Source organism: Plasmopara halstedii (genome assembly GCF_900000015.1).
Source record: "Plasmopara halstedii genome assembly, contig: Scaffold_202, whole genome shotgun sequence".
Classification (NCBI taxonomy): Eukaryota; Oomycota; class Peronosporomycetes; order Peronosporales; family Peronosporaceae; genus Plasmopara; species Plasmopara halstedii.
In genome coordinates, this window is record NW_020187123.1 from 114,983 (window position 1) to 178,868 (window position 63,886).

Here is a 63,886-nt window from a genome sequence, read left to right on the forward strand (position 1 = left end):
ACTGACTATGCCACTCTTGGCATGCAGCAAATTGCTTTGAAACGTGAACATTGCTCAGTAGGTTACGTGCCACTTCATGCGCATCACTAGGCTCCGCCCTCGATACCTCGGACCTCGTCCGATAATCCCTATCTCGGCATGCAGCAACTGCTTCGATACTTGAGCAGTTCTCAATGGATTACGTGCCACTCCACATGTATCACTGGGGCGTCGCCCTCGACGCCTCGGATTGGCCAACCATGCCAGTTGTGGCATGAAGCAACCGCTTAGATACTTTGCAGTGCTCAGTGGGTTACGTGCCACTCCACATGCAGCCCGCGAGCCACTCCACATGCAGCCCGCGAGCCATGCTTGGGACTTCTGTCCGACACCTTCAATATTCGACAGCTTAGATACTTCGATATCCAGCACGTTGACCGTCCCGTTCCAGTGCCCACGCCAATAGCGCTTCTGCTTTTCGTAGAAGTGGGTTAATGACTCACCGAAGCTCCAGCAGGAGACATGCGCGTAGCGCTTAAGGTCTTCGACATTCAATTGATCCATGGATCATGGTGTTCCAACCATACCATACCAAGGATAGGGCATACCTTGCATTCAAGTCTACCCTAAGCAGCTTTCCACGCTTTCGAAGTCAAGACACTTAGGAACATTATGAGCTGTTATTTCGGGCTTATCCAGCCTTTCAACACAATTGTACCAGAAGTAAAGTTGTACATACTCAATCGACTCGTACGACCTACCATTGAGTAGTCTTTTCGATGTCAGGGCACATAAGTGATTATTGTTGTTATACGTCCGTGAAAATTATGTATAATACAGTTTTGCTCAATTGTACAAAAAATTCACGATACACTTTTGTTTAATCGTGAAAATTAAAGCTGCCTTTCGTCTTCTAATATCTATACTGGCGAATTATAGATAAATATATCCCGAATGGGTGTGCAATTTAGTAAAAATGGACAACCTTGTTGGTTGACGAGAGCAACAATGCCGTCCATCGGCATTATAGATATTACCGCCTACTGACGCTTATGGAGTTTACACACGAGCACTACTACTTGTAACGTACTGACAGCAAAACAACACAGCAATCAGCAATAATAATGTTATTACAAAACGAATGGCTTACAAGCGCGTTGCTTCGATTATCGAAAGTAAAGATCTTGTGCATCATGTGGCTTTAACGGTCATGTATAGGAGACAGCTTGTCCGACATGAAGGCTAGAACATTAAAAATATATCTCCTCCACCACCTTAATAGAGTGTCTGTATCTAAATCTTTAAGCCAGCCCAAAATTTTTATCACAATAGCAAACAATGCTACATCGGTCATACACATGGTATCCGGGGTGAAAAATGTACATTTTACCCTCTGTAACTACCGAGCCAGTTCGAAAACGCCGACAGCGACGCAACACGCTCTCAACTGTTGGGCCGCACCTCCTTCAAAACCTAACCAGCAAAACTCCATATTTCAAGTAGAGCCTTCGCTCACTATTCTCCATCATCTGTTCATCAAACATCTCTCAAGAAACAAACAAATACCGACTTTCGCCGCTTGTTGTGATCTCTAGCGAATTATTTTACTTAAAACTGGCGTTGAAATGGGATGTACGAGTAGCAAGTCCAAGAATGATGCACATGGTCCCATGACGGGTCGCTCCAATGAGGCTAATTACTCGAATCTCGCTGTAAACATCAATAATGGCAATTTCTCAGCATCTCAGAATGTCAATCAGCCGCGTCGCTCCATGCCAGCGTCGCGCAACCAGCGTAATGGCAGTCTTGGCTCCACTCAGGCCGTCAACCGTATTGATTCGGAAAATTGTTTTCCGGAATTAGTTAAGTTTCGTCTGGACGAAAGTGAAGTTCTGCTTACTCGCAAGGTCTCGAGTGGTGCGTTTGGTGTTGTGTGGTTAGGCCATTACCATGGCCAGCCCGTAGCCGTTAAGCGTATGATCGACGGTGAGGACGAAGCCATCTCCTTTTCCCGCGAGATTGAAACCATGTCTCGATTGTCGCACCCTAAAATTGTACGCTTTATTGGTTGCACGTGGACGAACAAGAAGGACTTGGGCGGCGTTTCCGAGTACATGGATGGTGGTGACGTTCGAACATTGCTGGAAACTCGCAGGATTGAGCTCAGCTGGAAAAAAGAGAAGATTTCTATTGCAATTGATATTGCTGAGGCTCTTGCATACATGCACTCGCGTTCGCCAAAGATTATTCACCGAGATCTTAAGTCGCGAAATGTGTTGCTTAATTCTGATATGGTGGCTAAGCTGAGTGATTTCGGGCTCAGTCGTAACCGTACGTATGAAGAAACACTGACTGCAGGTGTGGGTACGGTACGATGGACTGCTCCTGAGGTTATGCTAGGTGACAATTACAGCGAGCAGGCCGATGTATACTCTTTTGGTGTGGTATTAAGCGAGCTAGACACGCGAGAGATCCCGTTTGAAGAGAAGAGCAGTAAGACAGGAGCCAGTGGCGCTCCCGATATGGCCATTGTAATTAAGGTGGCGAAGGGTGAATTACGACCAAGTTTTGCGCCTGACTGTCCAGATGTCATTTTGCGAATCGCTCGTGCTTGTCTGCAATTTGACCCGGCGCTTCGTCCAGCAAGTGAATCAATTGTGCAAATGCTCAATGATGCGCGTGTGCAGCTTCAGGCAATGTAATTATTGCTGCACGCAATATATAATCTAAAGCTTTAGCCTCTTATCTAGTTCTGACATCACTGGAGGTCGAAATTTTTGCGTTATCTGTCAAGCGTTGGAGAAAACACTTGACAAAATGGTAGACAAGCATGGACTGGAATATATTTAATGACAGAGGCGACAAGGACATACCAGCAGTTTAAGTTGAGTAGTGAATAATAACAGGGTCAATAGATACATTGTAGTTGATGTGATCGAGGATGAGCAAGATGGTGACAAGATTTCATTACTTTTGTTCGTGCCTTCGATTCCCGTGTATCTTATGCAAAATAATGGATGTATTACTGTCAGTATGCCCTAAACTGTTGTTGTTGGTTTGATGGGGGCAACATTTTATTATTTCTTGACCTTATATATTCGAACCATCCAAGCTTCCGATGTAAATACATGCTCAAAATGGTGCAGAGTGATGTCGCGTTGTGCAATCCGAAATCGACGACTCATATCCCATCCAATGTTGGGATTTTCATTTTCAGTAGTAGAACGACTCTCAACGTGACAGAATTCGAAATAGCTAAGCTTGTAAAGGACACTCTCTTGCATTGCGAGCGTCGCATTCTCGTGAAAAATGTAGCGCCCGTTCACTTGATATTCAGACTCCACCACATCGTCAGGAAACACGCCTCCTGATATCTTGACGATCCACGAAAGTTTGTCCAAGTCATCTCCTGGCATACCAACTTTTCCACCAAACAACAAGAAAACATAGTCCACGCCAAGACTATGCAAAATTGGCAAGGCACCGTCTTCACGCGACATCAGTATGCGTCCAACAGTTGCGATGTGCGTGTTGTTCCATGTATTATTGTCAACGAGCACGGTGCGATTTGCAAATGTAGTGATCTGGTATCCATAATCCCACCAGCTTAGGATTTTAGCATCTTCTGGAGTGTTCAGCCGTAGCCAAGCAAAGGCCTCACGATAGTCATCATGTACTATTTTGTCATTAGTTGTTTTGTTCATTGTCAGGAACACGAGCGAGGTCGATGAGTAAACTTTCCTGGCAATATTAAAAGAGTGGCGAAAATGCATAAAGAGGAGAAACTAAATTGATAAAAAATGAGTCGTCAATACAATAAGCTTCCTTGAAATCTTCAAACTACGTACCCCGCATGCAAAAACCAGCAGCTGAAGCGCCTTAAATTTGCGATAATTTCCTTCTTCAGCTGTTTTATTGAGTTGAAAGCGCAGTTTAACGGCAAGAGCTGACAAAATCTCATCTGCATGAGATTCGAGCGAATCTTCCTCTTTTTCAGTGAGTCCTTCAATGGTAAATTTTTCGGTCACGACATAAATTGGTGACTTGCTCTCTTCCTCTGAGTCACTTCGCGTAAATCGGATTATTCTATACATGAAGCCCGACGCTCCAACAGCCGCCATATAACAAGCTGCCGGGGCCAAAACTAGCAGCAAACGAACCATTATACCTGAAAAGTAGAACGCGAACGTGCTGTATACAATCATGAACAGGTAATTAGGGTCAAGCTTTTGAAAAGAATAGAATATTCCCAATGGAATAAAAAGCATCGCTGGTCCTAGCGAGAAGTAATAAGCCGACCACACAGTCGGTTGGTGCTCTCCTACTGATGCAATGATTGGGATATACTTCGACGCATATGTCGGATCCAGTAGCGTAAGACTACGACCACTCCATTGTAATTTCCCCCATGATATCGAAAGTGATAAGCCAATTCCAGAGATAGCTATGCCAGCCTTAGAACAAGCTCGAAAGAGTCTCATGAATTGGTCGTTTGGTAACTGAATTGATAGCCATCGCATCAATGCGTATGCTTTATGGACCAACAGCAAAACCAGAAAAATAAGCAGCTATAGAACACTACATCACAAGAATCAACTACCTTGCAAAAGTGCGAACGTTCCATGGGATCCAGCAGTTTCACCCTTGAGGACTGCGTTAAATCCAATAAACGGAATTTGCATCGCCCCCAGCGTCACCAGCGGGTAAAATGTTGAGTAAGCCACATATAATCTAGCTGAATATTGTCTTGAGAGCAATAGCACCAGCACATGGATAGGGATGATATTGATGATAAACACATACCCTCCCCATGACAGTGCCATACCACAGTACGAGATTGCAGTGAAGGCCGCCCAAAGCATTGCACCACTCTTTATGGACTTGATCCACAGATAAAATGTGAAAATCAGAAGAAAGATTGCAATGCCCTCGTTGTCAAATGAACCGGCAGTTGTGCGTGATATGTATGCGGGCGACACACTAAGTAACATAGCAGACAGCAATGCTGTCGGCATATCTCCCGTCACTTCGTGGGTCAGCAGAAACTGCGCCACACAAGCAAGTGCCGCGAATGCTGGTGCCAAAAAAACACAGGCATCTCGAGTGGAGATCGGCAGCCGCAGTACAAGCGCCAACAGCCATTGCAGACCTGCTGCGCCGGCCATAAGTCCAGGATATACTGTCGTACCTACAATGCGACCAAGAGGGTACCATGCACGGTCATCAAACCAGTCCAAGAGCTCGTAAATGCCGTACTCGGCAAGGAACTTGGTCACACGAAAGTTAAACTGTGGGTCGAACTCATGGATCACCTGGCGTTGCAGATAAGTCAAAATTGAAAGGTAAGATGTAGTTAGGCTGGTAATGAAGACGCGTACCGTTCCCCAAATCACCACCGGAAAGAGGCGAATGGCGAAGCTAAGTATGCAGATGAGCGCTAGCACCAAGTAGGTCCAGAGCAGCGACATGTGACTCACAGATTGAATGATTCACCTTCGAGCGACATGCATGACCAAGTTGAAGTGACCTGCATTCTGCTCAGCACAATTGCAGCGACTGAGCGCGGAATCAGCTATGCCTGTAACGAGAGGAAGTGCACGGTTGAAAGACGATCAGGTGGGGGAGGAGATTGAACAGGTGCCGTATCAACAAGTACCGGATACGGAAGAGGAGCAGGAGCAGGAGGAGGAAGATCACCAGACATTGACACAAACAGAAGCCATACGTGATTTAGAAGATATGGCTAAGCAATTGACGAAGACGCTCAAGCATCTGCTGACTGCGCATCGGTGTTTATTTTTGAACAGAAATTTTGCTGGTAGGGAGTTTGATGACTGACTTCATTGTGCAGACAGCTGGACAATGACGCGACCACGATTCAGGCTGGGATGGACGAGTTGCATCGCATGCAAGAGTCGGCAAGTTGCTGGTTTCAGGCTGATGGACTGATAGAATTTTTAATCTGACGTTTAACGTGGCTTACTGATCTATTTAGCGGGCCGAGCACATTGTTGAGCGATTGAAGAATGCCAGTTCGACAATTCTTGCGTTTAGTGACGTAAGCTCAGAGGAACGCCCCGAGGGCGAGGGAGACGGCGATGAAGAAGATTAAAATTAGCAGGTAGCACCTGAAAATAAGTGGTTTCGACCCGGACGTATATTTTTCGTCGTTGTACATACCAGCAGTAGTATTGAATCGTCATTTGCCTGCTCTTGGACAACCAGGCAAACAAGCTCTAATCAGATGCCCTAGCAGGCCCTATCGGCATGACGCCAGTGTATCCTGGCGCTGACAAGCCTGCCAGTCTAAAAATAAGCACTTTGCTGAAGATTTACGCACAAAGCACTTAATTAGTCGCGAAGAGCTCTTGATCAAACTCACTGTTTTAATGAGTCAAGATCGTCCACTTCTTGCAAATACAGACTTTTGTCCATCACTGCTGCTGCCATGTCAACGGTTGGTGTGAAGTCTTTTAACTCACTGTTGTCTTCCTCGTCACTGTGAACGAAATGAACTTCGTCATCAGCATCAGCATCGTCACGGAACAGTGTTGGATCGTATGTGAACAGCGCACGACCACTCACTGCAACACATTTCGATAAAATTGTTAAGGCATTTAGATTTATTAAAGCAAATGAAATTGATACAAACGTACTGATGCCACGACCACCAGTTCTTTTTGCCTGCTCTTTCAATTTCTTCGCCTCCTCTGCTTTCTTGCGAGCCTGCTTGTCGGCCTTCCATTTCGCAAGTGTTTCCTCCGTGACAGGAGTGCCGCCATTGGGGCCTAACTTTGCGCGCTGTTGCTCAATTATTTCTTCTATTGAAATCTCTATGACTTTGTTATTTTTCTCGAGCTCACGGTCCTTTTTAGACTTAAATACATAACCAGGAGGAAGTGCATGACGGTATCTGCTCCAAAAATCGACGGCAATATATTAATTGAAGCTGCGGTGTGAGAAATTTTTCGATTGCATACTTGCATGACGCGCCACCATTCGGGCAAACCCAGAACCAGCCGTAGAGCGACTTCTCAATAGCATCCAAGAAGTGCTTACATACAATTTCTGTCTGCTTTGAGTTCTTCTCATGATGCTTCTCGTTCACAACTTTCTCGAGCTTTTCCTGATCCCACGTGTCGATTTGATCTGACGGACACCAGTGCGACATCGAACATATGATATAAGCTTAAAAGCAACACATTGGTAGTTTTCATTTCGTACGGCTACCGTACCTGCTTCTTTCTCAGCACGATTGTCCGTGTACAAATCAATTTTAGCTGCTTTTTTCTCCACCATCATGTCATGTGAGAACTTGCAACGGTTGCCCTATGAGAACAATTAATCACTAAAAGCTCGCATCTACAAGTTAGCAGTATCAACAACTCACTTTAGAGCAAACACCAGCTTTAAAAAAAGCGCAAAGCAACGACTTGGGATCTGTTCCAGGAGGAACCTAAACAGCAAGAAAATAAAATAACGTGTATGATGCTTCAATGATCTTGTTACAATTATAGCGGAAAAGAACGTATACCTTTGGCTGCTGTATCGAGGCAGCAAAAAGACTTTTAAGGGTTTCCTGCTCGGCCATAGCGTCCTTCTTCTTTTTGGCCTCCTGCTCTTTAATGCGATCGGCGCGTGTGTTGCCACCCTTGACCTGTTTTGTCACTTCCTGGATATATTTCTGCACATTCTTGCTCTTCTTTTTGTTCTTGAGGCCAAAAGTCTTGTCTTCTAAAGTCTTTTCCTTCTGCTTCTCGATTGACTTTTTGGAAGGACCTCCTGCCTTTTTCTTCGGGGGCATCTCGTCAGCTCAGACTTTCCTGGCTGATAGACTCTCGTGGAAACGTCGCCCTGTGATTGGCTAATTTAGTGGTTTGAAAAATAATGTGGACCCGACATAATTGCTGACAAGGCTCGTCGTTCTGAAACACACTCCATAACAGCTCATCACTAGCGTTGATTTCAATATCGAGGTATGAATGGCTATTTTCACTAGTTGCAAGTATCACAGATGTGGAGTGCTATGGTAAGCAACGATTCTTCGTCCTTATTGCTGCACAGTCTCACTTCTGAGCCTACTGCGACGTCAATTACTTAAGATCGCCCTTTCAATGGCTATAATTATGACAATAAGTGACACTGTCAATTGCTATCGCTTCGATATTCCAAACTATTCGCGCAAAACGCGGCCGGAAGTATCTTTTGTTTTTCGGGTAGCTAGCTAAGTGGTCGCGATAGACACCTTCGATGGCAAATGACGCACTTGTATCCACTGTGGCGCTATTTTCGACTAGACGGTTGGATTCGTCAATTGTCCAATGTAGAAGGTCTAAGAAAAAAAACTTCAAGTGGTCTAATAGCTTACGCATGAGTAGATTTTCTCAACCAAAGCACGACTTTTTATTACTTGCAGCCGGCCAACTGAGACGAAATGCAAGCAAGAGCTCGAGAAGCGACAAAGCGCCGCAGAGAAACCAACGCTTAAAATTTAGTCATTTTTGATTTCGTAATGCCGTCGAGCAGTACAGAGCGCAATTCTACACGAGATAAGTTACATTTGCCGGGATCGAATGTTTGAATGCCTAAATTTTCTGGGCCAGTGACACTTCATCATAATTTTACCAAGGTTTTGTCCGAAACTCCTACATGTAAGATCTCTGGTTCAGCTTCTTAGTTTTTTCATATCATATCTGAATAGGGGTGATCCATGTATTTACACAATAAAGTGTCTTCGTCATTTCATTAAGTTCTCGTACACGCAACGTTATTAAAAGCAGATAAAAATTAGTTTGGGCATTTATCTCAAACGTGTTCATGTCAGGTATAAGACATACGGGCCGGGTATACGATTCGTACGTGTCAGGGTCTGCTATCACTGCTGCTGTTCAAAAAGCTTGCGAGCCTGTTCACTGCTTGTTGCTTGCAAAGGATTTTTGTCAGACCGATATCGAACAAAGCGTGGAAAGCGTAGTGCTAGCCCCTTTTGAGGAAGAAATGGTGTTGGATCAACAGTCTTCTCACTTGAAACATTAGCGCCGCAAGTATAAGAAGAAGATTCTGTCAATTGAGTGGCTTTAATCTCCCACACTTCTTCCGGTGACAGCCAGAAATCAGGATGTTGACTTCGAACAGCTAAGGATTGATACTGTTCTGGTACACGATCCAATTTTGGTAAAATTCGCTTTCGAAACCGTATACTTATTTCAGACAGTTGAGCATCTGAAAAGCCCGAGCCGACTTTTCCAATCGTCTGCAAGGTAGCAGATTATGAATAATGAGCTTTCGTTTCTACATCGACTTGCATTACAAATTACCTCGAACTTTTCGCTAGTCGTGTTGTACGTCGCCATTAGAAAAGATCCAAATACTCCTGCACGTCGACCTTTCCCGTGAAATACCCCAATTGGAACCAGATCTAGTGTGTCAGCAAGAAAGGTACCGTTGCCGGAAGTAGTCGCGGCAGCTGATTTGTTTTCTGTTCGAGTGCTCGTGGGCGTCTCATTCGATAAGTAATCCCGTTTAAGCTTCATCCACGAATATGATCGCCGGCCAGCTCTATACACTGATTCTTCGCCATCCAGGATTTTGATCATCAATCCTTCACAGCCGCTCGCCACCGCTCGCTCAAGAACATCACGCATAGCTAAAGCTTCATTATTCTTATTACCATCTACAGGCACAGCTTCATGTGTCATGTCTATGTCGACGTATTTCACAAATTCGAGATGACCCAACTCTTCATCGACCAAATTTTGTAGCAACCTTCGTCGCTCACGAAGCGGTTTCTAAGACAGCAACAAAATGCTGTAAGCTTCAATTTTCTAATTAAATGACAAAATTCACATGTACCTGAAGAAGATTTGTATGGTCGATGGCCAGCAAGTCGAATAGAAACAAACAGAACTCGGTCGTAGTCTTTGTCTGCAGCATTTGAAACGGGAGAAATGTACCTGTCGTTCGATCAATTGCAACAACCTCCCCCTCTACAATAAACGATGTCACGTGAGAAAGCGATTGCAACGCTGCATCGCGAGCTTTCAAACGCCTCTCAAGCACGTGCAGAAGCGATGAATATCTCTCGGTGACGTCTTCCATATTGCGACTGAAAATACGACCGACCGATCCTGATTGGACACTGCTGTTCGGTAAAGTTAAATGCACCTGCAACCGTGCGCCATCATACTTATACTCGCAGGTAGCAGTGCGACTTAAAGTCTTCCTCACACGATTAAGCACCGACGAAACGCTGGATTCTGGGTATGCAGACATCGTCAGCACTGGTACACCTGATGTCGGATGAGCTTCATCATACAGCCACGCCATTCTCTGAACAATGTCTTTTTCATGCTGACTCACGTGCACCAACTCCGCCAGCTTGTGATAGTTTGGATGTTGAGCGTAGGCAACGGTGATACAGTCAATCCACTCCGTTTTTCCTCGTGATGCTAAATCATCAACATTTGACGGAAAGCTCGCTAATGCAAGTGCCGAGAGAATAGATTTTTCACCCATTCCGATGCGTAAGTTTTGATGCTGAGATAACACATCACGCAGTTTTTGTTAGAAAATTATTTGTCAAGGCGAAAATAGCAGTGACCCTAACTGCCAGCATGCGGACGATAAAGATTCGCTCTTCAGGACATCTATGCTTCATACACAGCGATGTTAGCACATAATTGAGAAAATCAATTCCATTCTGGACACTACAAGCAGCCGTACCTACACTGCTGCAGCAATTTCAAGGCGAGCTGTTGCTTTCTAGCAGCTCCACCAAGTCCTTCGTCTGTTGCTATAGCCATTAGCTGGTCATGAACTGTTTGTATACTCAACGGTTGCCCTCTATCATCGTGCTCCGGTACCACAATGCGCCCACTATCCAGCAACGCCTGCGTAGCCAATCCATAGTCCGAATATGAAGCCAAAAAGGTCTCCAACGTCTGGTTTGTTTCCAGTTCTGTCCACTGTTCAGCTAAAAGCTGTTTCAAAAGCCTTTTGAAGCTTTGAGCTCCAAAACGAAGCTCTACGCCATCATACGGAGGCGCCAGCTGCGATGCCGTGAGGTGCAAAGCACTAGCCAACGCTTGAGGCATCGGAAGCGCTAATAAATCTCGGTACCCATCGGCCAGCCGTAAAACGCTCTCCAAGCGCGAGCTTTTTACTTCCTACATACCAAGCAGTATAATTTTTAGAGGCTGAAAGAAGGTACATACAGAAGGGTGCAAGAAGTGAACCTCGATCGAGGAGAAAATGCGCGCTAGTGCGTCAAAAGAACCAAACTCGCGACAATTAGGGAGTTTATGAGAATCTGAAGTTGAAATTGTTGATAAATGACATCTAGAGGTAGCTATTGCATCCCAAGGAAGAAGGAAACAACGTCTAAGCGCAAGGGTGTAAAGTCTCGCGCGAGTCCATCCACGGCGTGGCAGCACCAGCATCTTGGTTATAAATGTACTTATTTAATTAACACTTGCTGATAGAATCGCAATAGCCTCGTCTCATGAATTATGTATGATCACCTAAACACCAGTAGATCCTTTAAGCGCTCGCGTCGCTTCTTGATCTATCAAAATGTATTCAGCTCGCGAAAGAGCCGACGAGATGCACTCAAGCTGGTTACTATGGGCGTTAGTGAGGTCGGCCATCTTGTGTTGCCGCTCTGCTAAAATCTGTTGAGTACTGATAGTTTTGTCGAGCAAATCTAGTAGAAGCTGCTCATCTTGATTTGCTGGTGGGGTTTCGCGTAGTGGTACAAGCGCGGTACAATTCCTCTCTACGAGGAGCTTGCCGGCCCTGTTGCCGCCAGAGAAATCAGTGTTTCTGTTTGAATTGGTCGTGGTGGTTGTCGCTTCCTTTTGGTCAGATGTTCCCCCGAGCACATTATCACAGCTATCAATGAGCGTGGTTTCGTATTGCCTTCTTTGATTAACAGATCGCTTTTGATTTTGCACTGCTGATGGTTTCGAAAAGGTCTTTTTCACACCAGGAAGATGAAAGAATTGGGTCATAGTCAATTTTTGATTGATTCGTCGGAGCAAGTCAAGGCTAAGATTAAGATCTTGTGTTTGGTTCTGAATTTGCTGCGCAGTGATACAAGACACATTGGCGGTGCTGCGCTCGTTGCCATGTTCACTGGGTGCAACAAACCATCCGAAGATAAATCCACTCTCACTACTATTATCCTCGAAAATGCCAGTTGCCACGACCATGTTACCACCACCACGATGCTCGCGGTGATGTGTCACGATTTGAAAACTATTATATCGTGTAGCACGATAACTCGGGTGCAACGTGACGCAATCGACCCATGTCTGCCCACTCAGCTCACGTCGGTTTGATACATGTGAGAAGAGATGTTGATACAAGAAAGCGTTATTATAGTCTAAGAGCTCGGTGACGACGCTAGAGCAGTCAGCTGCTACCATCATGACACTTCTTGTGAATCTCTTGCCGGAGCGGAAGAGTTCAAAAGATTGGATCGTTCCATTGATGCTCAATTCAGGCAAGATAGTAAGCTCGATCCATGCACTCTTCTGCAATTGGAAAAAGTAATCAATTGTCGCAATTATCTTGCCCGCATGCTGATTTGCCACGTTCAATGATTGGCGTGTTGCGTCGTAGTCATGTCCCTGAATGATAGACACGGTGTGCTGTGACGAAGGCAACAACTTCAAGTCAAAAAATGACGCTGCATTGTCTGAATTCGTTTGTGGTCGATATGAGAAGCCTGCGATTTCTCTTGCTTGAGCTGTCGTGCAATCTGCTGCTACTCGATGCTCGAGTACCTCAGAAACAATGCTAGCTACCGCTTCAAGCGTGGATATCATTGAGCCTGTTGGATGTGAGTGAGGCTTCGTGTCAAAAGCGCACACTACTCCCATCAAATGGCCTCGTACGCAAATGGGTGTACCAGCATAGAAACGCAAGGAGCGATTTCCACAGGCTAAACCTCCTTTGTGAAAACAGGTATCGGTGCAAGGGTCCACTATCACTGTCGATTTTTGTAAGAGAATGTTAGGACTCAAACAGCCATCTTTTGGGATGTGTGTGACGTTATCATCAATACCCATACTGGCTTTGATACAAAGGAATGTATCATCGGTGACACCAATAAAAGCACCAGGGCACTTCAGCGTCCGTGCTACAACACTCACAAGCAACTTCATGGTCGGATCGACTTTTGTCGACCGAGTTCGCGATTTTCCAGCCTCGTTCAGATTTGCGATCTCGTGCACTGCCTTAGGGTGCGACCCCTTACTTTCGTGCACATGCTCCAAGTTTGCACTGAATTGTTTGTGACGTCGATTGAGGGGCGACTCGAGACTTAGTATCGATACAGCGGGAATGATATCTTGACTGTTCTCACTAGTTGCCGCCTCATTTGCTTTATTTGAAGCATCTGTGGCGCGGATAATGCAAAACGTGCAGACTCGAGTTTCGCACTCTACGTTTATATCGGTGAGTCGAACGGTGTGTTGGCTTGAGCAGCCAGCACACACGACTTCACCGCACGTTCGGCAGTGGTGTCGTCGTCGAAAAGGCTGAAACTGTTGTATGCACACGCTGCAATGTGTTCGCAAGTCATTATTCACCCAAGAATGGGTCTGTAGGAGGTTACTTACCATGAGCAATCCCCCTTCCAATATGTACATTGTTTGAATTGCCTGCTTTTTGGCTTTGCCCTCGCTCTCGTGATGCATTAGAATCTCTGGATTTTCAAGTGACGTCAACAGTGAGTATATTGTCCGTTATCGTCGAATGTTGTAGTACTCAAGTGAGTTAGGAGCGCGTAGTGTGTTTAGCTGAATTTGCTCCAAACGTCGCTTTGGTGTGGAGTTGCCAGTTCAAGAAGTCAAGCCGTGCGTTCGACAAAAATAAGCAGAGTTTCCACATGCGACTCTTTTCACCGCGCAATGATCTCGAATAATCACAGATCGCCTTACCCTCTTGTCAGCAATGTTATTCTAGTATGCAATACAGACGTACACTATAACAGCATATCTTCTTTGATGGAGCAACCTTCTACTCAGATCACGCACGACATCGTTGTACAGCATTCCGAGATTAAATGCATTTACCAGGACATTGTCAGTCGCGCTTTGAAGCATTAATTTCATATAATGTTGCTGAACCCAATCTACGTTGCTCACAATACTTTCGCCTGGACTATTATCAATCAAAGAGCAAACTAATTTGGACATATGCATGTCAACATTAGTTACTTTACCACATACAATATGTAAATATAAGTAAATTACAAATCGTTCGATTGCCTAATGAGCACAATACATGCAGCAATTTGAGCAAGATGCGTTGTGTGGTGGTGGTAAAATGCTGTAAGATAATTAGTGGTTAGTATCCCACCTCTTTCTTCGGGGTTACATGTAACGGGGTTACACGTACCCAGGTATGAAGGGGTGAACTTTCACAAGACGGTGTAATCACACAATAGTGTGTCTACAACTTAACAAGAAGTCAGCAACATGGCTGGACTACCAGTAGTTCTTTATTTAATATATCAATTGAAAAATACATATATTTAGATACAGGTGGTTGTGCTGCAAATAAAACCCAGAGATACAGTTTAGATTATAAGCGGAAGAGTTAATTAGCCTTAGGTTAAGGTTATAGTTACTCTTGGAGTAAGCGGATTGCGATTCGCTACACTCGTATTGCTTCTAAGTATAGAACGAAGGTCACCGACCTTGGCTTAGCTTTCTCTAAGTGAAAGAGCTACGGCAGCCCCGCTGTAGGGTACAATCACTTTCAAACGTACAGAGCTATAATTACGATACTATATCACGGAGCTTCACTATGATTCCTGTAAGCTTTGCATCCAATCCAAGGGTCACTAGTGTAACGTGCATGCGCATTCACCATCATGGGGTGCGTACCGCATTATGCCCTCCGACATAAAAAAAGAGTTCCACTAGGGTCGATGCATTCCTGAGACGGCGCACTCTCAGTCAATGCTCTACAAGCACCCACAAGATTTCGCCTCCCACTCGTGCACAGGATTTCGAGCCTTTTTCATCCATCAAGCACATTGCTCGATGAGTTACAAGGAAAGAAGAACTGCAGCGGGGCTGCCGTAGTTTTTTCGCTTAAAGGAAGCGACGCTTAGGTCGTTAACCTTCGTTCTATACTTAGAGGCAGTACGAGAGTAGCGGATCGCAATCCGCTTACTCCAAGAGCAACTACAACCTCAAGCCAAGGCTAATTAAATCTTCCGTTTAAAATGTAAGCTGTATTCCTCGGGTTTATTCGCGGCAAACCCGCCTATATCTCAAACTATAGGCTATCTATATAGTAAAACCTAATAAACTGTATAACTATTGGCTGTTCCAGCCACGTTCCGACTTGTTGTTTAGCCACACATTGTATGGTCACATGAACCACACTCTTCATACCAGGGCACGTGAAACCCCGTTACAAGAGGACGGCGAGGGATATTCTGATGAGAATGGCCACAGTACCTCACGGATCTTTGGCTCATAATATGCACCTTCACCAAAGACTATACGGCCATGCAGCACCGTCCCAAAAAAGCTCGCTTGGGTCTTGACTTCTGCCCTTCCCGCAAAGATCGATGAAGTCATAACACTTTGCTGCAGGACTTACGAAGAGCACTAGCCAAACGTAACATGAAAATTGCTCTAATTTTGTGTTTCGGACATAATACCATTGCATTATCTACCATACCGTACGATTGAAATATATGTCAAATTGCGATCGACATTTTTGTAGTTACTCAAAAGAAATGGAATATTAGTATTATGAGCATGGAGAAACTCCAAAAAGAAGGGATCCAAGGTAAACGTGGGCAACAAAATAAATAAAGTTTACATTTCATTAAGAAATATTTTTTCGTATTAGTCTAGTTATAAAATATTTATGTACTCTTGCAATAGCAGAACAAACAAGTTACTTAACTAAGGGGCTCTCGGTTCCGTTGTACATATTACACTTGAAGTCAATCCCACGATCAAGTCGTGAAAAAATCGTATCCCCGCGAGGATGAAGCATAAAATAACTGTCCGAAACGAACAGACTAGCTTAACTAGCTTTTGTTTACCTTAGGTCCGGCAGGAACAGAACATATGTGGTCGAAGGGCTTAATGCGGTTAACGCTCAGTTGGAGGCGCTCATCAGTTTTAAGAATGCGGTGATAAGGCGCGTACAGGACCGCCCCATCCAGTGCCCGATGGAAGAACACATTGTTGCCACCGTAGGACAGCTGATGTTAAGAGTCCGAGCCTTTGACCGCCGGGTCGGACGATCTTTTCCTCTGGATAAGAGAAGCTGATCTGTCCATAGATTTGACCTTGCTTCAAATGAAACTAAAGCGCGTCACGCTTGCGATTTTTAAGCGAAGAGGTCGTGAGCGATGATTGACACGAACGTGTACTACTTCGGTAAAAGAGGCGTTTCAAAGGTTGTATAACATCAAGCAACAAATCGCGAGCGTGTTCGCACCGCCTGGTCAGACGTATTGAATGTGCTCGGAGTTCTTGTCTATCGGTCAAGTGGTAAACTATGCCCGAGAACCTAGAACCCTTATCGCCGCAAATGCGTTGGACTCTCTGTCAGAGGCACTGACGGTTACCATCTTCATAGACGCTCTCCGAGCGCGTGTGACCCGCACTTAGACATTTTCGCGTTCATTCTATTTTTAAAAAAAATGCGATGTGCGTCGCATTCAGTGCGGAATAAAATCGCCATGCCGCGAAGGCTAGAGGAATGTAATCTCTCCGAACCCTCCCGAAGTGATAATGGACCTGACTCATGCTGAGTAGGAGGCGCAAAATGTCGAAGCTTCCCGGTACTTACGAGGGATGTTTTATCTGCTGTAGAACAAAACATGTGCGCATTGCATTTTGCTGTCGGCTAAAAGGATAAAAGAATTGGTCCTTAATGCAAGGGCGGATGACGAACTCCGGCGAGGGAACGTCACATCTCAGATGGTGCAGGGTGGCCTACTCTTTCAGATGGATTTTGTTGTACCTCGTGGAACCGTAAGCAATGCGACCCAGCTTTGAAATGTGAGACTTCCTGTAATGGGTTAAACACAGCCATTATATGAAGGCACGTCTAAATGTTCTGCGTGCATTGCGATATTTTATAACAAAGGAATTACAGTATGGTGTCCCATATACACATGTGACATCTTCTATGTAGTCATTGACATTCTGTGTGCTAAAGAACCTACACTGGTGACGATGCCGACGTGTCTTTGTCTTTCGAAGTGACTGGCGTAAGCCAATCACTTATGCTGGTATTTTCCACGGAGGTTCAAGTTGAAGCTATTCGAGTTTTGAACTCCGTACACCCAAAATGATTTTGCTGAGGCTCAAAATTAGTGTTTTTTTGACTGTATAAATTAGATTAATAGGAAAGTAAGGTGTTATTTGCTAAACCCCTGGAAGCCCTTGGGGTGTTTTGCATGTCACTCTGGGAGCCATTATTTTAGTTGCAAATCTGCCTTCGAGGCCTAAGTTGTTCTGTTGCCCTCCAAGTCGGGACTGTCCTTTTCTCTTCACGTCAGAAGCGCTCATTCGTTGCACAAGTTTTTGTGTTGTGTTTGAGGGACTGTAGTGAACAGCGCCATGGACTCTGTGTCCGCTGGTGCGCTCTCAGTTATGGTTGTCATGTAGATCCGGCAAAGGTCGGGGGCACAGTGTATAGGCCAGTGCCTCTATTCCAAAGGGATTTCCGGAATTGGCTCGGCCGATAAAAACGAGCGCAATTCGTTTTTTAAAAATGGAGTGAAAATTTCGTTTAGCCTGTTGTTGCTATACATCACCACCATATATCACTGCATTTTTGATAGCTGCGAGGCCACTCTAACAGACTAAAGATCTATTGCTAACGAACATCATTTCATTTGATGTAGATTGCTTTGTTGGTGATGCGTACGTCTAAAGGACACGAATGCAGCAAGGCAGTGATAATTTGGTTTAGCCCCTTACTTGCGTTTATTTGTTGTGTTTCATAGCGAAATTCTAAGTTACTATTGTTTTTGCTAATACATAGATAAAAATCTCAACACATTCTAATACTGCTTTACAAAATTGACCTCAAAAACTGCTTCTTGGATGGAAATCAAGACGACTGCTGTGCTGTCGCTCAATGGACAAGCCCAAGTTACCTTAAGTGTCGACATTAATGGGGATGTGGAGCAAAAACAGAGTGCGAATTCCCCTGCATTAATTGGTGAAGCGACGTTGGAGCTGATGAAACTGTTGGGTTCGCTTGTGCGGCTGCGCATCTCGGACGGTAGGGTTATCATTGGCCGCTTTCACTGTTTCGACAAGCATCAGAACGTGATTCTTAGAGACGCACGCGAGTTTGCACCAACGTATACGGGAGTCGGGAAGAACAGCAAGGAAAAGACTATAGTGCGTGATGCGGAGGAAGACGCGCGTTTTGCTGGCGACATGGTGCCACCCAATAGTCGCGCACTCGGCATGGCCCTTGTACCGGGCAAGCACATAGTTTATATGAAAGTGCAGAGTTAAGGTGTAATGAGGAAAGCCATTTGTTGCTTCAAACGCAGCATCAAATATCCGTCTTTCTATTACAATCGGTTGTCTTCGAGAAGCTGCGCTTCCTTTTCGTCGATCAAAGTGTCGACATTGGTGATCATTTCTTCGACCAAACGACAGATCATTCTAGCGTCATCCGTGGAGCTGTCAGCCACTGGTGTATTTTCCTGCGGACGTAGGATAAACTCGGTAAAGTGGTGCGCGAGTCTTGCTGCGTCCATTCCGTTCTTAGATGAGTAGACATTGACGTCGTTGAGGTGGAAAAGCAGGCAAGCTAGCATGGTACTGCAGCGTAAGTGAAATATGAATAATCCATCAGTGGTTTTGAAGGTAAACTCATTCGATGCAAAACTTACAGGTTTTTCTTGGGCAGAGCTTCAATTAGTGTTTGGAGATTCCGTTGTGAGTCAAAAGGGGCATATTGTGCCTCACGTGCAAGTGTTACGAATTCGTCGAACATGGTATAAGGAATTAGAGGCTGCTCTTGCTGCTTTAACCATAGCCGTACAATAGCACCGGCAGTTGTAGCATCCAGCAGCTCTTCCAGCTCATCCTTAGTCGGTTTTCGTGTCACAGACTCGCTGGAAAATTCATTTAAGAAATCGAGAGCAGCCTAAACAAACGGATGAACAAACTGAAAAAAAAGATAAAACACGGATTTTACGCTTCACCTTCAGCTTTGCAGTATTTGGTTTCACTTCGTAAAAACGTTCAGTCTCAATGCCAGGAGTCGAGTCATAGATAAAATTAATGGCGTAGATAGTTGCCTTTGGTACCAGCTCCTCAGGGCGTAAGAGCACCGATAACTCCGTTTCTAAAGTAGAAGATTGCTGCCGTGCAACGGTTCGAGACCTTCTTGCTCTACCGCTTGCACTTGTTGCGGATATAACGCTAGTATTTTCAGCAGGTGAGTCTATGTCTGGACGTGGACTATTGGCACTTCGTATGAGTAGCGAATCCAACATATTAACCCACATCACCGTGACTTGAGGTGAGTCAGATACGAGACTGTACACACGCGATGACTTTGGAGTGCCACTCTTTTCTTGCTTGGTAGATGTCGAAGTTGGTTTTTCAGAATTTGAGTTCGGAGCAGCTTGGTTGCTAGCGTTAGCGTTTTCTTCGTCGGAGGATACATAGTCATCGGCATAATGTGTCCCCCAGGTATTGCGGCATGTGATGTCAAAGCGACATCCTTTGTACTTTGGGTGGCTTAGTTTACCAATACGTTGGATAAGCCGCAACGAAATTGATCCGATCTCACCAAGTGGAATTGGACCCCAAGCAGATTGAACGACATCAGCATAATACCGCACCTCATTTAGCTTTGCATAGAGCACAAAATAGCGCGAATTCCATTTCTTAAGCCCCTTAATACCACGTCGTTGTTTCTGTCGCAGCCATCCTTCCAGCAATACCCCACTGCCAGGCCTTCCCGGAAACGCCCCAGGTACTTTGCGCAAACCAGGGCTCACAACTTCCTCAGCGCTGTTGGCAGTAACTCGGGGAGAACCGCCATATTCGGAGCCACTAGCGGAGTGCTTCAAGCGATCTGTGCGTCGATTTATAATGACTGCGGGTGAACTCCCCGCACCTCCCGTCTGCACCTCTGTGGGTCGTCCTCCCCTCGTACTGATTGTAACGGAAGGTTTCGATGTCGAGTGCTCTGTAGTTAAAGGTGCGTCTCTTTTGCTCTTAGTTTTCGCTTCAGCCGGACTATTAGTGGCCGATGGACCTAAGTCTTTCGTCATATTTTTTTTCTCTTTCCAACCAAATGGCGACATTACCTTTGTCTTTGTAATCAGTTTTAACATGTTTGTATTCTTTGCTCCATTTCCTGTAGCAGAAGCTTCACCTGCTTCTTTACTGATGTCAGAATCCCAATCACTCTCTCTCTCTTTGCGAATTTTCAGTCGATTAAGTTTTTGGGGGACTTGCAACTTGGATCTTAACCGAGATTTTTCCTTTTTATTTTGATGTGGATGTACCACTGACCCAGCAATATACGCGTCCAGATCCGAATCCTCTTCTGTGCTCTCAATTTTCAAATGATTTTTCTTACTTTCCTCCTCCTCTTCATCTGAGTCGCTGTACCATTTTCTTCCTGTGCTTTTCTTTGTTGACGACGAATTGCGAAGATTTCGGCTTCTAGCCAATGTTCCAGAAGTCTTCTTTAACACATGCAGTCCTTTCAGCGGCTCTATCTTGGTCTTTGCATTCATCACCGCATCCTCACGCTTCGCTACATCACGACGTTCACTGTTCGAGCTTCGCCAATTACCTGCAACATTTTCTGTTTTCCCTCCTTCCGATGCACTCGAAGATCGCAAGGAACTGACGTCGCTATCGTTCGACCGTGTTGTTGTCAACTTCTTTCCTATGTTGCGTCGAATGTTTCCTCCCAAAGGTGAGCCGTCGTCCGAGCTGTCACTAAGCATTTCACCTACGCGATCATCATTCCCATCTTTAGCAACAGTAACACCGTTACCTTGACGGATCCGCGAGCCGAACACAGTCGTCATTTGTTATTGAAGCTAAAGGATCGATCAAAGGAAACATCTTTGAGAGGGGGTTTTATGTACAAAATCACCACGAAAACCACATAACTTGAAGTAGTTCAAGTTTGCGAAAGTGTCGTTCTCCACCAAGAAGATCGAATTTGCAATAAATAATTTTTATTATTTATACGTAAACCGTTTGACTACACAAATTAATTGAAATAGGCGACTAAGATGGCATAGAGTGCTGGGCTGTGTGTAAACCCTAACTGCACAAATGACGCGAACAATGCTTTATCGATATCTCGACGACATCGTCTGCACAAAGGTTTGGTTTGACAGACCTATACGGTCATTTTGGAAAATTTGGCAATCTGCCTATTTAATTTTTGAGCTAAAAATTTTGCTTTAAGTACACACTGCATTTAAAGCTATTTGTCTGTGTCATTCTTAAAAGACATGAACTTAATTTGGCATTTTATTTATAGGTAAGTTTTTTTTGTACAAAATAGAGTAATAAAACCACGTCGAAAACTAATAGTAGTAACGGTAGAAAAACGCTATAAAAAGTAAGCATTTTTCTTTATGTACAAAATCCCAGTTGTTCAAGGAAGCAAGGTATATCAGGTATCGCACAACTGCATCTTGGTCACATGTGTAAAACTGGTCGAGTCTTCGTAGGAAAACACATGTACTAACATTACATTCCATTCTTAAACAAAGTATTTGAAAATATCCCAAATGGTTATTTTGAGATTGCTCAAACAAAATGTGTTTCGGTACAAGATGCCATTCGATTTTAGATTGGATAAAAAATACTCTATCGACTAAGGTAGTCAAATTCATCAGTCATTCCGCTCTTCATCGTTCAAAAAAGAAACGTTCACCAGCCCGACGGCCGCTTTCGGCCTCGAGTGCTCACTGCACGTCTCATGCCTTATGTCATCCACCAATGATCCACCGCATGAAAATTCGCGTCCTCCATCGATTTTGCTTCCGCTAAACTCGCGTAAAAGTGATTTTACCACAGGCTCATCTATCTCGTCCGTAGTGCCAGAGCTGCGTGCACCATTGAACACGTCAGTCGATAGTGATGCAAACACTACCAATGAACTGAAACGCTACGATGCTGAAAACGTCAAGAAATCAAGTCGAAAAATTAATTGGTGGAAACGCATTACAGTCATGACAAGTAAAAGACAACGGAAGGAAGGCCGAGTGGATGGATGCATTTCTGACCAAGAAGTATATGTGAGGAACATGCTCGATTCCTTTATGTCATCCATGAGCTCTAAAGACAGAATCTCGACCAATTTTTTTGTGGACGATAGCAACAGCAGTAGCAGCAGTAGCAGCAGTAGCAGCAGTAGCAGCAGTAGCAGCAGTAGTACGATGAGTAGCGAACAAAACTCCAAAAGACAACGAGAGGTACCTATGATAATGACAGAGAGTGCTACTACGACAAATTCTACTACGGCAACAACAAACAGAGCGAGTACCACGAAAGTGATAAAAAAGAATGTCAAAAACGTAGACTCTCCCGCATACATGGCACAATTTACACCCAATGATTGCGCCCCACAGGAAGAACATCATTTAGATGTGAAATTCACGACTCGAGAAACTCGTGCAGCAGGCGCAACTGGCATCAGCAGCAATTCTAGTAGTGAATTGTATGACGATCTTCTGGATGATAGGCTGTTTGCGTCCCCTCTGATTCATGACGATATAAACAAGAGGCTGCAGCGACACATGAAGGCTGAAGCTATGCACGCTCGGTCGTTGGAGAAGAATCGCCAACGAACTAAAGCACGCAAGAAGATAGGCATGTTCATTTTCTGTATTGGAGTCATATTGATTGCATTCATTGTGGTCTCAGTATGGATTGCTAAAGTTGGTGTCAAAACTCAGGACAAGTTGATCAAAAGCAACAATAATGCAAAAGTATTAATAAGTAGCAGCGGGAGTGGCAACAGCTTAGAAGGTTCTTCTGGTAGCATGGGATCCGAGGCAGATTTGATACTTGACTCATCTTCATACACGTACGTCCACTGTGTTCTAATGATTTTATCACTGTGGATGTCTCTCGTCGTGGTAATTATGCATATGACATTTCGTAGCTTTCGGACATACTCACTTCCCTTTGTAATGGAGCTGAGCTGTTTGCAATGTGGGTATTGGACCACATCTTTGCTACGAGTAATGCTCGAGGCTTCTTCCTTGCCGAAGATGGCATACGTCTTTCTCTGCATGTTTGAGTGTTTCTTCACATTTGCATTGATCTCGTTCGCGTGCACCACGGCTTATTATATGTACCGATCGGTGGTGTCATATGTAGACGTTATTATGGATTCGCACAGTGTTAAGTCCCGCCACCGCCGGTGCACAATAAATGTGCTGCTGCTCTCCTTTGCCATTTCGATTTTATTAGCGCTAGTTGGTACCCGATTCAAAGATCGTCATAATTCGTCAAGCTTAGTATTTGCGGGCGAAGAAAAGATTTTGGACGAGGAATCGATTTCACCTTGTCTTAACTCAAAATGCCGTCAGATATTGTACGTGTATTTTCCGCTACTGGCGTTTGCCTTCGTCTTTATATTTTACGTGCGCTTAAAAGTAATCATCGGTAAATCATATCCGACATCAGCTATCGGGCGACTGGACAAGGTGGTGCAATCGTACTTGATCGTTTTTGTCGTATGTTATGGAAATCTTATTGTCCTCACAGCGCTACAAACGTCGACTTCGTGGAGCGTTCCGCCTGCTGCATTATTTATGATGCAGTACATTTTCGATGTGGTAGGAGTGTGCATGGCTGTTTTCACTTTCATGAACTTCCACCGTTGCAGAAAAGCGTTTGACTTTGGGTTGCCGCTCAAATCCATCGATCCAAGCAGTATCGAGTTTGATGATCCTGCTAACATTATTGGTGAAGGAACTTTTGCCATTGTACTGAAGGCAAGTTGGCGACAAGGAGGACATGGGGATTATTTGGCATCACAATCGATCGAAGTGGCTGTCAAAACTTTCAAGCATGCGCAAATTGAATATTTGGAACATGTGAAGGAGGAAGCTTACTTGTCGTCAAAGCTGGTCCATCCTTGCATTATGATGACGTACGGGTGTTTTACAAATGGAATTAACCTCTATATTGTGTACGAGTATCTTGGAGGTGGTACGCTTCAGCAACTAATCGATTTGAACCGAAGCACACCGTTTACGTACGAGCGAGGATTGCGCTATGCACAGATGATCGCAATTGGCATGCGCTTCTTGCACGGTCTGACTGTGCCAATTGTTCACCGTGATCTAAAGCCACTGAACTGCATCTTTGATTCGGAGCAAGAGATGCTGAAAATTGCAGATTTTGGTGAATCGCGGTTGCTACGAACGCGAGAAGTCGTGGATCCGGAATCAATATTTTTTTCGTCGGCTGACATAACTGTACAAATGACAACTAATATTGGGAGTGCTTGCTGGGCAGCGCCGGAAGTGCTAAAAGATGAGGCCAAGTCGGAATACTCGATCAAGATTGATGTTTACAGCTTTGGCATTATCTGCTGGCAGCTGTACACGTGTGGTGTGCCATATGCGGATATTCCGGGAAGCGTTTTGGCTGTGGCAGAGGCCGTATTAAGTGGTGTGCGTCCACCAATTCCTCCCGACTGTCCTCGATTATTTGCTAAAATTATGGAGCGCTGCTGGCATGACAATCCTTTGCGACGTCCGACTTTTGATGATATTGTCCAGCTGTTAGAAAGTGAGCTAACAGAAGAGCGTCGTCGGTGTACTCGCGGCGGAGACAACGCAGCAGTTGCACCACCAACACTTGGTATGAGCAATTTTGGCGACTCTTGCATGGAGAATAATAATCTGAATAGGAATTCTAGTGCTGATTGATATTAGCAACATTTAATAGATCAGTAATAGTGTAACATATCATGGACAAACTTTAAAGTACGCATTTTTAGCGCGTGTTTCGATTCATGGTATCACGATCTACCCTCTGGTCAAATAATGCCTAGCACACGCAAACGGCTTTCATATTCCGTACGTCCAATGTAGCACCCAATAAGCGCGCGATCTCCGCCCTCAAAGGCATGACGACCATGCATCACACGCTGATTGTCCACGATCATCATATCGCCCACCTTCAATTTCAGGCAAAACTCCATCTCTGGTCGACGCAATATTTCAAGCAGCTTGCGATGGGACTGATAAAATTCTTCTACTTGCTCAAAGGTCAAGTGCGTCAGCGGGGCACGATCGTAATCATTGTGACGAAACTGAACGATATTACCCGCGTAGTCTAATCTAATAAGCGGCTCCATGGTAGCCAAGTGCGCATCTTTGTCCACCGTAAAATACGGAAGTAATGTCTTGCTCAAAACACAAAATGCCTCGTAGTTCTCCTTCCTAAGCGTTTCCACCACGTGAAACGAGTCGATATAACGACTTTCACCACCATCACCAGCCTGGGATGCACAATTAAAGATTTGCAGTCCAGGCGGATCGCTCATGTAAGTGCCATCGGTGTGGTGCAGTAACTCAAGGTTCGTAGCCGCAGTATCGTTGTAATCTTCGGCATCGTCAATCGGGTTTGTCGTCCACATGGTGCCGTAGATTGTGCGCAATGCGAAGCCAATCTTCTTTGAAAATTGCTCAGTAGCTTCCATCGTGCTTGGCGTGCCTGATACACATACTAAACCGTACTTGTACACGTCACTCATGAGTGGCTCAATATTACAAACACAGTCATCATATTCGTGTGTGGGCAGCTTGAAATTCGTTCCGGCCCACAGCTCCTTGGTTGTCAGGCGTGGTAATCGATATGATTTCGAGTAAGGTGCTGCTGTCTCATCCTCTGCGTTACCCCCTTCCAGCGAGTACGCGTGGTCTCGCAGCCACTGCGCGTCAAACTTACTAACGGTGCATGGAGAACCGCACACGAGGGAATTCCAGTCAATTGCCACGGCACTACCGGCTTCAATCAATCGAAGCCGTCGTAGTGGCATGTTAATTGGGATTGACGCTGTGTCCAGCTGGCGCTGCTGCGTCTCTGGGTGCATACAGTGCTCACAGCGGCAGTGGTCACGCAACCAAAGCTTGTGGAATTTGGCAGTGGCACCGTCTTCGAATGTGATGCGAACAGCTCGCTCATTGGCAAGCTCCATAACATTAGTAATACGCTCGCCTACAAGAAGCTTGTCGGCTAGTGCTGACGCGAACGCGCGAGCTCCTCGATGGTGTAGAGAGCTGGAAATAGCGACATTACTTGGCTTCAGATTGCGTAATTGGTGGAACACGTATGAGCGCATTTGTAGATGCACAAGGGATTGCTTTTGCTTTCTCGGCAATGAAGGCGAAAATAAAAGTGCAACCGCTGACAAGTTCCGTTTATTTGAGCCTTTCGGTAATTGAGTGGACCCCTTCCCGTAGCCATTAACTCGTGACGTTAACAATTTGAAAATAGGCTCTGATCGCCGGCAGCGTCCACCGATTACTATAGCGACGGTGAAAAAAAGAAGCGTGACCGCCTGCATCAACATTTTGTGAAACCAAAAATTAGAATAGAAGCAAGAATGGAGCAGATTTTGTAGATATGTTTGAGCACTTTGACGAGAATATCCGGCACTATTGCACTATTTTATAATTCTTAATGGTATCGAAAAATAGGTTTAAGCGTTTGTTGCAGCGTGTGATGGCATTCAGCCCAACTTAATATGAATTATGTATGTATCAGCTATAGGTGAATAAAACTTTAACGATGTAAATGGCTAGACGACTGAACTACTTTGCAGTGAAAACGCAGAAGGCTGCGCTAATTGGCGCTACAGTCAGACACCATCATTTTTGTTTTGTTTTGCCATCTCTCATGGCTAACCATCCATAGTAAGCCACCCATCCTATATTGTAATTTCAACGTCTTTCACGCGTACAACCTATTATAAAGACGGCGTATGAAACTGCTCAGTCACTAGCCTTGCCTAGATTCGATAAACGATCTCATTTTAGGCATGTCGTGGCTGGAACGCCACGAGCTATAGATCTAGTGGACGTCAAAAAAAGCTAAGTGCAAAACACATTCGAGCTCACGGATGATTAAAGAGTCATGAACTTACCTTTAGTGACAGCAAAATCAGTTCTGGTTCCGGCACAAAACTGTTATAGCTCAATTGATAGCAATGATATTGCTAAGTGCCTCGAGCAGATCTCGGGAGGCAGAAGCAGCAATTTGCCGAGGTCTCAGGATAAGACGGTAAGAGACGACTATATACTCCAGTCTCCAAATTTTGTTTCTGTTACGAACGAAATGTGCGACTGTGTGTCTTGACTCACACAGTGTATCTCATTTGAAATAACCGATATATGTTGTATCTTGTGCTAAGGTCGGCGGAAAGTCGAAGCGACTGGAGGTCGCAGTCTTCCATGCCAGAGCCAGTTGAGTTTGAGGATGACTGTCAGCTGCGCTTCACTGTGATCTCTTGTAACCTACGCTAGGGTCAGTAGAAAATGGGAGCAACTGGAGGTTGCAATCTTCTATGCCAGTGGAGCTGGATGGCGACTGTCATTCGCGAGAATAGGCGGGAGTTAAGGAGGTCCACGCATCCCTTTCACGTCGTGGTGTGTCAGTCGTGCGGAGCTGTAAATCTCCATAAGCAAGTGGCAAATTATTACTAGTGTATGAAATGACTAGGGTCGTCTCGAAGATTGTACGTATCCCCTAACTACATCGGGCAGAAGCGCTAATAAAGCCCAAGGAGCTTTCGATATGTGCAACAACATAACAAGATGTTTACGTCACCGAAATGGTCGGCTGCAACCAGAAGAGGAGCTTGGCTCGTTTTTAAATACGAATAAATCTATCCTTAAGGACACTTGCGAAGCATTTAGCTCGTCGAGTGAAAACGATCGACCACATGAATTATTTCTATCTTTTGTTGAAGAATTCATGACATGGAAACGGAAGATCGACCACGCTTGCTGATACCTGAATATGGAGTGTGTCATCAAACTTCATCATCCGAATCAAAATATCAGTGTGAATAGACTGATGCATTATTCTATACAAAGCATGTTCAATGAGAGAGCAAAATTTACACTCTTGGTTTTGACTTCATGCATCAGAAAGGCTAATGATAAGTGGCGGACGTGCGTGCTTATAATAAGCAAATTGCAATCATCCACGATTACGACGCATACAAAAGTTTCTTTTTGGAAAAAAATGGAACTTTTGTATGCGCCGTAATTTGGATGCGTTGTCTGTGGGAAGATCTTGTATACATTGAGACCGTTGCTAATTGGCGAGTGCCTTTGTCTTAAAAGGATTTGAAAAAGTGGCTCTGCTCGGTCAATTACTTGCCTGTGCAAGTTATGTTAACACGACACGAACCTCACCAACCTCCGTAAACTGATTGTCAAGTGATGTAGACGTGCGACGGAAGAGGCGACCTTTAGGCTATGAAAATAAACCTCAGTCGTGATCCAATTTTGGCTTTAATTAAACCTGGAACGACCATTACACATGATCTGTGTTGCTTCAGCTTTTGCATAAGGCTGCGCTTTGCTCCTTGCTCATACCAATAGACATGACCGCTTGATAGCTTGTAAGTCTCGCTAGCTGAAAGATACCAAGAAGTGCGAAAGTTCACCTGCTTGATTGTAATCCATTTGTTATCTATATGGAACATGCGTCGTTGCGCAAAGCGACGTCGTTATCACACCTCTCCCAGCGATAAGCAAGATGTTATCGTTCTTTGCAACGTATACCTTTAAGGAACGAGCTGAGCCGGGTTGGTCCAACTTGGTGGCGGATTCGCTTTGACGTCGCCCCGACTATATTTCTCAATGGTGGTGTCATCAATTGACGAAGTGATGTATACAGCGTACACACGAGATGCAACATGTGTATCGCTGCCGAAATTCTTGATAAGCAAGGGAGTTGAAAAATCATCTTTCACTTCACTGAAGCCGGCGATTGACCGCCTGCTTGCTATGCCATGCTTCAAGTCTTGCTGTGTGTCAGCACTGGTCTTCATGACACACAGCGTGTTGTGGTACCTCAATATAAAAAATCTCAAAACGAAATACACAACAAGGCAAATAATAACCTTTTGGTAGCCACCTCAAAAAAGAAAGACAAATGTTCAGTGAAAGCTATGTGTTAGTAGTAATAGTGGCTTAAGCACACATGTGCGCAAGTTTGAAGGATGTCGGATGGATAGAGTGCTAGCTATCCATCAGGAGAGCTACTTTTTTCGGTCATCCAAAAGGCGTGTCGGGAATTTTGTATGGTGATCTTTGCGGTCCGTCTAAGTATGACGAATCATCTCGCTCGTGCAGGCAAATTTGTGACTGGCAATGATATCGCTAATATATATCTTCAAGATGTGTTCCGACAACATTGCTAGCCGGTAGCCAGTTTGTCAGATAAAGAGTCGCGCTTCACAGCGACTTTTGGTAACCTTACTCAAGGCGATCAGCACCTGATTAGCTATATGAGCTGCTGACCATTCGCAAACAGATGATCAGAAAGAGCTCTTGAATTTTGTTGTCGAGAATAACCCTAGACGCACATGCGGAGAGACCGCGGTGCTGGAGCAAGTTGCTCTTATGCGTTAAATAAAGCAAGGCATGCCTCTACAAACATTATCTATTTTACATGAATCGTTTGGTGATCCGTCGGGCGCCTTTGACACCACCACGAAGTAGCTCAGACCTTAGGGAGGGAGAAGCCGTCGATCAAAATTGACTTGCTGATTTCATCCTGGCTTTACTTCGTAGCAAGATAAGCAATTTTATTCGAATCAGACCGAGTATCGCCATTACGAATATGTTGTGAAGCAAAATTGCTTATTGAAAGCAATAGAATTACCTTCGCATGCAGTATCTACAGTCTATAAGACTGTGTTGCGACCGCGCTACGTCGGACCGTTCACGGTCGTTGCAAAAAAGTGATCGAGTTCTACTTTTATAACGTCCCACAGAGAATGCGAGCAAATCGGATGTGAAGAGCTCTCATGTATATGAAACAGATCCTTTACCATCTCATATAACTTAAATATCCACTGCATCAAGGTATTAATTTTGTTATGAGCCGCTGGAGATGCTTCAAGCTACCCAGTGCGGTCGCAAAGAGCAAAGTATATCCGCACCAAGACTCATTGGTGGATGCATTTCAAGATTTTCGAAGCGACTGGAGGTGTCGCCACAGCCGATAAAGCTCATATAAGTCAGCCACGGCAGGGTTGACTATCGGCGGAAATATTCAATGAACAAGGGGCGGGCCAGCTTTATGTGGATGGTCTGGTACGCTATCGAGTACCCCGGGGTTGTTTTTAGTCTCTGGTGAAGCGGAAGAGTAATACCCAATTTTGTCGGAGCTTCAGGTGTCTCATCGACATGATTACCCTTGCTGTTACCGCTTACGACCTGGCGACCCCTCAGCTTTTGTCGCCCTTGGACAAGCGATTGGGCTGCTCGTCGTAGCGCGCTACCAACTTGTGGGTAGAGACCGATCTTAAGGTTGGAAATACCCTAGCTCGGCGCTGTCTTATGTACGACGAGCGCGGCGTTCAACAGCAGAAACTGAAGGTGATGGTTGCTCACTTGACATCCGCGTCATGCTTTGTTCCTAAAAGTTATCATGAGACGATGCTGCAGGTGGACATATGCTACGCTGAAACTGGTTTCAGACGAGTAAGACGGCATTTTTTCTTACATCGCAAGCTGAGTCGTACAACCATCAGCATGTTTGCCATATTCGAGTACCCAACACACACCAGTCATGGAGGGTACAGATTTCCCAATTGCTGCTACTATAAGCGCAGGTGATGCTTGTAGGCAGTGAAGACCTGTGAGATGAAAAACCGATCGCAAGACATCTTTCTCATGTTCCTTTTGCTCTTGATGTCGTGTGCATTTGAGTGCATAGCCGTGGCAAGCGACTTCCAACAGTTTAAGATCGTTATACCGACATGATGACTTGAGTAAGTGCTCTCGCACTTACAGTGAACAAACCGAGCTCTTTTAGAAAGGCTTGTTCGTCAGTAAAAAGCTGGACATTTTTGTGATTCTCACGTGACGTTGACCAGTCTCTTCAACAATATACTTTCCAAGAAAGTTGAAGGTCAAGCTTTGTGCACCCAAAATTTTATGTACGTTCAAGCTGAGGTTACACCTAAGTGCACGAATTTAAGGTTTATTTGTAACTATCTGGGAGCCTTTGGTGCAGCGGGGCTGCCGTAGCTCTTTGCTTAGAGAGAGCTAAGTATAGGTCACCGACCGTGTAAAGTGTAGCGGATCGCATTCCGCTACCTCCAAGTACTCAAGCCTTAATTAAGGCAAACGAACACTTCTGATTAAAATCAAACTGTTTAATTGTTTTAGTTGCGGCAGAGCCGCCAATCTCTAAAACCCTAGGGTTTTCTTAATCAATATAGTAATACCTAATTCATATAGCAGAACCTGATTAATATAGTAATATGCATTACTACTGGCAATTCTGCCACGAGGTGACTTGACTTCTTGTTACGGTATAGCCACACCACTGTGTTATTACACTAACTGTGTAATACACACCTATGTACGGTCGTGCGACCCGCCCTTTCTTACAATGGCACGTGTAACCCCCGCTACACTCTCCTCCATTAAAACTATGAGTATCCTCAATTCATATTTAACGGTCGCCTCATACGAGACTGGCGTCCCGAGACACCTTCAACTTCCTAAAAACAACTTTAACGCTTCTCCGCTTTATGAGCACTGTGTCTACGACACGCAAAACATCCAGCCTAGCTAGTAGCGAGGGCGCCCGCGGGCAAATCCCTTCTTTTATAATGTGCATCTCCGGATAGTACGTTCGCGGCTTCACAGGAAGCACATCCCGAGCTCTCGGCGACTGAGCGCAACACACCGCGCCCGCCCTGGGCGACGTCTTTCCTCGTCTATGAGTTGGAGAAAGTCAACAATAAGTCAGACACTGTTTTTCCAGCATGTGATGGCGAGGAAGATGAAGTGCGCCAACTGCGCGACGTGAGCCCAGCTCAAACCTTGCGGACACCATGATCGCTCTCCAATTTAAAGGCTTTCGAGAGGAGTGGTATTATTACAATCGCCTCGACGAGGCGCAGGAGCAGCGCTCTCCTGCGCTCGTATCCACGGTCTGTTCTAGACATTCGTGTGGAGTACGGCTTCCGCTTGGCGGAACCCGCTACTGAAGCGGATGACGAGATCACTCGATCGGTAGGCGTCTACGTAGTCGGGCCTCAGGCTACTACACAAGCTGAGCTTGATCAGCAGAAAGCAGAACGAGCTCGCTTTTTGGAACCACAAGAGATCCCGATAAATCGGTACCGCGCTCGATTTTGAGCTAAAAAGAATGTGCTCCTTTTCCCGCAAAGCGGACCATTGATGTAATGCTCGCCCCTGGCGAAACCGCTGCAGATGACGATGAGCTCTTTGATTGATGGGTGCAGCAGCACCGGAAACTGTTTTCGCTGTCTACCTTACAGCGAAACCACAAGGAGTTGGACGTGCGCGTTGAGCGCCGTCTTAGATTTGAGTTTGCCAAACCCAAGGCGCAATGCCGACTTCCTGCGTATTGTCGCCTTGCGACATATGAAACAATTCATAACGCTTCTGTTAGCTCCGTGGATTCTCACACGGGTGAGTCTACGACTACAGCAGAGCAGGGTCATATCTTGAGCTCAGCTCAGGGCCCATCGGCTTTCCGTTCTACTGCCGAAAAGCGCGATGCGCAAGACGACGCAAAGCATAATGATCCTTCTGATCATAAGCGTTTGCGACGCCTGGGCAGTGTTGCCGAAGTGGCACCTCAAACTCTCACGAGTTTGGGTGTCCCCGCCACTTCACAACATACTGAACTAAACCCCGTCGACGACGTTTACCCACAAGACGTTCCTAGTGGTAGTGAACGCCACCATTCTCATTTAAAAGAGTCGGCGGAGGGCAATGACGACTTGGTCGATCGCCGTCCAGTGACTCGCGATTCTCTTAGAGCATTGGAGGACAAACTCCGTCGTCATCGGCACTCTGCCGAGCATCTCTCTGAGACCGCCTATCGCTGTGCGGAAGACTGGAACACTTTGTGCATCGACTGCCTCTCGCTGAGGATTATCGTGCTGTGTTGAAAGGGCTCCTAGCAGTCGAGCAGGCAAACACGTCACTCGTGCGGCAGTGGAGCGCCTCGCGCCGTTGAAAACAGAAGTGGTTGCACTCCGTGATCAAAACCAGTTGCTGGTTCGACTTCCGGGCGCCGAGCGCCTTTGGACGCCAGCCCGACACCAACGCTCCCGCGTTCACTTGCGCCGGACCCCGATCCGGCTTAAGCAAGCCCACATAAAACACTGGGTGGGGGTGCATCCATCTCGGAAGGTTCAGCGTACACGCAAGGCCTCGCTTGGCTGCGACCTTGAAAGCTCCAGTAAACCGTGGACGGTGTTTCGTCTTAAAAACAGCAGAGACTGCATGTGTAGGAAGGTTGACAGCATTTAATAAACCAGATCTCCGACCTTAAAGTTTTCAACATTGTTTTTTCCTTTTCCGTCTGCATTGTCCTTCAGCATGTCTTGGCTTTCAGCCATGGCATCGCAAACGTACCCAATCTAGTAGACAGGAAGTCTCGACTTCTTCACGCACGGTGAGAGGGCTGACATCAGCAAGCCGTTCGGCTATTCCCCCACCAAGGGCTATGCTATGGGATGGCGGCGTGAACGGGATACGAGGATTAACAAGCCTGTTCACGTAGACCGACGTCTAGCCAATATATGAATGCACTGCATTGTTCAGAGCGAACACTACGAGTGGCAACCTAGCACTCCAGCGCTTCGGCATCTCAGCGCAGACGCTGCGAAGAACGTATTCAACGACGCGATTCACGCGCTATGTCTGCCTATCGGTCTGCGGATGGTCCGCTGTTGACAAAGTCAACGTGTGTAGAGCAAAACTTCCCAGTGAAGCGTGGGTCTCTTTCACAGACAATTGACTTCGAGAGTCCATGTTGTCAAAAGACGCGATCGACAAACAGCATCGCGGTACCCACACCGTCAATGGTGTTCGGCACTGCGGCAAGATGAGCCATCTTGCTCAAACGGTCCACAAAGACCGCCGCACCCATGTTGACCACTTAGTGGGGTGTCGTGGGCCTCATAGAGGATACGGTATTTCAAATCCTCATCGTGAGGGAACACAATTTGTGGCGTATCCATCCAATCGGTACTATCATACAGCAACACATTATTAAACGAATTTCGGTTTAACCGCATGCACAAACGCGCCGACAAATTTTTGTCCGAGCTTTTAACCTCCTTGCTCCCGTGAGCCTGTAGCAGCGCTTTACACATACTATCACCCGCGTATGCAGCGCGGATCGAATCCGTCACTAATGACGTCACCGTCGTGACACGAGCAAGCTCATAGTCCGGTCTGCATGACAACGCATCAGCCAAAGCATTCTGCTTTCCTGGCTCACACTTCACCTCGAAGTTTTATTTTGCATAAAAGGAGAGCCATTTGACCATCTTCTGCGAGAGGTGACGCGACTGAGTCGCAGTGAATAGTGACGCATGATCTGTGTAGATCACAAACGGCTTTGAGCAGGTGCACTCTGAACTTGACAAGTGCATACTTCATCGCAAGCAATTTCTTGTCGTGAACTGGGTAGTTCTTGTCTGCAGCTTTAAGCCGAAGAAATTTGAACGCGATCAGCCGATCTCGACCCTCGGTGTCTGCTTGCAGCAGTGCACAGCTGATGGCGTAGTCCGAAGCGTCACAGACGACACTTAAAGGACGATCGGGGTCTGGCAACGCCAGTATTGATGATCGTCCATTTGAGAGCGGTGCTCGAGTGTATGTATATGAATAAGTTGATGCTAAGCCAATAAGTGTATCTCTGGCGCGGAAGAAATTTCCTTTATTGGGAAGCGTGGGATTTGAGCAGATCCAGCTAAGGTCAAGGCCATTGTGGACCGGTCGGTTCCAAAGAATCAAGAAGACTTGCGCAAGTGGCTTGGCCTCGCCAACTACTTTCGCAAGTTTAGCGCAAATTATGCGGAAATGGCACGGCCATTGTCGAATCTCCTTAAGAAGGATAAGGAATGGTGTTGGTACACCGATCATCGGGAGGCTGTTGATAGGGTTAACGACAGCTTTCTTTATGTTGGTTCTCCACATCTGGCCCCCCGTGCCAAGCACCACTATGGACGAAGATGTCATCGAAGTATGCCTGTGCATACGCCCGGTGAGACTTGAAAAATTGTGTCAAAGGACGATGAAATGTTGCTGGTGCATTCGACAGCCCTTGGGCATCGCCAGCCACTCCCAGAGCATTCCGTACTCACCGCTGTCAGCGGAATATTACTTGCTTTCATGATCAATTGGTAATAACCATCGGTCAGGTCGAGTGCGCTGGACTGGAGTACATCCTTTATAGGAATTGGCGTCTGTGCCGGCATGGTGGCAGCGTTGAGCTTATTGTAAGCGTTGACGATACGCCACTTGCCATTTGGCTTCCAGACACAAAACGTGGATGTCGAATGGGGAGACTCGCTCTCACGCACCATTTCTGCCTCCTGCTTTGCCCGGAAGAAAGCGTCAATGACGTCACACTGCTTCTCAGGCAGAGACCACTGGCAAGTTACCCAGTATTTGGCTCTTGGAACCAGGTCAATCTAATGACGCACACCTCGGTCCAGAGGTATAACCGACGGCGGGTTTTGGAGACGACGTCTTGCAATTTCTTCATTAAAGGATGTGACGGATCCGAGATTTTTCAGGAATCGAGGATCCACTTCGTGCGTTCAGCACCCTCTTGGTATTCTCCAGGACCTCATTCAGAAGCGATGACGAATTAGTCTTATCGTTTGATCCTATAATGACCACCTCGGCTACATTGCCCGCCTTCAAGACACCGCTAACTTTTTGAGAGACATCTCGTCCAGCGCTTGACGAGCAACCACCGCGGAAATAGCCTCGAAAGTGACGTCGCCGTCTTTCTCTCCCGTCATACCGTTGACAAGGGTATATAGCTGTGCGCTAGTGTCTACGGTAGTCACGCTGGGTCAGGGTCGACGACCTTCGTCTTGCAGATAACATACAGCTTTGCTGACTCCTTTCTATAGAGGTTTTATGTCTCATCGAGACTAGTGGGGAACACGCACTAGGCGTCATTCAGTGGTGTCACTTCCTGCTCCATCGGATCCTTGATATTATCAACAACTTCCGACGAAGAGCTGCTATTATTGCAGTCTTCGCCCAGTAGATAAGTGCCGCGTTACGCGCATAAGAAGGGCCTTGCCCAGGATGCCGCGGACCTCGTCCGACCATGCCACTCTCGGCACGCAGCAACTGCTTCGAAACGTGAGCAGTGCATAGTGGATTACGTGTCCCTCCACGGGCATCGCGAGGGCCACGCCCTTGATGCTTCTGACTTCGTCTGACCATGCCATTCTTAGCATGCAGCAGCTGCTTTGTAACGTGAGAAATGCCCAGTGGATTACGTGCCACTCCACATTCAGCCCGCGAGGTACGCTCGAAACTCTAGTCCAAACCACCCTTGGTGTTTGACAAATCGGATACTCCAATATCCAGCACATTGACCGTCCCGGCCCAGTGCCCGCGCCAAAAGCGCTTCTGCTTCCTATCAGAGGTGGATTCATGACTCACCAATAGCTCCACTAGAAGACGTGCGCGTAGCACCCAAGGTCTTCGACCTTCAATCAATCCATGGCTCATGGTGTACCAACCATGCCAAACCAAGGATAAGGTCATACCAAGGATGGGATCATACCTTGCATCCAAGTCTAAGACTATAAAGCTTTCCACTCTATCAAAGTCAAGTAACTTGACATCGAGGCCCACAGGAACCTTCGGCACCGTGACACATATATTCGTCGATAAGCGAACAGTGAAGGTGTCACTCAACCGCGCTTCCAGCACCTCTGCATACAGCTGACTTCCTCTGATCTTTGAGCGTCGAGCATATTTGCCCGACGCAGAATCGATAAGGGTTTTCTATGGCTCATCGAAGCCCTTCACGGTCGCTTTTACGACCAGCAAGCCCGGCTTGTACACACGTTCCGATTTCAACAGCACACAGCTCTTCGAGGCTGGGACCCCTTTGAGGCTCAAAGAACTCAGCTCTCCCTCAGTATGGCACCCCGCTCCTACTGGGTGATGCCGTTTCCCCGCGTTATTCCAGACAGGTTACGTCGGTTCGACGGACCTTTACGCGCCTTGTGCAGGGGACAACCAGTCCGTAGGTAACGGGAGTCCCCACAGACAAAACACCATCGGGTGTTTACACGCTGCTTAGCAGCTCGGAGCTCTCCACCACCTCCTCAGCATAGATGAGATTCATTGGCCCAGTCCCGCTCGACAAGCTATGAGGGTGTGTATTCCGACCAAGTCGTGCCGACTTGAAGAATTCAATGCCATGCTCACCGCTTCTTCAAAAGAAGACGGATGCACGCGAAAAACTTCCAGTTCTGGCCACGCCAGTGCAGAGGCCCTCCATAAAGACGGCCACTGCGACCGCCTCGGGGAGAGGATCTGCTGTCATCCCGGCGATGAGAGTTCTCAAATCTTAGACAAAGTCCACCAACTCCTTCTTTTCGAGCAACCAGAAAACTCGATTTCACGCGACATGCCTGATTAGCACCTCCCAGGAGGGGTACGCAGCTTCAACTAAAGCACCGCGCGTTAGTGCCCACTCTCACGCTCGGCCCCCGAGCTTGGAGATAGCTAGCGCCTCGCACAGGTGCGCGTTTCGGAGTATGGCGGATGTCATAGTCATATCGGCTTCTCTTATCCAGAGTAGGAGTTTTTTTTCATCATACCTCTCGAAGGTCTGAACGCTCACCATGAGCGGCCTGGGTCGAAATGAATCATCCGTCGTCGACGGTGGTGTCATGGACGCAGTCTAGACTAACAGCTTCTGTTGTAAGTGCTCAAACAGAGCATTTTCATCACTTTCAAACGCTTCTAGGCACGCGCTTATGGCCTCAGGCCTTTGCGCATCGAGGTGCCCCACGCACTCAAGGCCCAGCAGGAACATTTGCTTATTAAGCCCGTCCTGCATGCCCTGGAGCAAATTTTTATATGCCTTGATCCTCACAGAGTCTCAGTCGTATCGACTCGGGCGTAGATTGACTACGAGTACTACCAAGTCCAGCAGGCCTGCCGTAGCTCTTTGCTTAGAGTAACCTAAGCTAAGGTCAGCGACCTTACGTTCTTTCCAAGAACCAGTACGAATGTAGCGGATCGCAGTCGCTACCTTCAAGTATAAAGCCTTAACCAAGGCAAACGAACACTTCAGTAAAGATTAAAACCGCATTTAATTGTTTTATTTTGATGCAGAACCGCCAGTATCCAGAACCCTAGGTCTTCCTAATTAATATAGTAACATGCATCACTCCTGGCAATCCTGCCACGTGGTGGCTTCTTCTTACGGTGTAGCCACACCACTGTTCCTGCACTAATTGTGTAATTCACACCTATGTACGGTCGCACAATCATGTGCGACCCGCCCTTTCTTCCACAGGTACGTGAAACTCCGCACTTTTTACAAGGCACGCGTAACCCCGTTACATTTGGGGTGTTTTGCATGTAGCTGGAAGCCATTAACTCATTTTGGTTCATTTGCAAATTTACCTTTAAGGTCTTCAGTCGTTCTTCTTTCCTCCATCTCCCTCTACGTCAGGAATCACTTTCTCGTCGTACAAGTGTGTGTGTTCTGTTTGAGAAACTGTTGTGAACAGCACCCTCTTACAAAAATCCGCTGCATATTAGGTATTAATAAGCATTAATTTCGTGTATTCATTTGAAGATGCAAGCTAGCCAAACATCAACTAACGGTATAGGCTCTCGCTTCAGCTCCTGGCAAGAGAGCACAAGCTCTACTTCTGTGCATCGGACAACGTGGACTTTCAAAGTCAGAACTTCCTCTGTGCAAAGTGCACTGCAACCACGTTGCTATGCGCCTACAGGCGTTTTGATCCGTATTATTTGACAAATTCGGACAAAGACCCACATTTCTAAGCGAGTTCATTTTCCAAGTTACTTTTGTCAAGGTTGCTGACAACACACTGACCTATTGCTACTGCGTAATGGCCAGTCCGTCAAGTAGGGAATGACATCAATATGCGTGAAGGCTGAAGGTTGCAGTGTTCGATGATCCCTTTGTTCACGGGGTTGTCTTCCTTATAACAAATCTTTGACTTTCTGGGCTTCTGTCAAGAGCGGAACCGAACGATAGTACATTTCTGTAAAATTGGCCTGACTCGAATCAAATATCCGTTAAAGTAAAATGCCTCTTATTCTTGACCCTCTCCTTCTTTTGAATTGAAGCTTCGGTAATTAAAATTAATCAAAAGTGCAATGTGAAACTCGCAATATTGTACCAAATTTGTAATGAACGAGTTCACAACATTACTGTACTCCGTTCTACCTTTACTTTTCGGTAGACAAGCACGGTGTCTTCAATGCAGAAAACACGCACTGCACAGCTAATTAGACATGTCATGTACAATACAAAGGCACAATTGTGTAGTGAAAGTTGCTCTGCCAATACAGGAGTCCATCTATTCTCTGCATTTAAGCAAATAAAATACAAGGTGGCTAACTTTATGAAGTATCATAAATAGACTCAGAAATGCCAAGCAATTTAAAAAAGTAGATACACTTTTCAGTAGACAACATATATTTAGAATGTCCGTATCCAGTTGCGATGCTGATGGTGACACCTGTGTTGGACAGAAAAGATCAATAGGTGACTCGGTCATGGACAGTACGCATGTACAATCAATAATATACTCAATATGAATGGAATGTACATTTGCCCGCATATCTTCTTAGACGCCAAGCTCTATTATATGATATTGTTGACTATCCACGTTATCTGGGAACCATCCACACCTTTAACCCAGCCGACATGATTCAGGAGATCATCTCATTCTGGTCTTTTAGTTTGAAACTTGCTACCAACTTGAACTACGACGATGGCGGACTATAACGCCCTCAAAACTCCACGAGTCGATGTGGACTATGAAAGAAGGCAGCCTGAACAGAATGAGACGCTGTCCCCCGCCGTCCACGTCGTCCGCTTCTTCATCGTACTGGGTATCGCTGGCTTTATATTTGGCAATATTGCAACGTGGGCACCGCTCTATGAACTTCACCTTTTGAACACGATGATGGACTGGTGGAATGGATATGAGAATGTACCTGTCGATACCAGTCACGGCCACATGAACTACGTTGTGGACACGGGTATCGGTCGTAACATCACCGAGAGCGGTCATACCGAAATGATTCGACCTACGTTTCTATTCATCTTCTGCATCGTTCCGTTTATCTTCAGCGTGCTACTGATCGAGTATTTGCGTCACATTAATACGGCTCGACGCTTGACCTCCACGCTGATCTGGCGCTTTGCGATGCTTATGCGCCGTAAACCTAAATTTCCAATTCTTGGCGTCTCCCGGTTCTCAGTCGGTGAGTGGTTTGTTGGAGTCGTCTACGTTCTAGGAGGCAATGCCCTATGCTGGTGGTTCCAGTGGGATCGACGCGTTGACGCTGCCACAGAAGCGGGTACCCTCAACACTGACAAGTACTGGAATATTATCGGCATTAGCGCCTCCTACCTGTGCATCTATAATATGGCATTTCTTTTGTTACCTGTCACCCGAAATTCCCCCTGGATGGAGTTTTTCAACCTTTCGTACGCTAATGGCGTCAAGTTTCACCGCTGGATTGGATTTATGACTGTCATCACTGGCGTGGTGCACATGCTTGGCTACTGGATCTATTGGTTTCGCTTAGGCACGTGGAAAGATAACCAGCTTCCATGCACAAGCTGCAATTTTACGCTTGACTATTCTGGTGGCGGTTATTACGCCTGGTTTAATGTCTTTGGTTTCATCTCCACACTTGCTCTTATACTCTTGGTCCCAACATCGTTTCCTATAATTCGTCGCAAGGCCTACGAATGGTTTTACATCACGCACTGGGTTCTGTTTGTTATCGCTGTATTGTTTGCAATCTTGCATTGGGCTCAAATTCTTTGGTGGATCTTGCCAGCAGGCTGTTTGTGGTTCGTAAGCCGAGCTGCTTCTAGCTGGAATTCTATGACTCCCGTTTCGGTGAAAGAGTTTTCCGTCATTGGCGAAGGTCACGATGATCTAATCAAGATTGTACTCAAACGTGCTACACCAGGTATGTCGCCAGCATCTTCCTCCTATGATTATAAGGTTGGCAATTTTCTTTACCTGAACGTACCGCATATCTCGAGGCTACAATGGCACGCTCTCACGATCGCGTCGTCCCCAAGGACAAGCCCCGCAGATGTGACAGTCCTGATAAAGCCTGTTGGAGACTGGTCGAAAAGCTTGGTGCAATACGCAAAGGACTGTCTTCACGATAACGTTATGCCACTGATGTACATGGATGGTTTCTATGGCGCTTCGCTGGAGCTGTATGAAGATTACTCTACGGTGTGTCTGGTCGGTGGCGGTATCGGTGTGACGCCCGTGCTTGCTGTTTTAGACGACATTGCCACCAAATTATCTTTCAATGGTGGCCAATGGACCCAGCGTTTCACCTTCATCTTTACCTTTCGAGAGCTCAGTTTATTCCAGACTGTCACCCCTGTTCTTGCGAGAATCCGCGAAATGGACCCAAGCAAGCAATTCTTCATTACTCACCTGTTTGCGACGGGAACTTACTCCGAAGCTGATCTAGCGAGAAAGCTCGAGTCATCTTCTTTCAAAGACACTATGAACGCGGCGACGGCAAAGTCTGCAAGCCGAGCTGCTCGACCGTTCTACGAGCCACTCCGCTCAAGCAACCTTTTGCGCTTCATTATGTACTCTACGCTCTTTGTGGTTGCAATTGGCATTGTCTTTGCCGTTCGATGGGGGAACGGCGTCATTCAAGGTGACAACCATTGGGAGCTATGGCCTCTCGATCGTGCTTTTCAGCTGGCAATGTTTTGTTTGACAATTTTTGTTGTATATGCATTCGTGTTCTTCGAGTATATCAAGTTCAGTCGCAGTAATGCTACACAAGAGGCGTCTCCAGCTGTAGCTGAAACCCCGCGGGCACATTACGCTGCGTATGGTGGGGATGTTCATTCGATCGGAGATCTTATCAACCATTTTAACGTCGTGATTGGTAAACGCCCCGACATGCAGTCCCTGCTACAACAAACGCTAGAAATTCACAAGATGGATGATATGTCGGCAAGTCTGTTGCCTTCCGTCAGTGTCATTGTGTCCGGACCACCTGCGCTTAAAATGGCTACAAATGAGGCCGTGTACGCTCTGGGCGGTGGTAACTTTGACGTCCACGAAGAAGAGTTCGAGTTGTAATTATGATATCGATTGAAGCTTCCAAAAAATAGATCTCAGGCTCATACGTGGGCAAAAAATTTTCACGAATGTCCGAAAATGGCCGTAATGACCTCTGATGCTGTACATTCTTATGGTCTGTATGATAATAATGTGTCATTAAATTCGTAGAGCTCGCATATTTCAACCACTTTCGCATTTATTTCCACTTCCTCTTTGACCAACCCATTCGGACCCACAACATTTCACAAGCAATACAACTCCTTCAGAAACGCTTAAAACCGAAGGTGAGCGTCCTTGATACAGCAGCATCTGAGCGCACCAATAGTTTGATTATATAGAGCTAACGTTCGGCAGACAAATAGACTGCTTTATAAAACACAAATCAGAATTCGGGATTAAGCAAGGACGGAAGCCAAACCTTGGCATTAAATCCTCAAATGGAACTGCCCTATGACGCAGTGGAAAGCGGTTAGCCGGTGAATTTGCCAGAACATTCATTGCTTAAATCTCAACATCCAAAGCTACTTAGGCATCAAACACGTGCCCACTCACATACAAACGAGGAGCGGCAGGAATCAGAAAATGTAAATCTTTGCAAGCTCGATGAGCAGTACGAAATTTGTGTTGGTCAATGCTACAGCTAAACAGCAATTGGAGTAACTACGTTACAAACTAAGCTTTATTGTACTCAACTACATGAGTATCTTTCTCACAAATTACATATGAGTAATCCTGGACGATTTCAAGAAGCAAAGCATTCTGTCGCTGACAAATGAACCGTAATGCACACAACCCAATCTGGTCTAAACAAAACCAGATCCAAAACGCCTTAAAGCGCATGCACACTCTTGCCACCACCAATGCGCTACAGATCTATGCGGACAATGTTGTAGGCTACTTAACTCATTATACGTGAGATGCTGTACGTACACCTTCCACTGTGAAAGCAATCAGTTTTAAATGGATATCTGTATGCGAGTTTAATACTTAAAGTTTACTTTGTTGTTTGCAGGTTTTGATATGGTCAATGTAAAATTGTCGCGTTTGTCAGATAACTCTGTAATCTATAGCGTCTTCGATTATAGAGCATCATTAACAGTTTTCAAAACAAGTTGAAATTTGTTAAGTATCTGTAATAAACAACGAATGATGCAATTTAAGAGCATTTTAAATGGAGGTCGCGTCTGGCGTGATATAGCGACCTTAATACAGTGTTTAGAAGAAGTAAATGAGGTGATACGCGCTAATGTGCTAGCGACGCTAAAGCAGGCCTTCTCACCACAAAGATTAAGCTTCGCTGAAAGTCCCAGGATGTGAGGAATGACTACCAAAATATCTATAATATGATGCAGCAACAAATTAAATTACTCGTTGCTACAATATGCGTCCTGTTAGCAAATAATGTAGACCGAAAGCAATATGAATGGATTGTGCGCAGCGTGAGTTAAGTAAATGGCAATATTGGATGCTGTGACAAATACGCTTATCATCGCTATTAGTGCGAGCTAAAACTTTGTGGTCATAGTGTCTTTATACAATTCAAATTCCTTTGAATGTCTGTACATACCCAACGCTGTTTTTTCATGAAAATGGAAATTTTCACTGTCCACTTTACTTACTCTTAATATTGCATACTTAAAGTCATTCGAGCGAAGACAGATTATGACGTTATGTTCTGATTGGCCGATGGTAATGTTGAGATTACGCCCTCAATACTGTTAAAGAACGGTGTTGCGGATACATGTCTATATTTTATGCATGTTCGTTGGTGCAGAATTAGAACTCAGATGGGTTCATGACAGAGGGTTCAAATCGTCCAAGAGATCAACGTGGGGTACCTAGCCAGTATCTACATCCCCTCGTCGTTCTTAATGGTTTACCGACCAGATAGTTAATTTGGTAAAGATATGAACCTCTTAGAGCGAGAAATTATAAAATTTTTGCTTTGGGTTCACAATTAACAGCCGCATCCAATTCTTCCTTCAATATAGCGTTCGTACCTATAACGGGGTTACACGTACCCTGAGAACAGGGGTGTGTGTCACACGAGATGTGCATGGTGTGACTGCACCCAAACAAGAATACAGTATGTGGCTAAGTAGCCAGTAGTTATGCTTTACTGTATCTATTTAGTCTATTTAGGAAAATTTAAACTTTTAAAATTAGGATAAAAATCAGTTTCGATTCTGAACAAAAGTGTTCGTTTGCCTTGGTGAAGGTTTTAAGTACTCTTGAAGCGATCCGCTGCACTAGTACTTGTTTCTTGAAAAGAACGAAAAGTCGGTGACCAGAAGTACGCTTCCTCAAGCGTTTTGCTACGGCAGTACCGCTGCAGTACTTAAGATGAAAAACAAGCACACCAAAGTCCTAAATCTGGGAGCTCAAAGTGAGGATGACTTTGGCGCCAAAGGGTTTTCTGGGGTAAATCATGACCATCAAGGACGAGGGCGATATCACAGAGACGTGGCATCTGAACGACGCCACGGCATTGGGTATCATTGCGCAAGGCGTTGAGATTCAGCATCAGACTAAGATACGGTCAGCCACGAGTGATATGGAGTCATTGGGAACGTTGTGTGGTTTTACACTCGCTCGACACTACTCAATCGCATAACAATGACGCGACAAATTCACGACTGCAAAATTAACTGTGGTACTAGCATGGCGAAACATCTAGACACTTTTGACGAGCTAGTTTTGGATATCCCAGCTCGGGAATTGTGGGTCTCTGGACATTGGTAGATCCTACTGACGAGTCGCGCCAACTTCGCAGCAGTCTAACGTCAGAATATGATTTGATCACATCGCCTGTAGAAAATGCGAGAAACATCACATTGATTTTAGTAAAGGAGACGCTGTTCAAAGAATCAGAGTCACTGGAGTCTACAGAGAAAACATTTCGCGTAGATGGGAACGCTGAAAGATTTAAAGGGTTAATGTTTAAAAAGGTGGCGCTCTACGCAATATCGGCTAATCAAAGTGATTGTAACCAAGTTGGTCATGTGAAGCGAAACGGAAGGCGTATCAACAATGATGACGCGGTATTTGCAGTGGACGAGGCATGAACCGCAAGGTGACTCATTTGCAGTGGCGCAACATCCCCCGCACAAGAAGCACTTTTTTGAATATATGGACGTTGAGGCAAGCATTGACGAATCAATTGCAGAGGGCAAATTACTACTCTTCAAAGTAGCCGGCAATGTGGAGATGAATTGTTTGGGTAAATTGAGGCTTCGCATGATTTTTGTTTTATATCAAAAGACTTGACACAAGATTGTTAAAGGTTGGCAAGCTTGAGAACGCGGTATGAGTGTCAAGTTTTTGTGGTCTGCGTGTGTCATCTAGAACTAAAATTTGGTGATTGCATCAGGTTCATGAATCGATATAACGTACATGCGCGACTGTAAGTAGGAAGAAGAATGTTACTTGGAGTATTCCGGGGCTGACACCCAATAGAAGCTTTGACACGCCTGCATGGGATACCCAAAAGTGAAAGTCTTACTCAAGACATAGTGCTTGACCAAAGGCATTACGATGATCAAGCAAGAAAAGAAACACTGTGTGCAGATTGTGTAAAGGAGACACGGCCTTTCTCTCGCGTTCGATGACAAAAACGACACGACACATGTTCTGAAGTACATACCCACAGATATAACGGTTCCAACGCGGAATTCGTCGAAAAGAGATGCAAAATATTTTCTCACTTTTTTGATGAATTCTTAAGATATACCGCAAATTCTTTGACCAAGACCAAAAATGAAGTATCTGGCAAGCTCAACAAATTTGAGAGTCTTATTAAAATTAATTATGTGTCTGTCTCAAATGCCTATAATTCGACAACTCAACAGAATTCGTGAGCAAACAGATTGTAGGCGGAGCAGCATCGTCCGCTTACGTTCTTTTTCATATGTTTCTCAGCATAATAGATATCTTTTAACTGAAAAGGTGAGTGGATGCAGTAAAGACATCAAATTATTTGGTAAATAGCCCAACAAATACACCCCATCTCGACATCGCACCAGAGCTTCTTGTTGATCCTTGGCATTGGCTTAGTCTTGAAACCCGCTATATCGCGTATAAACGTAAGCGATCTAGCTTTGAGTACTTCGTAAGCATATCTACAAGCTGATATCACGTCAATCTTCATGTTCCTTCTTGTGATTCTCCGTTTGAAATGGTGCCTTATATCCACAACCTTCTTCCGGGCATGGTATCCGGCGTTGTTGGCCAATGCGATTGTTCCTTGGTCATTGAAACTTGGCTTGTCTCCATGGATAGTAAAGCCAAGAGTAAAGAATAAAGTTAAAATTAAATCACGATAAGTCTATGCCAAGAAGCGTGATCAGAATGGCACTGTTGCGCACGACTTGTCACGAAGGGTTTCAAGCAAAGGTACGGAGTCGATTTCTTCACCGGTTGCCACCATAAACCAATTCATTTTTTTGCAGGTTGTGCCAAATACGACCAACAAATGGAACAACTGGATGTCGATAGTGCTTTTTGAACAGTGTGCTGACAGGGTTGTTTACACGGGAGCCCCGCGTCGACAATGCTCCGGGGTACGTATGTCAATTATAAAAGGCTACATATGGATTGAAACAAGCAGCATGTGCCTGGAAAAGGCAACACATCATTTATATGTAAACAAAGGCTCTAAGGGCTACCGAGGGGCACGGTGCGTTTATGTAAAGCGATCACCGGAAGGTTTTGTCTACGTCAGACTATATGTGGCATCAGAAACAAACAGGTAGATTAATCACGTCAAGGAAATACTCAAGAACGAAATTCAAGATGAAGGAGCTGGGCAAGGCGGAATTCAGTCTGATCGACCACGAAGTGTCAGTCAAAATACTGATGATCAACAGACCTGCTACATTGACAATGTGGTCAGACGATTCGGTCAACAAGATTCCAAAAGTATTGACAACCCGTGCGCATCAGGATTATAATTGTCGTCAACGCAGACTCCCGCAACTAAAATAGGGTCGTTTGGTGGGGCGCTCGAGCTATACGATCCTTGACTAGATGTCTGCTGTACATAAATTTATGTAGTCGACCGGTTGTTGCATACTTGATAACATAGCTGTCTCATTTCCTTGGAGAACTTCAGACCGCAACAGTGAAAAAAAGGTTTTAGGTGCTTCGCAACCTGAAGGGTACACGCCTATCGAGAATTGTTTTCCAAGGCAGTGATAAATTTATGGTAAATGCATTTTCAGTTGCTGATTGGGGCAGCGATACTGATGACAAAAAACGTGGGGTCTCTGAAAATATGACGGGGTTCCTATGCCCTAGTAGGAGTGGTGTGGGTCACACAATGATGTGGGTAACAAATGATGGTGTGAATTCACATAATCAACACGTCAGAACGTGGCTGGGACAGCCAGTAGTTATAGTTTTAATAAGGATTTTCTTTATAGATGGAAAAACCTATAGATTCGGCTTTGTCGGAAATTAAACCAAGAAATTCAGCTTACGTTTTAACCGAAAGAGTTAAATAGCCTTGCGTTAAGGTTGTAGTTACTCTTGGAGTAAGTGGATTGCGATCTGCTACACTCATACTGGTTCTAATTATAAAACGAAGGTCACCGACCTTGACCTAGCTTCCTCTAAGCGAAAGAGCCACGGCTGCCCCGCTGCAGAGATTTTGATCATACTTCAGGTGCTGAAGTAAAAATAGCAGCAAACCCTTGCACTCAGTTTGGCGGAGGCTGATTATATGGCCTCAGCCTTTGCTCAGAGGAAGGTTAATAGACGCGTGCGATGCTTAAGGACATAAGCCACGAGTAAGGAGAAGAAACATTAGGTTGGAAAACAAATCAAAAGGCACTTTGCCGTATTGTCGCTTGTCATTTGTTAAACATATGTTGTCGGCAAGTCCGTATCATCCTCATTTCTCACCATATACACAAGAACAGCATCGTGGTGAGTTCTCATTTGTCAATTCTAGCACGCCTCGGTATCGGTGGATCATCACTTCCTTCTGTCAACTCTTTGTTATTCAATCCTTTCTCTAGCTTAGGGTTCGACTCGAGTCATCGTCTTGTCCGCTCCACTTCAGGCCGAAACACCAAACGGTCTTGTTGACGAAAATGATGAGATGTACGATACTTCGCTAGCTCTTGCCTAGTTTTATCAGAACGCTCAGAAGGCATCAGCTGCTGTATGCTGATACTCGATATACGCTCAACTCGTCCGTCTTGACGCCTGTGACTGGTTCTTTGGCAGATTTCAAAAATTCGTCCCGAAGGGCCTATCCAGTTAATTTCGAACATAACCATCATCTCTGTTCATTAGTTTGCCTCAGGAGAAGCGCGTACGTGTCGTAATACCGCCGACTTCACGCTCATCTAGCCGCATATAGCAGGTATCGTCAATATTGGTACTTTTCAAGTAAAGCACGCGATAACAATTGACCCTTTTCACATCGCCAAGGAACATACATTCAAAACTCGTAAGCTTGAGCTTTGTTCACTTTGCATCGTTCATACGAGCGTAATCTTGCGACCCGAACTCTCGCAAGTGATAAATCTGAGGCTTGATCGTGAACGCCAACTCGATCGGCGAGTATGAGTGTTGAGATTATGCCGCTCAATACTGTTGGTAAACGATATTGCAAACATAAGTGCATTTTCGATGCATGAGTATTATATTTCGACTGAGTAGAAAGTGAACTATAATGAGCCTATTGGTTCACGTGTGGAGGCCCCACACCCATAATTGGTAAATCAAATCCCCCGAAAGGAGCCACTTTAATATATGATGCTGAGACTTACCATGGACACCTAGCCAGTTCCTACGTCTGCTCGTCCTTTGTGATAATTAACAATTTATTATCACGGCAGAGTAATATAATATAATTACAAAAATGCGAGGAAAAGACATACATAGGATAATAATATTCGCTTCGGGTTTTACCGTCTAATCAATTATTTTGAAAATGCTTTATGCCAAATAATTAAATCATTTTACAGCTCTGAAGGGATACGGTAATCGGTGAATCAAGGGCAGAAATCGATCATAGCTTGCCCGGAGGCGCTCGTCTGCTATGAAAATACGCTGGGGAGAACACTGAGAAGAACGCGCATGTAAATAATCGGTGGAAGAACAACCGAACACCACTCATGTAAAGTGTCCAGCCCTTTCTTATAATATAGCTATTTTAGTTAATGACGCGTCCCTGATAGTTCATTTGTCCCTCGGACCATTTTTCAATGGAGTTCCGTCACTACTTTATGACCTTTGCGCAATAATGTGATGTATACGTTCACCACCATCTAGTTCGTGCTTTTTTACACCCTACCCACCATGATGTTGAAGACACTTGTGCTCATACAAAATCGTCTTCCAAAGACGATGTGCGAGAACGAGTGCTCACAAGCATCCACTTCTACTAAGACTCTTCTTCACTACATTCAACTTACAATATCTAGTATAATGAGTGTACTCGCGTCGGGGATCCTTTCCCGTTTCTGACTCAACGATCTCTTGACGGGGATGCGGTCCTTGCGGTCGACGACATTATAGAGATACTTGCTGATGTAGCAAGGTAGATAATTTGTTCTCTGATATTAGCGGCAATAGTAACTCATCAATTTTGACCCAATTCTTTCGTCTTCACCGATGTATATATATATATTCAAGCCAATCACTGTGGATGGGGAGTTCCGTTCGTTCGCCTAATTTCTGCAGTCCGTGCATGTTCCCCATGGCGGGAACGACTACCGGATGAGCAGGAGTAGCAATTACGTTGTGGAGGGAATTTTGAAACGGTGCGTTCCCAAGGTCATAAGTAGTATCTAGTGGAGAGAGAAAGAAACCATACCCCAAATATCAAAAGAGGTTCGCGATCCCACTTCGATAAGCTTACCTCTGAGATATTGTTGCTTACGACCTGTATGCATATTTCGCCATGAGAAGTAAAAGAGCGCCTGAGAACTCACCAACAAGTAAGACACGGCTTTGTTTCAAGTTTAAAACTTGCCCGGTAGCTGTGCCAATAGGCTCATAAAGATGAGCGGGGATACTGAGCATAACCTTGAAGTGATAAGCGTTCACCTTTATGTCCAACACGTGTTTTACTCAAACAAGGCAAACATCAAGCGACTAAATATGATTCACAACAGCTGGCTTGTAAAGGTGAAAGAAGGGTGAGGCGATGTATCTTCTTCATTCAGCGAGTAAAATTAGTGCAAAACTAATTTGCACTTTTGCCTGCACTCAGTACACAATATATGGTATTTCGAAAAAGTGTTCAAGAAAGTGTTCGTTTCGCACTAAATTTGAACCGATCGTTATTATGCATATGGATTTAAGGCTTCGCCACGGTAGGGCGAGCAGCTTTTGCAAATCAAACCAAAGTCACGACGTGATTGAATATGCAAGAGAAGCTGCAACTCTCAAACGTGCAAGCTCGGTTTACCGAGTCAAATCGAGCACATTAGAAATGAGTTAGACGTCTCCGTGAATTCCGCGGCGGAATTACAAAAAACTCACCACCATAGACACGTAATCTATGAATCTTTGTCTGAATAACTATCTTTCTTTCATACCAATATTGCCAATATTGATTGATACTTCTTAGCTGGCATATGTAACAGTAGTGTAAAATGTGTTGAAGTACGTTCGATAATATTGTGTGGGCGCGTATCACACTTGTGCGTAAGTTGTAAAATACACATCGCTTTTCGTGAATTGTTTAACACTTAGAGACACCAGAGAATTGGTATCATGATGACGTTGACGACTCGTAAAGGCAAGATACTGTGCTGTTGGTCGGACGTTAGGTAATACAAAATGTCATACTATTGGAAATAGCTCAACTGATACGCTCCACACAGAATTCGTCCGAAATATATCTCACTCACAAAAAGACGATGCCAACGAATTTACTGGATTTTGGTACCGCTCTTGGGTGACCTTCACCCTGTGTCCGTATATTATAGCAAACTCTTCGAGTTAAAGCTTTGTCTGTGCAAAAGGATCTCACCTACTTTGAGCTCATAGCACTCGACGTCAATCACCAGACAGCAATCATGAAGAAAATGGATTCTATTTGGATGTAATACGAGCTGTTCAACAACATGTCCTCGAAACAACTAGACACGTTTGATACGCTTATGTATATCGTAGTTTAGGGTGCTGACGGACCTAGAGTCAAAACATCCAAAGTCTCGCTTGCGCAGCTATACAGTGCGCTTGTAGACAGCCACAGAAAGACCTAGAAGAGACATTAGTGAGAGCACTACCGGCTCTAAACCTGACGCTTCTAATCAAAGGCATCCAGCATTAATATGACAGGATGAGAATATCCACTCTGTAATTGAGAGAAGTGAAATTGGCCGAGGTGCCAGCCATGCTTCAAACAGAGCAACACAGCTTCACACAAGCAGTATTTACGCGAAGACAGCAAGCGAACGACTGGACACTTATATGTATAACCACTTTAAAAAGGCATCTCTAACATAGAAAGAGTTGGAGGAACAGATGTCGCAAGTGCTTGCACCCATAACCAAGAGTAACTTACACTCAACTTTGAAATCTGCCCGACAAGAGAGGAGGATAGAAGCAAATTATGTTCAGAATAGTTACCTCGGCAATGACTGATGGAGTATCGGGTTGAAGAACAGGTGCATCTCGCACCAAGAATTTTCGCGTTCTTTTACCTCTTTCGAAGTAGGTTAGGTGTTGCATTGATAAAGAGTGCAGCTGCTGCGCCGCGAGGGCCGATCGAAGTACACATTATGAGAGCCAAAAATTGCGTTGGAAGCGATGGCTAAAAAAGCGATGAAAAATAGAGTCCTCTTTTGGATTCCTGCTAGTACCTAAGCAGCCTCCGAAATAAACTGCCCACTTCTTTTCAGCTGAAACGTATGAAGGGTCAAATTTCACGCAGTGTCGTCCGATGAACGCCTTGAGAGGAATTGTCAAATCCCAATATGCGTATGGCAAACTAGGAGAGTTGCGAGATCTTTTGCTCCTAGTAGAGATCGGCGACAGAGATCCAGCTCTGAGTGTAAAAATCTTCTTACTCGCGTTGAAGATTTGTAAATCAGTCTAGATTTATAAGCTGTTAATATCAACGTTTTAAATTTCGTAATCCATAAAATAGCTGGATAGATTTAAGAGCGCCGTGCAATTATGTTCGACACGCCGCTGTCAAACACAGTAGACAGTTTGCAGTGGCATTGAAGATGACTAATACGAATACGATAGCCTTGTATTTTGGGGCACGGTCTTTTGAGCCTTTCTATGACAAGTAAAGACTTTAACAGCATGGGACGTCGTCTCGTCTCGTCCAGGATATGGGTTCTAGATATGATCTCGGTCTTAATATGGCTTGGGGCTAATGAGCCTTGAATCGGCTGCAACCGAAAATACCTAGTGTCATAATCTTATCTTCTGGTGAATCAATGGTTAACCATGAAGCAACTTTGGTAGGAAGAGTAAATTTTTGTTGAAGTGGGTATGACCAGTGCAGATCGCAAATTGTTTGATTTGATGAGCAAAGATTATGCTAAGTTAGGTTGACAGAGCTCGAAAGGCAAAAACAGCAGTGAGCTGCAATCTCAAGATAGAACAGTAAATCGCAATCTTATGTCGTAGTAGTCAATGATTACAATTGCCGAGGCCAAAATGAGCGATCGTATGTCGGGGTTCACCAAGTCCATCTCAGGTGGTTATAACTTACAGCGTGTGCCGGTGCTCTCAGTGCCGAAGACGGTGTAGAGGAGTAAGTGAGAATGTGTCTGGTGGTTTCTGTGCCAGGACCGGCGTGAATGAGAGACGTAAAATGGCAGGCCTTCGGGCTATTTAGAAGGGTCTAGTCTTGTCATGATGAGGCAGGCCTGTTTGACTTGCGATAACGTTTGACAGAACCAACGTCAAAAGCAGTCAAGAGTTCATAAGGTCAGCTCGTGACAAAGTGACAGACGTAGACCTAGGAGCTTATTTTGTTTGATTAGAGTGGAGCCCTATAATGATATATAGTACAAGATGAATGCGAAAAACTTAAAGAAGGTAAAAGCATCAAAGGTACACTGGTACTGGAGTAGGAGCTGAGCTCTTCATCCGTTGTGGATGACTCCGTCATTCTGTAGACCCGCTTAGCACTATGCGCGCAAAATATATTCGATGATATTTTTGTCGAACAGATCTCACAACCTGATGACGAGAGACCTATCATTTGTGATTGAAGTTTGCATAGGACGTTGATGTATCTTGAGAAAGGAAAAGTGTGATGCCACATACGATTTCTTCCGCACAAAATACGTAGTCGGCTTGGCACGAGGGAACGTATCTTCTAACTCGTCCATGATGCTCTGTATCGGTAAGGCTGGCGGCGAATTACGAGTGGTGCATGATTACAATAAGCTTTCATCGTCATTATTCGGGCGTAATCTCCGATTTCGAGAGGGTATGCTTCACAGCATTATCAGCTGCGACATTGAATCATATTACTAGTTACTTACGAGGCGCAGTAGCCTCCCTCTTAATGCTGTGAGCACCTCGAGCAAGATGCCCTGAAAGTGTCTGGCTACGCTCTGGCGTGAGTCTTAAGCGATAGCAGCGCTTAAAAGTCTGCTAATACAGTTGTTAGCCGCAGCATTTCAATGCGGAGAAAGCTGTTTCACGATATATATATATGCATAGGCGCACAGAACACACGAACGCTCACATTAACCACTTGCGAGCAGTGCTATATATGTATGCGCTACATTTTGCTGTTTTGAATATCAATAAGTATGTCTTTGTTGCTGACGCAATCTCCGTGTAATTATACTTGATTTTGAAGTCTAGTTTGCGGGCTGGTCCTGCGAAGGTTAAGCATATGGTTGCTAGGCCGATGTCTCTGTCCTTTAGAGATAAAAAGAGTCGATAGGTCTGGCCCATCACTTGCACAAACACTGTGAGTATTATGCGATAATGACACGGCCCTCTCATCAATAAAAAAATGTCAAATGGTGCGAAAGCGGCGCTATTAAGGAAAGCATTCTAATTCTTAAATATGACGCTTTCAAATTGATACGGCAAATTCCAGCTGTCTGTGATGTTTCACTCTTTGCCATTTTCTGGCATTGGGTATGACGGCGTCATCGCGACTGAATTATGCAAAAAAGAGCTACCCCGTTCATAAATGGAGCTACATGCGATGGCAGGTGCATTTGCTTGGCTCTAAGCCGTTGTGATCCATGTTATTGTTACGCACAGTGATATCGTCACTATATCTCTCATGGAGAGCACTCCGTTTCCACCTATACCCTCAGGGCAAGGTATAATTCTAGTCGGCTCAATGAATTAACCATACGTTATCTCAAACACAGAAGAACGAAGTATCAATATAAATAAATAATGTCACTTTTGAAATAGAAGGCAAACCAGGTACCTCGTTACTTTATAGGCTCTTGGTGCTGCTCCTGGGTGAAGCGTCCAATGTGCACGGAACTCAGATTAGTCCGTTTTAACAACGAAAGTACTTTTTTCAAATTCGGATAATATTTATGGAACTACTTCTTTTAAAAGTGAGATTTGACAGTGACCTGATAATATAGTAGTTTATATAATTTTCAGTCCACACAAATTTGACCTTTGACAGAATTTGACCCAAAAAATACCATATAAACATAAGAATGGTGGCAATAAAAAATGTTCTATCAATCAAGGAATTCAATTCTGATGGCCAACACTTGAAAGAAGTGATATACTCGATAGGGCTTGAACAATGGTGAAACCATTGTCTTAGAGCCAAACACGCGATGCGATTCCAGCCACATTGAAATTTATAAAACTCATTTATTATAGATTGACTTGTACAACGTCACTCCAACTCTTACCTTGCTTCAAAACCTGATTGACACATCAAATTTTTTCAGTTGGTTGGCAGTCGCTGTATCAACCTCTCAAAGCGGCTGCTTTCAGCTGAGACACAGACGACATCCCATCCCAGATATGATTCGTGGCGTCCTCCACGTGTAATTTCGGTTGGCATGGACCTGTAATCTTCTCCTTGTCAACGCCCATCTTGTACTTTGCGACAGCTTCATATGGATAGACAAACCAACGAAGCCACTCGTGCTTTTTATACACCTTTTGATCCTCCGGAAAGTTAGCAAGCAGCGCCGCCTCCTTGATACAAATGTCCGCCTTGAGTGCGGCCTGATCGAAGTTTTCCCGACGATGAGTTGCGATGCAGTGGATGGTAGTTTGATAATGTGGTGGCAAATTAGCTGCATTTTCACTACAGAACTGTAGATCAGACAGACTACTCTTTTCTGACGAGTAAGCCGTACTACGCGAAATATGGCTCCACACAGCTGAATGAATGTCTAGCTCGTACTGTGGCAGAAATTTCCATCCGTGTTCGGCTACAAATCTCACTGCGTCAAGAATATATTCAACTTCGGCATCATCAGCGAAATACTCGAACGACACCCAGCTTAATAGCTTCATCTTCTTCCGAGAAAGCGTGTTCCAGCGCAAATGTATGCTCTTTATTCAGTCCAAGCATACGAGCTGCGTACGGACCGGCACATTGACAACCGCCATGAGCCTGCACACCGAAAAGGTCATTCAGCAGTGCGCACACAAAGTTATGGTGAAGGAAACGGTCATCAAAGCGAATCATTATTGAAAAGATTGGCAACTGGTCCATCTTGTCGGTTTGGCGAGCGAACAGCACAATGTTCGAATTTCTGATTAACGTTTCACGCACGTGCTGCGCGTGATGACGTCCCAATGCCATAATCGTGTTAGCTCCGACACGTTCTTTCAGCCTAAAAGCTAGACCCAGTCGAATACTACCCAAAATATCTGGCGTACCCCCTTCCTCGCGCGAGACAATGTCACTCAAGTACTTTTGAGCCTTCTCAGTGACAAAGAGCACGGTCCCACCTCCCGGTGTCGTCGGCACTTCGTTTTGCATGAGATTCTTCTTCACGATTAGCACACCGGGAGATCCCGGACCGCCCACAAACTTGTGGCCGGAAAAAAAAATGGCGTCCTTGTATGCGAGAAGATCGCTTGGATTCATGTCAATTTCCATGTATGGCGCACCCGTCGCATAGTCCCAACAAGCCAATGCACCGAATTGGTGTAGTAACTTGGAGATCTTGTCGACATCCATAAGCATGCCCGTGAGATTTGTAGCAGCTGTGAATATGCCAATCTTGAGTTTGCGATTGCTGTAGAGTCTTAATTGACGCTCTAACTCCTTCACATCTAGACCACCATCGTTGGCGTCAGAAATCTCGACAAAATCAGCTGCTAGGCTTTCACGCCGCGGCAGTAGATTTAAGTCGTGCTCAAATGGACACGTAAAAACCACTGGACGTTTTGATCGACGTCGCGATCGCTTCGACGTATTAAGACCAAGGGCTTTGATCAACTTTTGAATTGCACTTGTGCGGCCATGGCCTGCAAATAGAACCACGTCCTTAGATCCGCGAGCATTTACTGACTTTGCAATGATCGCGCGGGCTTCTTCACGAAATGCCGTCGTCTGTGATGGTGTGCGTATTGCCATAGGTTGGCATGACCTTATGACGCATGAATTGCTCAATACTTTGAAGCGGTTTGCCACTAGCTGTGTAATCCGCATAACATTGAGCTTTGACGCCAAAAGGTGATTGAAAGGGTTCATTTATACAACAGGTCATCGAAGGCTTTGCCGTTCAGTGTGTCTGTCTCGTCGTTGACTTTTGTGCTATTGTTGCAATGGATCGAGCCACAAGAAGCATCAACCTCTTGAGAACCAAATGATTTCGTCGACCTCCCCGACGGTCGAAAATTCAAGTCGATGCTTTCAACAGCTTTTGAGTCGATCGGTGCCTTCTCTTCTTTGGTCATATCTTGAAACAGCGATATACATCCGAACATTGTAGACTCTGGTACTCTTACGATGTGTGGGTCCTCTGGCTTTGGAAGTGCTGCTGCCGTATTGTTATCAATACCGAGAGACGGCATTTGTTGAGAACAAATAAAAAGAAGATTGTGCGCTCTAAGTGCATTTCACACGAATGTGGAGCCTATGAACGAATCAATAAATACTCGTCCCGTTTGCCAGCCCCATCTCTTCCTATTGAAAAGTTGTTGTCTTTCAGCAGCGATGTACACATGCCATTGTAAGAGCAGCAATTGAGTAGAAGAATGAAATTTGGGAAGGCAAGGCAGCGAAAGCACAACTCTTCGTGGGAAAAGATCAACACGACAGATTTGATCGGGTCTTCTGTGCTGAAGAAATTGTTCAGCTTCAAGTGAGTCTGTCGATTGACAAAATGTAGCGAACATATGTCTTGGTCAGGAAGCACTCTGAAGGAACGCGACGATGGACCAGTGCATATGATAATATCGTATCACGTGTGATATTCTACATTGACGGGTCATCCGTTGTTTGCGCCCGTTCGAATTTTTCTCGAGACGACGAAACATAATAAGGGCGAGCAGTCAACAACTTTACTGATTGCTCGTCCACATTATGAATGTTCGTAATATAGGCGAGCAATCATTAACTTTTCGTCGTCTTGACATCATAATATGCTCGTCCATAGTGTGATCTATCGCGACATAGGCAAGCAATCATCGATTTAAGTTAAAAGAACGTTATGGCAAACCTCTATAAAGTTACTACCCTTAACACTGGCTTTAGCTTTTGACTCAATATTGCATAAAAGAGTCCAGGGTACAGATGATGTTTTATGCCGAAAATGAGGTCGGAGTCCGGAGGCTAAAAAGCGAAATAGAAGTTTGCGTTTGTCATTTCTAGGCGCTAAAAAGAGTGGTTTAGTATTTCTACTCTTGCTTCGACTACAAGCAGATTTTAAACTCTAACAGCAAGCTCATGCGGGCATTGGAATTTGACAAGTCAGGACCAGAGCCAATCTTTGCATTTTAGCGCATGAAGAGACCATCGTAAGTCACGACAAATAGTTGACTTTTTCAAAGAGATGCATTGGCCATTATTATACAAATTGATTTAAGTGGATATTGTAGACTGATCGAGGATGTACACAATTTTTGCGTACTGAAACACATGACCAAGATTAGTTTTTGTAAAACACGTTTTGTAGTGCCAATGCTGCCATTCAAATGAATCAAGTTCTTATTCAATTCCCAATATTTATATAACCCTGCCAACTCAGGAATGATTTGACATAGACACGTTCGAGTGAGAAGAAAGCGTTATGTGCTCAGAGCGTTTTATAAATCATTCGAGTAGCTGCCATTAATAGATCAACACTCTGGAAACTGATCGCCGACCACTTTTTGTCTTTAAGATTATGATTTGTTATTTTTCTTGTCACTTGCGATTGGTGCTGGAAGATAAGCTAACGGAATTATTATATGATACGGGCAGTGGTCTCGAAAAATGCTTCAGGTCTGTGCATCAAATTGGATCTTGACAACATCCGTTATTTAAATATAGCTCAAGCTTTTCAACAATACGCATCAACAATTTGATAAATGTTGAAAGGGATGCTCTTTAATAGATACACCATGAAATCTTTCTCAGTTCTTGTTTCTTGCATTAATATCGTAGGTCGGTTATTCAATCTATTGTTGACAAGCCAACTTGTCTCGTTGTGGCTGACTGGGGTGAAGCTCAGTCAATAACTTTGGTTTTTGTCATTCCAAAATTCTCCTGGTGTCGCCCATTTCGAAGCCTTTAGTATGGCGGACTATAACGCCCACAAGACTCCAGAAGTTGATGTGGGAAACCAGAGAAGGTTGCTGGTTCAAAAAGCTACGCCATCTACGACCATCCACGTTCTTCGCTCCATCATCGTCTTAAGCATCGCTTGCTTCATTTTTGGTAACATTGCTACCTGGGCGCCGCTGTATGAGCTTAATTTGGTAAACACCATAACAGACTGGTGGAACGGATATCCAAATGCACCTGTCGATAGCGGCCACAGTCACGGCCATGGTCATATTTTGGATACGAGTGTCGGTCGGAACATCACCGAAAGCGGACACACCGAAATGGTCCGACCTACGTTTCTCTTCATCTTCTGCATCGCTCCATTCATCATTAGCGTGCTACTTATTGAGTACCTACGTCATATTAATACGGCTCGACGCTTGACGTCTACATTAATTTGGCGCTTTGCGATGCTCATGCGCCGTAAGCCAAAGTTCCCTTATCTTGGCGTCTCTCGGTTCACGGTGGGTGAATGGATTTTTGGGGTCATTTACGTTCTCGGTGGCAATGCTCTGTGCTTTTATTACCAGTGGGATCGCCGCATTGACAAAGCTACGAAAGCTGGTACGCTCAACACTGATAAGTACTGGAACATCATTGGTATCAGCTCCGCCTACTTGTGCATCTACAATATGTCGTTTCTCATGCTGCCTGTCACGAGAAATTCTCCCTGGATGGAATTTTTTAATATCTCGTATGCTAATGGCGTCAAATTTCACCGATGGATCGGATTTATGACCGTCATTACGGGCGTGGTTCATATGCTCGGCTACTGGATCTATTGGATCCGTCTAGGTACGTGGCAGGAGAACCAGCTCCCGTGCACAAGCTGCAACTTCACGCTAGACGAACCGGGTGGCGGTTATTATGTCTGGTTCAACATCTTTGGTTTCATTTCAGTGCTCGCTCTTGTGCTCATAGTTCCAACTTCGTTCCCCATTATCCGTCGCAAAGCTTACGAGTGGTTTTATATTACTCACTGGGTGCTGTTTGTCATTGCCGTACTATTCGCGATCTTGCACTGGGCTCAAATTTTGTGGTGGATCTTGCCATCAGGTTGTGTGTGGTTCGTTAGCCGGGCCGCTTCTAGCTGGAACGCCATGACTCCTGTCTCGGTTAAGGAGTTTACAATCATTGGTGAAGGTCAGGAGGAACTTGTTAAGTTAGTTGTCAAACGTGCCGCTCCAGGGACGTCGCCCTCCTCACCTTCTTATGATTATAAGCCTGGTAACTTTTTGTATCTCAACATACCTCAGATCTCGAAGTTTGAGTGGCATGCATTGACGATTGCGTCGTCTCCAAAGTCAAGCCCTACCGACGTCACAGTCCTAATCAAGCCTCTTGGCGACTGGTCGAAAAGCTTGGTGCAACATGCCAAGGACAGTCTCCACGATAACGTTATGCCTTTGATGTACATGGATGGTTTCTATGGCGCTTCTTTGGAGCTGTACGAAGATTACTCCACCGTGTGTCTGGTCGGTGGTGGTATCGGCGTGACGCCCGTGCTTGCTATCCTAGATGATCTTGCTGCCAAGTTATCTGTCAATGGCGCCAATTGGACCCAGCGTGTGATTTTTATTTTCGCATTCCGTGAGCTCAGTGTGTTTCAAACTGTTGCACCTGTGCTTGCAAGGCTTCGTGAGCTCGACCCAAATAGACAATTATTTCGTACTCATCTATTCGCAACGGGCACATATTCGGAAGATGTTCTTGCTAAAAAGCTCGAGACTTCGCCGTCAAAGGAGGTAATGGATGTGGTGACGGTAAAGCTCGAAAGCCGAGCAGCTCATCCCTTCTACGAGCCACTCCGCTCTAGCAATACCTTGCGCTTTATCATGTACGCGATGCTCTACGTGATTGCAATCGGTGTACTATTTTCTGTTCGGTGGGGAAACGGTGTCATTCAAGGTGATAACCGTTGGGAGTTGTGGCCCCTTGATCGCGCCTTCCAGCTTGCGATATTCTGCATGACAATTGTTGTAGTATATGCATTCGTGTGGTATGAATACATCATGTTTCATCGTAGCCACGTCTCGAAAGAGGAGACACCTCCTACTGCAGACACACCTCAGTCAAATGGTGTTGCGTTTGGAGGCGATGTCCACACGATGGGAGATCTTATTCACCACTTTGACGTAGCAGTGGGCGAGCGTCCGGACATGCATTCACTCTTGCAACAAACGCTTTTGATTCACAAGAAGGATGATAGCTCCGAAAATTTGCTACCTGCAGTTGGGGTGATAGTATCTGGACCCCCAGCACTTAAAATGGTTACTAACGAGGCTGTTTACAATCTCGGTGGTGGTAACTTCGACGTTCACGAAGAAGAGTTTGAAGTTTAGAGCCAAGGCAAAATTATTTCTTTTTCAAATAGGGAGTTAAGTAAAGAGACCTAGATTTCAACTGAATTTGAGGATCATTTCTTGCAATAAGTTTGTTAAAGCGATTTAGACATTTACAATTTTGGAAAGCCCTAATGATTTAATCCTGTCTTGGCTCCAATTGACTCACAACAATACATCTGAAAGACATCCTCAAGTTGCAAAGAATTAAGAGACTGCTGAATCCCACAGTTTATTTTACCGATGGTGTCTGTTAAGAGAAGAGAAGAGAACCGTTTCGATAGTAAAAGATTACGTTCTACTAATACTCCGTGCCATTCAGGCCATATCACAGCTACTAGCCCCAAAAACTTCGCCTTGGCATTTAAGGAGATTTAATGTACTAAAAGATTGATTTTTGTACACAGACTAACATTAAGCGCCACCATGCGAGGAGCTTAAATTCGTATATGGCAGAAAACACCGATCTTACCTAAATCCAGGTTGATCGCTGAGTGCTCTGGAGCAAAAAGTCACTGTTTCGACTACAATTATCATTCCTGCATCTTCCCAAAAAATGTACAATCAGCTCGTAAAAACCAAAATTCTACATCAGATAAGTTTAATGATGATCAGATGATAATATTTCTTCTATGACAGTCGTGCAACCGTCACTCGAGCTTTCGTCAATACGCAATCATATTTTAAAGGACCTCTTACACGTATGCTTAATTGTATGAAATCATTGTCGGTGTCTATGAACGAGCCTTACATTCAAGAGTTTAGCCGACTTCCGACTACCAAGCAACTAACTCAGGTACTCTTTTTGCACGTCTTGCCACATACTGGGACGTTTCGTGCACTAATTGGACTAGAAGCAATGATCTAAACTATCAGCAGACCATTATCATAACCTTGAGAGCTCGCTACCGATCTTCCATGAATTTCAACAACTAAATCCATACGATTCTGTGTAAGAGCTTAGTCTTTCTAGTCGCATTTGTCAAAACCGCCGTTTATGGATGATTGGAAAATTGTTGTTAAATTCACCAGAGATAGAATAATTTTTAAAATTTTTTGTAAATGTATATTCCCATTCTGCGCAGCCTTTCGTCTGACAAGCGACACTCAAAGCAAAGCGGTTTAAGTCGATAACGAAGCATCATCTTGGTATATCACTGTTGGGATTTGATGGTGTGGACTTGTGCAAATTTTTGTGCTGTCAATGTAGAGTTAGTGAGAGAAACAGTATTTCATGCCGCATGCAAACTGATGTCGCTAGCTTTACCAGCTTCTCCTTTAATGACTCATCACTATTAAAATCAACCTCCATGAGGTTCAATAAAATCTATTATATTCCAGCAGGTCGCCCTGTGTCTATCGACTCGACGTTTCTTCACAAGGGAATCATCAGACGACCCTGCGCGGGAGCTTTACTCTTTATATCACCCGGCCGAGAGAGAAAGTGCAGCGGGGCTGCCGTAGCTTTGCGCTTGAGGAAGCGTCTTTAGGTTACCGACCTTTCATTCTATACAAGAACTCAGGACTAGTGCAACGGATCGCAATCCGCTGCCTCTAAAAGTACTTAAAAGCCTTACCAAGGCAAACGAACACTTCTGTTCAGAATCAATACTAATTTCTATTTAAATTTTCGTCCTAATGTTAAAAGTTTAGATTTTCCTAAATATACTAAATATATATAGTAAAATCTAAATGTATCCATAACTACTGGCTACCTAGCCCCGTCCCGTATTCATGTGGGCGTGTGTGGTCGCATTATGCACATCTCGTGTGACACGCACACCCCCCTGTTATTAGGGTTCGTGTAACCCCGTTACAACCCCCCCCCATTAAGATTAAGAACATTTACAGTCCCAATCAATTATTGCATCAACGAGGCTCGTGTCCATTAGACACTGCAACTCCATTTGTTGGAACAAACAACTTCCTTGCTTAATGAGCCCTGTGTCAATGGCACCAAAATCTCCAAGTCTCGCCGGTTCTGACGGCGAGCATGGGCAGAGCCCAACTTCATCTTCCCCACTCGGTGCAACGCCGGACAGTGCGTCCGCAGCACTGAGAGGTGTATATCCTAGGCTCGATGAGCACAAACGTCGCTCTCCGCGCACGCTTTCAGTGCCGAGTGGCCTCGTTGGGAATGAGGTCGACTATGAGTCTGACACTCCTTTTTTCGCATGGGATGACAGGGAAGACGAGCTGCGCCAGCGGCGTGATACGAGTCTTGCTCGTGTATTGCGGGCCCCATGTACGTTCCCTGACTTCTCGACAACTGAGGCACGTGGTGTGATCACCAATGACCTCGACCGGGAACAGTGGCGGCAGCTTAATGCTGCCCGTAAGGCGGCTCTAAATCGCGCCCATCACCAGACGGTCATTGACCCTCGTGTGGAATATGTCTTCCGCCCTGCGGATCCCGCTTTGGAAGCGAAGGACGCGGTAACTCGATCGTTACGCGTCC

The 63,886-nt window shown here is 45.1% G+C and overlaps 13 protein-coding genes across 13 annotated transcripts; 6 read left to right on the top strand and 7 right to left on the bottom strand.

Moving 5' to 3' along the window:
* Positions 1-1,604: 1,604 nt before the first annotated feature.
* PHALS_02513 (tkl protein kinase) lies at positions 1,605-2,681 on the top strand (the record flags this gene model as incomplete). The annotated part of the gene is made up of 2 exons (XM_024720534.1): positions 1,605-2,108; positions 2,223-2,681. 2 exons carry the CDS (start codon positions 1,605-1,607, stop codon positions 2,679-2,681), a joined length of 963 nt encoding a protein of 320 aa, XP_024572782.1.
* Positions 2,682-3,056: 375 nt separating this feature from the next.
* Positions 3,057-5,447, bottom strand: PHALS_02514 (dolichyl-diphosphooligosaccharide-protein glycosyltransferase; the record flags this gene model as incomplete). Its single annotated transcript, XM_024720545.1, has 4 exons — positions 3,057-3,764; positions 3,828-4,510; positions 4,580-5,291; positions 5,358-5,447. 4 exons carry the CDS (start codon positions 5,445-5,447, stop codon positions 3,057-3,059), a joined length of 2,193 nt encoding a protein of 730 aa, XP_024572783.1.
* A 106-nt stretch (positions 5,448-5,553) lies between these two features.
* Positions 5,554-6,091, top strand: PHALS_02515 (uncharacterized protein; the record flags this gene model as incomplete). Its single annotated transcript, XM_024720557.1, has 4 exons — positions 5,554-5,616; positions 5,680-5,768; positions 5,831-5,897; positions 5,975-6,091. The coding sequence occupies 4 exons, from the start codon at positions 5,554-5,556 to the stop codon at positions 6,089-6,091; spliced, it is 336 nt and encodes a 111-aa protein (XP_024572784.1).
* A 266-nt stretch (positions 6,092-6,357) lies between these two features.
* On the bottom strand, positions 6,358-7,783 carry PHALS_02516 (zinc finger; the record flags this gene model as incomplete). Its single annotated transcript, XM_024720568.1, has 5 exons — positions 6,358-6,892; positions 6,960-7,128; positions 7,215-7,308; positions 7,370-7,435; positions 7,514-7,783. The coding sequence occupies 5 exons, from the start codon at positions 7,781-7,783 to the stop codon at positions 6,358-6,360; spliced, it is 1,134 nt and encodes a 377-aa protein (XP_024572785.1).
* A 1-nt stretch (position 7,784) lies between these two features.
* On the bottom strand, positions 7,785-8,856 carry PHALS_14874 (uncharacterized protein). Its single transcript, XM_036407251.1, has one exon. It carries the CDS (start codon positions 8,349-8,351, stop codon positions 8,091-8,093), a length of 261 nt encoding a protein of 86 aa, XP_036263000.1. The 5' UTR covers positions 8,352-8,856; the 3' UTR covers positions 7,785-8,090.
* PHALS_02517 (hypothetical protein PPTG_11183) lies at positions 8,855-13,679 on the bottom strand (the record flags this gene model as incomplete). The annotated part of the gene is made up of 9 exons (XM_024720590.1): positions 8,855-9,232; positions 9,297-9,767; positions 9,832-10,515; positions 10,586-10,625; positions 10,702-11,144; positions 11,214-11,287; positions 11,507-13,302; positions 13,487-13,542; positions 13,602-13,679. The coding sequence occupies 9 exons, from the start codon at positions 13,677-13,679 to the stop codon at positions 8,855-8,857; spliced, it is 4,020 nt and encodes a 1,339-aa protein (XP_024572787.1).
* Positions 13,680-18,074: 4,395 nt separating this feature from the next.
* On the top strand, positions 18,075-18,497 carry PHALS_02518 (U1 snRNP component; the record flags this gene model as incomplete). Its single annotated transcript, XM_024720601.1, has 1 exon — positions 18,075-18,497. The coding sequence occupies one exon, from the start codon at positions 18,075-18,077 to the stop codon at positions 18,495-18,497; it is 423 nt and encodes a 140-aa protein (XP_024572788.1).
* Positions 18,498-18,556: 59 nt separating this feature from the next.
* Positions 18,557-21,046, bottom strand: PHALS_02519 (rho gtpase-activating protein 24-like; the record flags this gene model as incomplete). Its single annotated transcript, XM_024720612.1, has 3 exons — positions 18,557-18,809; positions 18,881-19,137; positions 19,196-21,046. The coding sequence occupies 3 exons, from the start codon at positions 21,044-21,046 to the stop codon at positions 18,557-18,559; spliced, it is 2,361 nt and encodes a 786-aa protein (XP_024572789.1).
* Positions 21,047-21,961: 915 nt separating this feature from the next.
* PHALS_02520 (tkl protein kinase) lies at positions 21,962-24,922 on the top strand (the record flags this gene model as incomplete). Its single annotated transcript, XM_024720623.1, has 5 exons — positions 21,962-22,847; positions 22,902-23,064; positions 23,143-23,196; positions 23,252-23,274; positions 23,361-24,922. 5 exons carry the CDS (start codon positions 21,962-21,964, stop codon positions 24,920-24,922), a joined length of 2,688 nt encoding a protein of 895 aa, XP_024572790.1.
* A 110-nt stretch (positions 24,923-25,032) lies between these two features.
* Positions 25,033-26,571, bottom strand: PHALS_02521 (trimethyllysine dioxygenase; the record flags this gene model as incomplete). Its single annotated transcript, XM_024720634.1, has 1 exon — positions 25,033-26,571. The coding sequence occupies one exon, from the start codon at positions 26,569-26,571 to the stop codon at positions 25,033-25,035; it is 1,539 nt and encodes a 512-aa protein (XP_024572791.1).
* Positions 26,572-40,038: 13,467 nt separating this feature from the next.
* PHALS_02522 (hypothetical protein F441_08860) lies at positions 40,039-42,408 on the top strand (the record flags this gene model as incomplete). The annotated part of the gene is made up of 1 exon (XM_024720645.1): positions 40,039-42,408. The coding sequence occupies one exon, from the start codon at positions 40,039-40,041 to the stop codon at positions 42,406-42,408; it is 2,370 nt and encodes a 789-aa protein (XP_024572792.1).
* A 12,873-nt stretch (positions 42,409-55,281) lies between these two features.
* PHALS_02523 (hypothetical protein F444_17437) lies at positions 55,282-56,911 on the bottom strand (the record flags this gene model as incomplete). Its single annotated transcript, XM_024720656.1, has 2 exons — positions 55,282-55,725; positions 55,811-56,911. The coding sequence occupies 2 exons, from the start codon at positions 56,909-56,911 to the stop codon at positions 55,282-55,284; spliced, it is 1,545 nt and encodes a 514-aa protein (XP_024572793.1).
* Positions 56,912-59,496: 2,585 nt separating this feature from the next.
* On the top strand, positions 59,497-61,428 carry PHALS_02524 (hypothetical protein F441_08860; the record flags this gene model as incomplete). Its single annotated transcript, XM_024720668.1, has 2 exons — positions 59,497-59,550; positions 59,617-61,428. 2 exons carry the CDS (start codon positions 59,497-59,499, stop codon positions 61,426-61,428), a joined length of 1,866 nt encoding a protein of 621 aa, XP_024572794.1.
* Between the last annotated feature and the right edge of the window lie 2,458 nt (positions 61,429-63,886).

Excerpts from the sequence above, each read along its gene's own strand:
- PHALS_14874 (XM_036407251.1), bottom strand. The coding sequence starts at position 8,351 with ATGCGTAAGCTATTAGACCACTTGAAGTTTTTTTTCTTAGACCTTCTA.